Genomic DNA, 72,089 nt, shown 5'->3' with positions numbered 1-72,089 from the left:
ATGTGCACTTCAGTATTTATAAAGTTTCTAAGTTAATTTATGACACAGTCAAAAAATTTACACATTTAAAGGTCTTGCATGCTTAAGAGCGGTTTTAATAAGTTTTTGGTCGTTGCATGAAAAGATAATAGTACTAACAGTAAAACTTATTGTAAGGCGACCCCAAAACCAACTAGATAATATGCACTTCCGTATTGCGCTCATTAAGGTAAATAGCAAAAGGTATCATCACGTATTTAGGTATTGTTTAAAATAAAACTTATAAAATATAAAATTTGTAACTAATTTTCAACCTAAGTTTAATTTGATTTGAATTTTTTGACTTATGTTATTGGTGCAAAAAATTCTTCCGCATTTCCTTTAAAAATATCTACTTGTACATTTTTATTCTTATTTCCCATTATACCAATGAATCACCAATACTTTTATCAACTCCTCAAGCGAGTAATGTATTTCATTTCTTAATTTATTAGGTAGATATGTACTTAAAAGTACTTCTTGAATTGAGAGGAAATGTAATAATTTTTGTGTGAATATTTTTGTTACACTTTTTTTTTAAGTTCAAGTGTGATATGCCCCGATAGAAGAATCATGCCTTTATTTTACAACAATTGCAAAATTTGAAAAATGTTTGTACTCGTAGTTTCCCTGTAATAAAATTTTGAAAAATGGCATTTTTAGGAGTTTGAGGGGCTATAATTTTAAAGAGATAGGTTCCTAAAAGGGATCTATGTACTTGTGATATTTTTAGCTTCATATCTTCCACCGTGTAAAAGTTATGTAAACATGTCCACGGATGGACGAACGGATAGACTGAAACTAATAAACACTTTTTTTAAATTTTTTTGAAAAAATGCTAAAAAAGATGTAAAAGGGTAGCTGAAAAACAAACAAAGAATTTAAACGTCCAGAAAAAGACATAATATCTACATACCTGAACATGGTTTCGGCGTAGTATGCATACGTAGCGTTTTATACTTACGGGCATTCCTTTTTTGCAAATAACATGCTATTCTAATTTTTATAAATTTTTTTAATGAACACTTAAATATACTTTAAAACTTAATTACACAATGTTTGTTCATACATATGTATGAACATATATATACATATGTATGTTCATACATATGTATGAACATATATATACATATGTATATAATATACCGAAAGATGACAGGTAACTCTAATTAAGTTATCAAAGATTATAAACAAAAAGTTCATTTTATAACGGCAAAAAGGTTACAGTATAAGCGGAGCATGAAATAATGCCTAATGGTTTCATAATTTATGATCCCATTTCACCAAGAGTATCACCGTAGCCAGAAATGACATTTTACGATGACGGGCTATTTTTTTTTTTTTTTTTTTTTTGATTAGTTTAAACATTACCCGACTATTCCATGTCTACACATACTCGTATCTCTAAGTTTTAGTTCATAAGATGAACGGATATTGCTTGAATCCTTCTTATACATACTCGTATATGAATGGTTCATAATATACATATGTATATACTTATATTTTCATTTTATACAATACATTTACGTACATATAATATGTATAAATTACGTACATTATATATGTATGTATAAAATCTAATGTTGCACTTGTTTTGCTTTATAAATTATATTCGCACACAAAGATGTTATGATAAACAGTTAAACTTTAGGAAAAAACAATGTTTTACATTCTTAAATCAATCTAGGATATTCATACGTACAAACATTATATGTACATGAGCATCGGTTATACAAGGAAAAAAATCTGATGTGATCAGCACATAACCGACCGCAATGTGTATTGCCTAGTTATGTGAAAGTGTTAAAGAATATTATAAAAATGTCTATTAAATACTTCTTTCCAATTTTTAAGACATTAGTAAGCTTATACTTAACATACCAAGAAAAATGTAGATTTTGCTCTTAGTAGAGTTTCGCTTTGTGCCATTAGAATTCCATGAAATGCTAAAATCAGATCAGCCGAACTTGAGATACACGCGTGCACACACAGAACGACAGGCCGACACTTTGCTAAAATTAGTTTATTTACACTTCCCTGCCATGGAGAAGTGCCTCTCCACCGAAAACTCGATATGCAAAATTTGTTGCCATCACATCACCTACCTATTATATACACAATACGGTCGTAAAAAGGGGTAGTAAAAGATGTAACAGAAACTTTCAGCGGTTATCAAATCTTCAAGTTGTTTCAATTTCTTTTGTTGTGTTACGCTTTTTTTTCTGCAGATTGTTTAACATTTTTTTTTAGATTTATTTATGGTTTTTTTACACTCATCCTATCCTGAATTTTCTTATTGCCGGTGTGTTAATAATTTGTATCGGAAAGCAATCGGAAAGATGTATACATTAAACAGCGAAAAAAATAACGAAATTCAACCGGTAGAATAAAGACAGACGGATAGGATCAGTAAAAGAGGAAAATAAATGGAAAAACATTAAGAAGACGAAAGGAGTTTTAGGTGAAGAACAAGAAAATTATTATTTTCGATTATTTTTGGTTTATTGTAATAAAAAACTGTATTTTATTCCCTGCGGCTTCGTAAAGGATATATTCACTTTGGTATTGAGTTTGTAACCACTTGAAGGAGTAGTCTCCGGTGTGAAAGACAACTCAAAAACGAATAACGACAATTCGGACAACGGGCTCGAGTAGCTGCCATACAATTCAGAGAAGATTTTTTAAATATTTCGAAAACTAATAGATATATTAATATCAAATTTTGTAAAGGTGTTCAAAATTATATTTTATACATGTATATTCTCAAAATTTTAATGGAATGACTGCACTGGTTCGGGTAGCTGCCATACAAGTCCAAAAGAAAATATTAAATATTAGGAAAAATCTCAGTGAGGTGTTTATAGAGTGGTTTGACAGGTTCGACTAATTGCCATTTAATTCTAGATATTTCAAAAACAAATTTTTAAACTAAGATTGTCAAAGCGCAGGGTATAATTCAGTCGGTTTATACCGACTGAAACGTTGACTTGTTTTGTGTAATGTTCATCACATTATACAAATGTCCTTGATAATCCAAGGTATTTCAAAATAAATTCGTGCTAAAACAGAGATATTGAAATTATAATGTTTGTAGAATGGAGAATAACATGGAATGTTATAAGTTTTCGGTAGGAATGCACTTCTCCATAGTAAAAAAATATAATTTTGAACACCTTTACAAAATTTGATATTAATATATCTATTAGTAAGTAAACTATTTTTAGCAACCTGTCGGTCCGTCGGTCTGTCGGTCTGTCGGTCTGTCGGTCTGTCGGTCTGTTTGTGCACGCGTGTATCTCAAGTTCGGCTGAACAGATTTTGATGAAATTTTATAAGTAAGTTTATTGCGACCATTGCACGGATTGAACGATTTCATTGAAATTTAATATTTAAATTCTTTGTATTAAAACAATGAACATATAAATTTTTTGGAAAGATCAGGGCTAGAAAACTTATTTGCGGGCCGATTTTACATTTTTCACCATATCTACGGAACGAATTGATGGAATTTCTGAAAATTTGATATTTGAGTTCTGGTTGTTACCGAAACTATCTGCCGAGAGTTTCAGAGAATTCGGGTAGCACAAAACGAAACTGTACTAAGAGCCAAATTTACATTTTTCTAGGTACGTTAACTATAAGCTTACTAATGTCTTAAAAATTGGAAAGAAGTCTTTAACAGACATTTTTATAACATTCTGTAACACTTTCACTTAAATAGACAATACACATTGCGGTCGGTTATGTGCTGACCACATCAGATTTTTTTTATTGTTACACATTTTTTTTTATAAAAATATTGGGGACAGTAAAATGTTAGGTTGTTTTTTTGGTATTTGATTTGGTAATTCGTATTTACATTTAGCATCACCATTATAATATTTGTTGGTTTTTTAGTTATAATATTCTTGATTAAGTTTTGTGTTGAAAACCTGCAGAGACTCAATATAAGTATACACTTATGTAAAATAAATCATTACTTTTTGTATATTTTGTATACAGCATGCTACAAGTCAGTTTACGCCGAGATATAGAAATGTAGACTATAATGGATTTCCAGTTCTTTTTTTTTCATAATATAATTTCGTTTTCTTTGTATGCGTATTAAAATCTATTTATATCTGTGTAAACCAGTCGGAATAACATAAAAAATCGTTTTTTATATTATTAAGAATATTAGTGTAAGGTTTTTTGTTTTTGTTATTCTAATAAATGACAAGGAACTAGATGATGAATATACGTAATTACCAATGGTAAGCAAATATTATATCAAAAGTGTTAATGTGCCCGTTGTCTCAGATCATTATACCCTGCACCTTCGTGAATGGATATCCGATATGGACATATCAATACGTCCGATATAGACATATATATATATATATATATTCTTGCTCAGAGGAAAATTCTGCGTTTATTTAGCCATGTTCGTCTGTCCGTCCTTCCGATCGCACGATAACTCAAAAACGAATAACGCAATCGGCACCAAACTTTCATAATTGGACTAATTCGAACAACGGGTTCGGCTAGCTGCCATACAACTCAAAGTGGTTTTTTTCAATATTTCAAAAACTAATAAATATATTAAAATCAAATTAATGATGTGTCCAATTATACTGTACTGTATATGTTCTGGAAATTTTAATGGAATGGCTGCACTGATTCGGGTAGCTGCCATACGACTACTTATTTAGAAAAATAATTAAGTTAGATTCGTAGGTCACATATATCCCTGAAGTTTCGGTGCAATGACTTGACAGGTTCGGGTGATTTGGAATATTCGGAAAAATAATAAAGCTAAATTCAAGAAACTTTGCAGTCCAATTGTAGGCTACACATATCCCTGAAGTTTTGATGGAATGGCCTAACAGGTTTGGGTAGCTGCCGCACAAATTCAACAGTTAATTTTAAATATTTGGAAAAATAATAAAGTTATATTTTTACCACGTAGTTTCTATAGAGTCGAACACTTGGTATACATCTAATGAGAGCTTATTCTAGATATTTCTAAAACAAATTTTAATCTCAAATTGCTAAGGTGGCAGGGTATAATTCAGTTGGTTTTTACCGACTGAAACGTTTTTACTTGTTATGTTAATAAGTTTTGAAAAAAAGTGCTTATTAGTTTCACTCTATCCGTCCGTCCGTCCGTCCGTCCGTCTGTCCGTGTGTCTGTTTATAAAACTTCTACACCCTTGAAGATAGAAAGCTGAAATTTTATACGTACATAGACCTTTGCTAGAAACTTATTTTCCTAGAACAAAATTTTTACCTATCTCCCCCTCTCTAGAAGTTATACCCCCCCAAAACCCTAAAAATGGCCTTTTTTAACTATTTTTTGCAATGAAACCATAAGCATTTTTGAAATTTTGCAAACGCAAAAAGGCAGTGGCTTGCTTCCCTACCGCGGTATACTATAGTTAAACTTTAGAAAAACAAAATGGCCGTTCAAATTTACCGTTATCTACAGTCCTTTTTTTCCAAATTTTTGATGTCGTTTTTCTTCTAGACCTCAGCTTGTAGAAGCTTGAAATTTTAGGGGCTTGTAGACATTAACAAGTAGTTCATTTCTTTAGAAGAAAATTTTTTTCCATCTCCACCCCCTCTCAACTTATCGCCTCTTCAAAATTGTAAAATTTGAATTTTTGACACCTTATATTTCCGAAACCACAAGCTTTTTCAAATTTCTATAAATACAAAAAGCTAACGATAAATTCCATGACGTTAAAAAATATTATTAGTTTTCTTAACTCACACAATTAAACCTTAAAATCGAGCATTATGTTAACCCCTCTTTATATTAATTTTCGCTTTATTTCAAAGACTGCATAAATCGTTCATCCTAAATATATGCAATCCTAGAAATAGTTTTGTATATGAATGATAATAATTTTAATAGTGTGATAGGTATACATAGACTGTATTTAAAAGCAGAATTCTCATTTGTTGAATGGAAAAGTGCTACAATACAAACCATTGGTTTGACCCAACTTTATTTATTGAAATACGTACAGCTACATGTATATTATGAGAAACTAATAAAATATATGGTACAGCAAAAAGAAAAAAAAATATAAAAACAATGTAAAGATTATCTTCAAATACTTTAAGTACAAGTGTGTTTTAACCTTTGTTCATTCTCCAAAGAGATTGATTAAGCCTACGTTCTAGTTTTCTTGTTACACTTTGAATATTAAACATTTAAAGTAATTTGAAAATCACGAATTCTAATTTGAAAAAAGAACATCAACAAATTTATAGTTGGATACGCTGAGAAGAAGCTATATACAATTGCAAATAATAAGAAACTTGTAGGCATGGTGAAGTTTGTGAATAAACTTATAATATTTTATACCCGCTTATATACAAATTTTCAAGAAGCACCTAGATCAAAAACACTATTAAAGATGTATCAGTAAATAATAAATGTATTTCCTACCCGGGTATGTTAGGGGTTGACGGAACGTATATTTTTTTGGCAGAGTTAAAAAATTCCTGCTCATATTTGAAGTGTTTCTTAACGTTTCTAATGTTTCTACTAAATTGAAATAAAAACAATTCTGCCGAAATTAATTAAAAATTGGCTCGTAATCATACTTCTAAAGTTATCTGAACTGTAAATTTTGTCAAAAAATGAAATACGTGCCATAAAATTGGTATGTCTTAATATGTAAGTTCTTTTTTGATGATTATGTTAATGAATTTTTTGATTTAGATTTTGAAGCGCGATAATGTTATTAAAAAGGCTGAACTACAAGCTGACAAACTCAATTATTTATTGTAAGCTATGTACAGTTAATTTCGTTTTGTTGCAAAAAAAATATATGTACGCTAATATATTATGTTAGGTACGCTAATATATATCTTCTGAAAAAAGAAAAAATTTAATTTTGTTAGGTTTTTTGTTTTCATTTTCTTAATTATACCCTGCACTTCGTGAAGGGTATATTAACTTTGGTATGGAGTTTGTAAGTATGGTATGGAGTTTGGTATGGAGTTTGTGGAGTATGGACATATATATATATTCTTTGTCAGCGTAAAATTCTGCGTTGATTTAGACATATCCGTCCGTCCGTCCGCCCGATCGCACGATAACTCAAAAACAAATAATGAAATCGACACCAAACTTTCACAAGTTGTTTCTTTTGTGCCAAGGACGAACCCTATTGTTATTGGACCAATTCGGAGAACGGAGCTGCCATACAACTCATAGAGTTTATTTTAAATATTTCAAAAACTAATAGAGGTACAAATATAAAATTTTGTATACATGTGTCCAATTATATTCTACATACGTTAATTTTAATGAGATAGCTTCACCGGTTGGGTGGCTGCCATACAACTCCAAAAGCAAATTTTTTATATTCGGCAAAATAATAAAGTCAGATTCATGAAACTTGGCAGTCATGTGTCTAATTATAGGTTAAAGATATTTCTGAAGTTTTGGTGGAATTGCTTGACAGGTTCGAGTAGCTCCCATACAAATCCAAAAGCTTATTTTAAATATTTGTAAAAATAAAAAAGTTGGATTTATGAAACTTGTGAGTTCTGTGTCCAATTAAAGATCAGATATATTTGCGAAGTTTTAGTGGAATTGCTTGACAGGTTCGGGTAGCTGCCATACAACTCAAAGAGTTTATTTTAAATATTTCAAAAACTAATAAAGGTACAAATATAAAATTTTGTATACAAGTGTCCAATTATATTCTTCATATGCTCTAAAAATTTTAATGGGATAGCTGCACCGGTTCGAATGGCTGCCATACAACTCTAAAAGCAAATTTTTTATATTCGGCAAAATAATAAAGTCAGATTCATGAAACTTGGCAGTCATATGTCCAATTATAGGTCAGATATATTTCTGAAGTTTTAGTGTAATTGCTTGACAGGTTCGGGTACCTGCCATACAACTCCAAAAGCTAATTTAAAATATTTGGAAAAATAATAAAATCAGATTCATGAAACTTGGCAGTTGTGTGTCCAGTTATAGGTCTGACATATCCGTAAAGTTTCTATAGAATGGTTTCACAGGTTTGAGTAATTGCTATACAACAACGAAAGGTGCAGGATATAATTCAATCGGTTTATATCGACCGAAATGTTTTTACTTCTTTTAGTTTTCATTACTCTCTGCAAAACTCATCCTTAGAACTGACATCGCTTTTTGAACTATCATTACTCAAATTCATAGAATTTTCTTTATTCATTTTCTGGATAAAAAATAAATTCAAAAAAGAAAAAAAAGTACATGAAATTTCACTCCATGATTTCAAGGTAAATGCTCTGCTCAATCGTATACGCATTTAATAGGCAGCTTGTTTCAACGTGATCCGACTTGTTACTTCACACGTTCCGTATGACTGCTGCAGAAAACTACTATTGTCACTTCAGAGGTCGATAAGAGTTAAAATTCAATAAATTCTAAGTGCAGTATATTTTTTTATACGCACTTCGGTCCTGGGAGGGGCATAGGGCTGGTGCACGATGTTGTACACCGAAAAAAAAACCATGTTTGAAATCAAACACAAAACGTGTATGATTTTGCGTCAAACATGAAATGTGTTTAATATTGAAAACGAATAATAGTCAATTTTTGAGAAGAAAAAGTTACTATTTCCATTGTTACTGCAACATTATTATGTTTAAATAAGTAGTTAATGTAATATTTTTAATATTCGGCCAACAAAAAACGTTTTACACTAACTTTCCGAACTTTTCACTGTACTCTAAATAATAGTTAGCTTACAACGTTTAGTTGTGCAATAACAATGTTGTGCAGTCAAATTATCACTTAAAGTTGTTGCTCTACTACATTTCATTATAAATTTACATTTAAGATTGTAAAATTAAAATCTACATAGCACTCAAATAACGATTTTGAATTATATAATGATTTTTGCATAATATAATTACTCAAAAAATATGCAAATTATTCAAAATCATTAATTGAGTTATTAAGTATAGCTTATCATTTAATTTTTCAATTTTAAATGTAAATAAATATTAAATAATTTGTGTCTCATTTTCGAGGAATTAATTAAAAGTTTTAAATATGTTATTAATTTCTTTATTTGAATAAGATAATACAATGTTATTTAACTGTGTATTTTCAAATATTTTTAGAAACAAATACATAATTATGTAATATCAAAGTTTTTACTATCTTTTTGTTGTACATATGTACTCTAGTAACTTTAATAAGTAATAATGGTTCTCTTAAAATTTAACAAAAATATTATTTATTTTAACACATTGTTTATTATTAAAAACTTAAATTACATTTCTAGTATAAGGATCTCCAGGATACTTGGCTTTCATAGAATTTACATAGTTAGACAAATAACGCAAAAATAAAATATATTATGTAAGTGCAAACCCAAAACCACAATAATACTCCAAGAAAATTTCAATTACGAAGTTTTCATATTTAAATATTAAAGTATTCATATCTAAGTAGCCTTAATTTTTTTAATCCATTAACATAATATTCTACATATTTACGCCTACGTAGAAGACAATATTTTAAAAAACCTCCGATTAATATTAAATTAAAAAAAAAAAATTAATATATTTTTGCAAGAACGAGAAAAATGGCGTTTGAAACTTTTTAAATTGTAGGTTTGTTTACAATTAAGGCAAACATAATCATCAGTTGGAAGTAAATTGTGAAAATATTTATAGTGATAAATTAGAGTTTGCACTTCTCTAAATGAACTAGTTTTATATATGTATATAGCAAATTAATATTTTTTATTTAAGCTCGTTTATTAAAACCAAAATATCCGGAGAAACCCTTTCAGTAGAATCAATTTCAAAAAAAATTTTTGAATAAAAATCCAAACCGCTTTCGAAATTTCAGAGTACTTTAAATATAAAAGAAAAAAAACCTTAAAGCAAGTGTCAAGTGCGGGAAGTAAGAGATCAAATTTGTACCTTATGTCGTCGTAGTATACTAAATATGAGTTGTCACTTACATTAAAAATAATTACTGACTAAAGGGATTGTCCCTGTTTTCTTAATTTAGCGGAGAGCTCATCAACTGCTGAATAGATATTGTTTGGCGTGGAAACCTTAATTAAAAGCGACTGTTGCGAATCCTTTATAGTTGATTTCAAAATTTTTCGTTTTTTACAATCTAATTCCGTGGTACTGGAGCAATGTCTAATTGATGGCGGCTATAGCGCATGTAACAGGCAATTAAATGATCAATCGAACCTGAAATTGGTTGTACAAGATTTTATATTAGATACTGATTATTTTATTTTTTAACAATATGCAACAGTTGAATCTGGAATTTTTATATTGTAAAGGGAAATTTCTTGGAATTCACTTTAATATATGAATATTCCGGAATTTATACCATTTTACTATTTTAAATATTAATTATAATTATTACAAACTTACTGTCCGATATATGTATCTGTCGAGTTCAATTTATTTAAAATAAATTGCAGAGACTCCCTGTCTTTTATTTTGTTTTTAAAAATTTCTTTTATTTTGACTTTGAAAGTGTCCCATTATTTATCAACATAATTTTACTTGTGCAACTAGATTTCACATCTTAACTGCCTAGTGCCTATCAACATTTTCTTCTTGACTTATATACACATATACATACATACATATGTACCTTGTTATCTTCAAATTTAAAGAAATTTATTTTCCACAAAAATTTTTGTTATTTTTCAATAAAATTTTTTCAACTTTTTTATTTATTTTAATTTTTTTTATAATTAAAAAGGAATTATAGCAAAACACTTTTTTCTTTCACTTTTAGCTTTTAAACTTTAAACAAACTTACGAGGTAGACAGTAAAATTGAAATGAGGAATTTTTTTTGTGATTTATTATCCGTATTTTAACTGTAAAATGGTATCAACAACGTTTAGTTTTGAAAACAAAAACGAACATAGTAAATGTATAATGATTTCGTTTTTCTTAAACTATTTCAGTATTTGGTCAAAATCACGAAGTGTTTGAATTCAAAATCGAATGTAGTATATATTTTAAGAAATAAGATTTACAGTTACCATAATCGCATTCATTATTGTTAGCTTACACTTTTCGTGTGAAAGTAACAACTAAAATGTATGCTAAATTATTTTTTTGCTTATGACGTATTATGACATGTTTAAAATCAAAACTGAAATGAAGCATATTTTTTAAAAAAAAAATTTACAGTTACCATAATAACAATTATTGTTTTTAAATGACCATTTTCGTTTATAGGTAATAACGAAAATGTTTGAATTTGCAATTAAAATGTGTACGTATAACGTGTCGTTTACATAAACATTTTTGGTATTGAATGTACTATGTTTTTAACAACGAAATTTTAGTTTAACAATTGTTTTGTATTTAATTTATACACTACAAGTGTTTAATATCAAACATTTTAATATGTGTATCCACTTTTATTTAAACTACAATTTTAAGTGTTTAAAATCAAAGATGCAATCGCTTTTAATATCAAACATTTCCTTATTTAATTTTACCACTTTACGGGTTACAACGGAACGTTTTTGATTTCAACAAGCTTTATTTTTTCAGTGTAGATAACTATTTACCATTTTCTTGCGTCATTGACTTTACTCGGGTAGTGACAACCCTATCGTAGTTTCTTCTTTATATAAATTATTAAGGGTAACAGATATTTATTGTTTTTTTTTCTTTGTGAATATTGGTTTTTATTGAAACATGGCAATTAGTTAATATTAATTTTTTTTTATGCGTAATATGTATAAATCTATATAATATTGAATATAATTTTTAAAGTGACTTGACAGAGCCTTGAACCCGAGACCCTTCAGTTAAAGTGCAATAACCACTGCACCGTTGGTCAGGTTCTGACTGCAGTATTACCCTTTCAAGATTTGAAAGGGTAATGCCTTTTTTTTTCTTGAACAAAAGACATGTGTATTTTACCACAAAGTTAAATCAAATTCAACTAATTGCGGTAAAGAAATAATTTTGCACATTTAGCTGAATCTTTTTCGTTTAATCAAAATTAAAATTTTATATTCCTTGAGCTAAATATGAAATTTAACACTTTCATTTTTTTACTTCTTGATATACCACATAATATATGTATTATATAAACATATTTATTATCGACCGCATAGTGTATACAATAAGGTAGGTTATGTGATGGCAACAAATTTTGCATATCGAGTTTTCGGTAGGAACGCACTTCTCCATGGTAGGGAAGTGTAAACAAACTATTTTTAGCATGCTGTCGGTCTGTAGACCTTCTAACTTTTGAAATAAATCTGGTCTCTAATTAACTACGGCCAAAATAAACATTTTTGCGTATATAACGAAAAATAATCAACCGATTTCATTGAAATTTAATATTTAAATTCAAGGTGTTCTATAAATCTATAAATTTTTGGCAAGACCAGGACCCGGAAACTGATCTGGGGGCCGATTTTACATTTTTCGCCATATCTGCGGAACGAATTGATGGAATTTTTTTAATTTCAATATGTGAGCTCTGGTTGCTACCAAAAGTTACTGACGAATTTTTCCTATAATTTGAACAGCATAAAATGAACTCTACTAAGAGTCAAATTCAGATTTTTCTAGGTATATGTTAACTAAATATCTTATTAGTGTCCTTAAAATTGTAAATAAGTGTTTGAAACGCATTTTCATAATCTTCTGGAATACTTTTTCTACTCTAGACAACATTCATTGCGATCGGTTATGTGTTGACCACATCAGTTTTTTTTTTATATATTTTAATACCTTTTCCCAACATGTATGTACATTTATATATGTATGTATTATAATATAAATCCATGGTATACTAAATTAAAATCAATAAAATGTTTATGTAAAATTTTTAATTTTTATATTTAAATATCTTTATTTTTTAATCAATATTTGCCCTCAAAAGTTTATCAAGACATCAAAGATTACCCCCTGGAATTAGGTTATTACCTGAGGATTATTGATAATATTAAAAAGGATTTTTATTATCCCAATAAAAAACCCAAATATGATAAAAATAAAAAAAATCTCTTTATAAAAACAAAATTTTATGGCGTTTAAAACAAAAATATATATTTTTCTTAAATCATTAATAAAAAAATTTACTATTCAATATTTGAAAGGAAAATAAAAAATATACAAAATTTACGTACATATACATATAACAAATATTGTATAAGAGTTATAATTTTGTAGATCGTAAACTTTTGATAAGAATTGTAATAACAATATCCTTCAGAGATGGATCAAGGAATTGTTTTTTCCTTTTCACACTCGCTGTTTGCATATTATACATATTTTGTATTCTTTGTTTTGTTCTTTTGTTTTTTGTATGACATTTTTAAGAAAAACATGGTGGTGTATAAAAATTATTTAAAAATTGTGAAGAAAAATATATTTAAAAAAGAGAAGAAAAATAATATATAGTTTTTTTGTCTCACTTATTTTATTTCTGATTTTTTTTTACTTTTTATAAATTTCAAATTCAATAAATTGATCGTTGTCAACTGATAGTATCTATGTTACAAAAGAAATCCTATGTTTTTTAAATCTGTATTATGGTATTATGTATGAATGTATTTGCTAAGGCATCATGCCTTCGTATGTTTGAGAAGGTGCTACGATTCTTTATTTTATTTTATTATTTTCATCTTAATATTTATTTCTATGTATGTATTTTCCTTTGCATGGAACTAGAGAAGAAAAATTCGGTATGTGTTATTATTATATTTATATAACTTAATTTTTTTTTATTTAAATCTTATGAATTTCCAGGATTTTCATTTTGATATGATACTTTTTGATACGATAATTTAGTCCCCAAAATGCAAAATTTATTTTTTAATATATTTCCAAGTTACTAAGTACATATAATTAAACAAAAATCAAGTATAGAATTTTAAAAAAATCAGTACTTCAGTTCTAAAAACAATAAAAAACTTTTGGTGGATTGACATGGGAATGTCTTAATCACTAATATATTAAGAGTAATATAAACTTCAGTGCAAAAAGTTTTATCTAGCAATTGCCAGAGAGAAAGTGTTACTAATATGAATGCAAAATTATGTAAGAATCTGATTTATAAACTATTAAACAATAGGTACCAAAAATAAACCAAATTTTCCAGATAAATTTGGTTAGATCTAAAATCTGTTCTAAGAAGCTCAATTGCATAGTCTATTTGCTGTAATGTACTTATGCGTATTTAATATAAAGATTAAATCTAATTTGCGAAATTAGTGATGAAACATTAAGCGCAGGATTTGATTAAAATTATGCTATACTATATTATATACTTAATGCTAAATAGCTACACAGAAAAAAAGAGTGGTAAATTCAAATAAACATTAATAGAAAGCAACTAAATTTCTAAATTAAGTTGTAATTTTTTTTTCAGCCATTCACCCCAATTAGTTAATATAACTAATTCAATTCATTGTTCATTAAAGATACCATGTTACTTATTTCATTCAAAGATTTAAATAAATTAACAAATTGTTTCTTAGAATTATATTTGAAATACTTTAATTGATTAGATCATTATTTTTGAAAAAAAAAAGAATTTTAATATTTTTTCTAATTTATTATTTTATTCAAACAATACTTTATATGAATCAATAACAGGAAGTTGATGATTCAAAAATTATTTATTTAGTTAAATTATATTTAACTAAATTAAATTTTAGTTAATAATTAATTAACTAAAAGATTAGTAAATTCAACTAAATAGTTTGGTTGAAAACAAATTAATTCATTGATTTTACTAAAGATTTTTTTGAAATGGTTCACTGGTACAGGTTGCTCGCTTTGAGCATATTGCTTTATCTATGCGACATTCAAAAAACTCTGATGCGGTCAGCACATAACCGACCGCAATGTGTATGCTAGTTCAATGAGAGTGTTCCAGAATATTATAAAAATGCCTGTTAAATACTTCTTTCCAACTTTTAGGGCATAAGTAAGCTTATAGTTAAACATACCTAGAAAAATGTAAATTTGGCTCTTAGTAGAGTTAGTCGCTTGTGCTACTTGAATTGCCTGAAATGCTCGCCAGTTATTGTTATCGCCAGTTATCGACAAAAATTGCAGTTCCCGAGGCCTGATATATACCAATAGCTGATCAATCCATGCCATAGTCGAAATAAACTTATATATAAAATTTCATCAAATCGGTTCAGCCGAACTTGAGATGTACGCGCCCAAACACATACCGACAGGCTGCTAAAAATAGTTTATTTACACTTCCCTACCATGAGAAAGTGCGTTCCCTCCGAAAATTCGATATGCAAAATTTGTTGCCATCACATGACCTACCTATTGTATACACAATGCGGTCGGTAAAGAGAGATTCAATGTTAATTAATTTATGATTGATTATTACTAAGATCATTTACTAAACTAATTGAAGCATTGATTTTTTCCAGAAACGGGGAAGTTGAATATATATTCTGCAAGGAAATGCCAAACCTGAAAACAGTTTTTTGACGTTTTAGATATTTAAAATTGGATGCATTTGAAAACAGCTGAAATGCTTCCAAAATGTTTGCTAATTTTTTATACCAACTACAACAGCAACAATTAGTGGTTGAATAGCCCATCCTGTTTTGATGTAGATTTCTTTAGGATTTTTTTTTTCGTACCGGAACGTCCTACATAATTCTACATAAAGGAAAATTATTTTTTGTATATAAAGCAAAAGATTTTATTAAAAACTTACATCAGCGAACAAAGCAAAACTATCTTGAGTGTCAATTATGGTTGGTTTCCATACACCCTTTCTATTTTTTGATTATATCTGGTAGTAGCACTAAATTTAATGAATTGAATGTGAAGTGATCAGCACATAACCGACCGCAATGTGTATTGCCTAGTTAAAGGAAAGTGTTACAGAATTTTATAAAAATGTCTGTTAAATACTACTTTCCAATTTTTAGGACATTAGTAAGCTTATAGTTAACATACCTAGAAAAATGTAAATTTGGCTCTTAGTAAAGTTTCGCTTTGTGCTACCCGAATTCCCTGAAATGCTACCCAGTTAGTTCCGGTAACAACCAGAACTCAAATATCAAATTTCAAGAAATTCCATCAATTTGTTCCATAGATATGGTGAAAAATGTAAAATCGGCCCGCATACCAGTTTTCGAGCCCTGATCTTTCCAAAAAATTTATATGTTCATTGTTTTAATACGAGGAATTCATATATTAAATTTCAATGAAATCGGTTGATTGTTTCTCTTTATATACCTCTTCTCTACTATGGAGAAGTGCATTCCCACCGAAAACTCGATTTGCAAAATTTGTTGCCATCACATAACCTACCTATTGTATACACAATAGACGATATATCGTATAAACGATAGTTTCAACATGATGAATAATGACCAATAAATGTGGAGAATGAAGGTGATTACAGATTGCTAAGGGAAGCTAGACTGGAGTGCCACGCGTATGAGAATAAACTGACAAGGCCAGTTAAAGTTATGGCTAGAAATTTCCATCCATCGTGTGAGTCCGAGAATATTAAAAATGAGTTCATTAGCAAAGGCTAGATTTCTAGATGTTGTAAATAAAATCAAGGAAAGTGAAAATATATTTTAGTAAAACTTCCGCCCTTTATGTTATCTTTCAACCATTCTTATAGAGAAAAACTTAAATGAACAAGACCTTTAGATTTAACACAAAATACCAAATAGTCTTTAGTTAAATTTAAATATCTTCTATAAATTTCATTATAGAAGGTATTTAATTCCTGTACGGCAAAATCAAGTTAGCGAAGAGGTAATAATTGGTCTGTAGGACCAGTTTTATCCTCTCTGAGTTTAGGTGGTTTCCGCGGGTAGCGCGGTCCTGCTTCATCTTTCGTGATTTTTTCATCTAGTAGAAAAAAAATTTATAATAAATTTTTAAGTCATTTCATAATTAAAATGAAATTAAATGCAATTAAAACACTGTTCTGTGACATGTAAGTTAATCATCAATCCACTGAAATGTTGATAATTATTTTTATTGCAATTTCACTTAGTTTACTTAAATCATTTTAGTTTTGTTTTCAACTCAAAATTTTTTATATTTATGCATGTACATTTGAAGACTATTACAGACCAAAATAAACTGACGCAATGACGATTGTATACTTAAAAAGTATAAGAAACAACTAACGGGACTAATAACCGTCAACTAATTATATTTTGTTAAATCAAGTAATATTTAGTGAAAATTTATCATTATTTAGTGAAAATTTTCGTTAAAAACAGAAACAAACATAAAAAAACAATTGATTCAAACAATTGATTCAAATTGAACAATTTGATTCAACTAATTTTGTTAGTAAAATTGAAGAATGTATAGGAAAATCTAATTGTACAATGTATTAAAATCAAAAAATGTATTTGTATATTTTAATTAAAGTCTTCAATAATTCTAACAATTAATTAGTTGAAACATTTAATTTGTTTTTATAAATAAACAAATTTAAATCAATGAATTAGTTTAGTTAAATTCAATCAAATCAAATTTTTATCAAAAGAATAGTTAATTATACAAATGTATTTCATTAAATCATATAATTTAGAGTTAAATAATTTTAATAAATTTTACTAATGTTGTTTTTTCTGTGGAATATAAATGAAGAAAAGTTAAGGTATAATTTTTTACATTAAAAAAAAATAATTTGAGCACTGTTTCTATTTTTTGACATATGGTTTCCATATACATAGGTGCATACTTTATACATACAATATGCATGTAAATGGACGTCTCCGATGACTTCAGGTGGTGTTGGAGATAAAACATTACATTCTTCTTTGACATTCACCAGCTACTTATTTTTTTATAACTTTTTTCTTTTAAATATTCTTCTTTTTTCCACTTTGATCTTATTACTTGTAAAACCCCAAATTTAACATCATATACATATCTTTGTACAGAAACTCAGTATAATACGTATATGCTTGGATATGCCAAATGTTTACAAACTATACGTTATGTACTCGTCTACACTTTTCCTATATAACGCCAATATTTGTGCATGTTTCTATAAATTTTATTGTTATAATACAATATATCTTATTTTCTTTAATTTCTATGCAATATCTTCCCATGTACAAACATTTATGTAAGTATAAAATTCTTATGATGCCTTACGGCAGGCACAACCAACTCTCATAATTTAAAAATTTAAAATTAAAAAACATTCTGAAGAAAAAGTATATACTTATAATATTTGATATACACTTAAAGATGTTCCTTTTTAAAGAAAAAGAGAATAAAGTTGGGTCAAACCAATGGTTTGTATTGTAGCACTTTTCCCTTCAACAAGTGAAAATTCTGCTTTTAAATACAATCTATGTATACCTATCACACTATTAAAATTATTTTCATTTAGGATTGCATATATTTAGGATGATGCATACAAGCAGTCTTTGAAATAAAGCAAAAATTAATATAAAGTGGGGTTAACATAATGCTCGATTTTAAGGGTTAATTGTATGAGTTAAGAAAAATAATTATATTTTTTAATGTCATGGAATTTACCGTTAGGTTTTTGTGTTTATAGAAATTTGAAAAAGCTTGCGGTTTCCGAAATATAAGGTGTCGAAAATTCAAATTTTACAAATTTCAAGAGGCGATAACTTGAGGAAGGGTTGAGATGGAAAACAATTTTCTTCTAACGAAATGGACTATTTGTTAATGTCTAAAAGCCCCTAAAATTTCAAGCTTCTACAAGCTGAGGTCTAGAAGAAAAACGACATCAAAAATTTGGAAAAAAAAGACTTTAGATAACGGTAAACATAGACGGCCATTTTGTTTTTCTAAAGTTTGACTATAGTATACTGCGCTGGAGGAAGCAAGCCGTTGCCTTTATGCGTTTGCAAAATTTCAAAAATGCTTATGGTCTCATTGCAACAAATAGTTAAAAAAGGCCATTTTTAGGGTTTTGGGGGGGTATAACTTCTAGACGGGGGGAGATAGGTAAAAATTTTGTTCTATGGAAATAAGTTTCTAGTAAAGATCTATGAACGTACAAAATTTCAGCTTTCTATCTTCAAGGGTGTAGAAGTTTTGTAAACAGACACACGGACAGACGGACGGACGGACGTACGGACGGACAGAGTGAAACTAATAAGCATTTTTTTTTTTTTAAATTTTTTGGAAAAGTGCTAAAAATGATAAGAAGTTAAGAATATACAGGAAGGAAAAAGAAGGAGAAAACACTTATATAAGGTGCGCAAATTTGTACAAAAAAATAAAAAAGGAATACCAACTTTTCTTCAGTCAGCCGCAGAATATGAAAAAAAAACCCTTAAAATGATACCTTTTTACAATCATTCGGATTATAATTCAGATATATGCATGCATATATATATCTATAAATAATATTTTTATTTAATATTGAATTTAAATTATTAAAGGTGTAGAATTTTTTCATATTTTTTTTCAATGATAATAAACGAGTGGTGTTCAAATAAAGAAAGATTTCTTTAAGTAAATACGAGTACAAAGAAAAATAAAAAAAAATCAAAATGGAAAAAAATAGAAAACGAACTACAATAGATATTGTTCAAATACAATTCAACCATTTCGATTTTATTACCATTATTCTATATGTTCACTGTAGGCACAGCTGCATACAAACTTGACTATATTCAGATATATGTGGAATCCAACAAAGTATCCTTTGATGTTGAATTTTGAACTTTAATTGAAAAAATTTTTACTCTTAGATAAACGAGTAAATCACTTCACAGTGTTGCCAATTTTCATAGTTTCAAAATATTTTAATGTCAACTTCGATTCTTTAATCGCCACAGTTCCTTATTTTGAATTTTTTTTCCTTCTTCACTCCTAAAAGAAACATAGGGCTAGTGCGTGATATCATCGACAGTCATGCCCTAGTTTCATTGAAAAATTATAGAGTTTTATCCGCTAGTAATTGACTAGTTTCCCGCAGTTTTTTTCTTTTTATATTAATTAATTAAGGTAATTAATATTTTTTTTTTCATCGAAGGACGGAGGAAAGCGTGAAAGCTATTAACGTGCCATTACCTGGCAACCAATAGTTAGTTATGTGTTTTACCACCAAAATCTCTTCCTTATATACTGATACTAGCGCATTTAGACTAGCCATCAAATTTTCTTTGATATAGATTGAAAGAGATTTAACGCTCTCCGATTTGGTGAATCGCTAAATCAGAAGCCAAGTCCTCTTTAGCCTTCTAGGAGAGTCCCGAATAACAAGGAGCCGAGTGGCCTCCATATTGACATGCTAGTACACACGAGCTCTATCTCTGACCGCCCTTTCGTTAATTTTGTCAACTGCATATAAAATTTTTAGATCTTTGTGCAAATCCCTATTTCTCACATACCAAGGGGCATCCACCATATCCCGTAAAACCCTACTCTGGAACGTTTGTATTCGTTGGATATGTATCCGTTTGGCAAATCCCCACAGCTGGATACCATAAAACCAAACTGGTTTAATAATTAGGTTACAGAGAAGGATCTTATTCTGTATCGGCAACCTTGACTCCCGACTTAGGAGCAAACACATTTCTTTATATTTTAATTATAATTCTGCCTTTCTTTTCCTAACACGTTTCTTCTATTTTAGTTTGACATCCAGTGTCATTCCTAAATATTTTGTCGCACTTCCCTGCACAACATTTACCTCAATTAAATTAAGACGTGGGGGATTTATAAGAACTTTATTTATAAAATTTACTTTTGTAGACTTAGTTTCATTTAGTTTTATTACTTTTTACTTTTACTTTTTTTACAACTTCTTGCGGCGTCGTTAATATTTGATGCTACTGCCATAATTGCAGTATCATCAGCATATGTAGTCACAATTGGGTTTTCTACTTGAGGTACATTTCTTGTATAGAGTAGATATGGTATTGGGACTAAAATATTGCCCTGAGGCACACCTGTTCTTATATCTCTAAGTATGGAATAGTCCCCCTCCTGTTTGACTCTAAATTATCTGTCTGTTAAATAAGAAAAGAGAATATCTGCATATTGTTTCGATAATATTTTTTCTAACTTGTATATTAATCCTTCGTGTCAAACCTTGTCAAAAGCCTGTGCCACGTCTACAAAAATTGTTGCACAAATTTGCTTTTCCTCTAGGGTTTGATCAATTATATTTGTAATTCTATGAATTTGATCAGTAGTAGAATTACGATCTAAACCCAAATTGGTGGTTAGGAATTAATGACCTCTTCTCAATTATAGAACCCATTCTTTTTAGCAATAACTTTTCAAAAAGTTTCGACAAAATTGGTACCAGAGAAAGTGGTCTATAAGATTTGATCTCATTTAAAGATTTACCAGGTTTTGGTATCATTATAACTTCTGCCAGCTTCCAAGCATTAGGCACATATTTTAACCTTAATGCGGAATTCAATAAAAAGGTCAATATTGTTATACCCTTTTTTGGTAATTGCTTCAGTATCTCAGAGGTAATTAAATCATAACCCGGTGCTTTCCTTGATTTTAAATTTTTATTTCTTCCACTATTTCTCTTTGTGCAAACGAAGCGATAACGTATTCTGCTCTCATATTTCCCACTGCAATATTTATGTTTGAGTGTATGTCATTTGGCCTTAAAATTTGTTCAAGATAATCTACTAATATTGAGCCTTATCTTTATTTTCTATTACCCATTTGCCATCTGTTCCCCTAACAGGGGGGACTTGTAAAATTGGCTTTTTAATATTTTTTGCAACCCTCAATAAGGAATAATTACTTTTTTGTTTGGCTCAAAAATTTTTAATGTAATTATCAAATGAGTCTTCTTTGATTTTTCTTATTTTTATTTTAAGATTCTGAGTGAGTCGATTGAGTGCAGTTTTCTCTGCCGGATCTCGTGAGTTTTGCCATCTGCGTCTAGGTCTTCTTTTTCGCTTATCATATTCAGTATTTCTCTTAAGTAAATCATACCCACGGATTTATACTCATACTGCTTTGTTTTATTTCAAGCAGCGCTTTTATAACTTCATAAAAATTCTCTACCTCACAATCCAAATCATCTTGGGTTCGTACTTTAATTCTTAAGTTTATTTTATTCTCTATCTCTTCTTTAAAACTAGTCCAGTTACTGGATTTATTAATCAACATGGGCTTATTTTGTTTTTTGATCTGAGTTGAATTTAATATAACTGCAGAATGATCCGAATCCAAATCATAGTTATCTTCTAAACTAATGAAATTTGGCCAGATTTTCTTGACAATAAAGGAGTCTAGCAGATCTAGTATTTTATTTCTATTACTTGCTCAATATGTTGGTCTACCAATGGATTGGTAGTGACAACCAATCCTTCTAATAGTGTTTCTTAGCTCCCTTCGTCTTGTTAAGGTCTTTAACCTTTTAACCTTTCTTTAAGGAGATTCAGGAAATATTTGAATGAACCACTCTATAACACGTCCCGGAGGACAGTAAAGTACACCAACATCGAAATTTTATCTATTCGTATTACAGGTTAGCAGGTTTTTAAGGTCGTAAATCTCTTCGTTTTTTGGTATGGTTGTTTATATGTCTCATCCTTCGCCCTGTATTCCCTGCACTCTTTTACTCAATGTAGATATTTTGGGGTCTTTGGAGCTTTGGGAGTATTTGTTGGTATTATTTTTACTTTTTTATTTTTTGTGGTGTTTTTTTTTCTTTTTTGTAATTCGTTTGCGACTATACAACCCCTGTAATTCGCAGGATGTGCCTCAGAGCATTTTGCACACTTTGAAGCTTCGATTTTTGCTTACTACAATTTGTCGTTAAATGAGGACTAGCACACTTGACACATTGAGCTAGATATTGGCAAAACTTCTGTGTATGGTCACGTCTTTGACACCTTCTGCACTGAGGAACTAAATTATTCCTCCTTAGTGACTCAATTTTAATCTTCATGTGCTAAAGTACATGTATTTTGTAAATTTTACTTATGTCCTCCGAATTTTCAAAGATTAGCATGAAGAGGGGAAATCGGATCATAGTGATCTTTTTTTCTATATTCTACTTTCTAATTTTATTAACGATTTCAAGAACTTTAAAGTCCCTCACTTTTAGCTCAATTTTAATATCTTCAGGTTGACACGAAGGATGCAAGCCTCTAACCTTCACCTTTAAATGAAGTTTTTTTGTGCAGGATATGCATAATATTAATGAAAAATTCATTGTATATATAAGTTATAACTTCTATATAAAACCGAAGAGAATTGAAGTATTTTCAATTTAAAAAAAACAGTAGCCAAACCTTTTAACGTAGTATACACCTATTTATATGTATGTAGGTACAAATATACAAAGATAAAAAAGACATATCAAGTACATGTATAAATACAATAAAATATAAATTAAAGTTTCTTAAAGTAAAAAATTTTACTAAAGATTTTTATAACGCAATTAAAAAAGATAGATCAAGATCAACTAATATGGCATTAAAGGGAATACAAAATGAAATGACCGAAACTTTTTTAAGATTACCTGTTACAATCGAAATTTAATATTAACTGCTTTAATATGATTTATATTTATGAATTCAAAACCGAAATGATTTTTTAAATTGAAGAAAATTATTCATATTATTTTTAATTTAATTATAAAACTAAGGAATCTGCAGATCGTAAGAGAGAACGATTGAAAATTCATTGAATTGTAAATAAACTGACTATGTACATAATTTACACTCAGATGTAACAGAATATTTACATACATACGTAAATATTTAAAATTATTAGAATAGAAAATTACTGCCGATAAGAAGAACCCTATTATGTCTTAGTTATTTCACAAAAGCTTGCTCTTTTTCAGCTTTCTATTAGCAATTAAATAATTAATAAGTAATGCAATACACATAAATATATACAGGGGGTTCCGCATGGCAACAATTTTAAGGATGATTCCTTGATCAATTTGCAACAAAAAATTGTATGTATGGAGGGGTCCATAAAACTTTTTGCTGGAAATTGATCAAAGAATCATCCCTGAAATTATTTGCCTACATATACATATAAACATTCGTTTTTTACCTAATGTTCGACACATTTCCTTTCACTTGTATTGTTCGCTAAATATTTTGAAAAGAGTTTAAAAAATTTTCGTTAAAATTCTGAAAAAACTGGCAATTTAGAATCAAGTTAGGATTTCACTTTCAAAAACATACATAGTACATATAGAATAAGAAAACGAAAATAAATATATCATATTTATTTTCGTTTATAATATAACATCAAAAAAATATTTAAAAAATAAATTAATGAAAAATAACAAAATCTAGTGTAAGTCATATAAGCAATTTTATAGTTTCCCACCTCAATCATTAATGTAAATAATATATTTCTAATTTTCTGGCCCTCATATATTATTTAAATACCAAACACCAGTTTAAAGCCGGACTGAGTTCATGCAAAGGTTTCTTATTACTTTTATAAATGTTTATTAATAAATATTTTAATATATTTATAGGAATTTACTAATAATATATTTATAAAAAAATCACTTTCTTTTAGTTTCAGATATTCTTTATGCATTAACCCGATTAATCTTGAAATCTCTTAACAAAATTAAGGTAAATTTTTGAACTAAATATTAAATTTAAGCTACTCATCTAAGCAACCTCTTTTTCCTAAAATTCATGTATTTACTGTAAAAAAATATAAAAAAAATAGCAAACTGAAAAATTTTATCAAAAAAAAACATGTAATATGGTGGCAAACCAAAAAATTTCTAAAGGTGAATGATACTAATGATATATCATTCCTGTTAACTTGTTCACTTCCTCTTACGTGTCAAATTTTTAAAATGCTTAATAGTTCCACTTTTCCCGTCCACCCGTCCGCGGACATAAGTATTTACAAAAGTAGTGACTGGTTTCTTACACCACGGCGTACCATATTAGAATTTTAGAAACAGTAAAAATTTACCGTTATCTGAGATCTGTTTCTAAATTTCTGATATAATTTTTTTTTCAGACCTCAAGTTGTCCCCCTCAAATTATCGCCTCTCGAAATTTATAAAATTTAAATTTTTGGCACAACATATTACCGAACCTGCCAAAGTTTCCACATTTCTATAAATGCAAAAAGCTAACGATAAACGCCATGCCATTAACATTTATAATAATTTTTCTTAACTCACGTCTTAAACCTGTCAGTGTTGGTCTCTCGGTCTGTGTGTACGCGTGTATCTCACGTTCGGCTAAACCGACTTTGATGAAATTTTACATGTAAGTGTATTTCGACTATGGCACGAATTGGTCAACTTTTGAAATATATCAGGCCTCGGGTACTGCTCTTTTTAGCGGGCGTGTTTTAAATTTTTGATCAGTAAGAAGAAGATATTCAACACATTTACTTGAAATTTCATATATAAGTTTCATTCGACCGTACGCGGAACCTCCTCTCTTTTGGAAGAAATCAGACGTCAGCAACTGAATGTTTACTACAGGCCAAAAATACATTTTTGCGTATATAAAGAGAAATAATAAACCGATTTCATTGGAATTTAATAATTAAATTCCTCGTATTAAAACAACGAATATATCAATTTTTGGAAAGATCGCGGCTCGGAAACTGATGTGGGGGCCGATTTTACATTTTTTACCATATCTACAGAACGAATTAATGGAACCTCTTGAAATTTGATATTTTGGTTCTGATTGTTACCGAAACTACCTGGTGAGCATTTCAGGAAATTCGAGTGGCACAAAGCGAAATTCTACTAAGAGCCAAATTTACATTTTTTTGGTATGTTAACTATAAGCTTACTAATGTCCTAAAAATTGAAAAGAAGTATTTAACAGGCATTTTTATAATATTCTGTAACACCTTCACTTAACTAGACAATAAACATTGCGGTTATGTGCTGACCACATCTGATTTTTTTTCTTATTGTTGAATATAACTTATTTTTGTTTAATAAATTATTACCAGCTCTAATAAATTATTGGCGATTCTTAAAAACGAAAAATACGAAAATTTATTAGAAAAGAAAACTGTTCAAAAAATTTTTTTATTAACTTACTTATTTGGTTTTCATCCACATTTCTTCCACTATTTATTTCTTCCTAAAACAAAATGGACAGAAAGATTGTTACAGTCATATAGATAATTAAAATGAAATATTAAAAAAAATGCAAAATTATAGAAAATTATAGAAAAAAAAATTCAAAAAGTCTAAAATTATAGAAAAAAAATAGCAGAAAAGTTGGAAAACAAAAGTTCACAAAAATCCCTGTTAATTTCCCTCGAGTACAATTCAAAACATTTATGTTAAACAACATAAAATACATAACTCATTCCACAACTTTTAAGAAAAACGACACAAGAAAAAGACTATAGATAAATGTTAAAAAAAAATAAAATGAAATATTTTAGTCCAATAACCCACCAATAAGAAAATATTTTAACCACAAATATTCACAACACTGGAATACAAGAAGCCTAAACAAAAATTTTATATAGCAAATCTATATTTCGGAGTCTATATGTTCCAAAAATAATCTACAATACAAAATCTTCCAACGTGCGGAATTTTTCCCCCATTTTATTTATCTTTCGTCTTTTCTTTTTTTTTTTGTAAAATTACTTTATACAGCAAAAAAAGCACTTTACTCGTTATAACTTGTAAAAATTATTATTTCTATTTTATTAACTTGTAAAAATTATTATTACATTGAAAAGTTTTGTAAAACGACTCCGAACATCACATATGTATGTGTATCTATTTCTCCAATACCCATGAGGTCCTCCAATATTCTTCTTTAATACAAAATAAAATAATGAGTTTGGAAGGTAAAGAATATGAAGAAACAGGTAACAATGAACTGTAAGATAAATAGAGAAAAAATATGTTATTGACTTAGTATGCTATTGTCTAACTTAAATTTCGAAATAGCTGGTAATCTTTAAGTTTTCAGTTCATGTTCAAGTTAGTCTCATTGTTATATTTTTGTGTTTCTTTTATAATGGAACTATACAAAAAGCATATTTTTACAATGTTATCTTTTTAGAAATTATGTACATATATCCCAGTTCATTCCATTTTGACTACTCTCACAAACATCTTTAGATGTACATTGTAGCAGTTTATGATATTCCAAAAATCGAAAAAGAAAACCTACATAACATACATGTATGTTATGTAGGGTTAAATATGTATATATTCGAAAAGGCGAAAAAAAAAGAGAAAGAGAACACACTACAAAGAAATCTTTTTATATTTGCTTTATTACAATGTCGCCGCGTCAAGTCCTTAGCAAGTAAATTGCACTATGTATTATAACATCTTTTTTTAAATAATTTTCATCAAAAATAGAAAATTTTCTAAAACGAAAGAACGATTCATGGAGTAAATATTGAAAAGTTTATTTTTTTTTTAATTATGTACGTAATACACACATACTTGCATACGCATGTAATATTATTATGTACTTACATTACATATTATTATGTACTTTAACATTACATAGCATTAATTTTTGAAACCAAATTACATATTTATTAACAAAGCTCACTAAACAACGACAAAAGTACTCCTCCTCACCCAGTCCACTCTGACCAAATAAAAGAGCAAAATAATTATTTGAAAATTATATTAAACTTTTTTTAAAAAGTATATTTCTAGTATTGTCATATTAATAATCGAGTGCTAGTATAACTTAGAGTGAAAAGTATGCATTTATTACAAGAAGCAATAATATATTATAATCATATTCAGGGTTGTATGTGCCTTTAAGAAATTTCAAATGACTTTATTTCTTCTAAATAAAATTAAGCACAAAATTTAATTTTTTAAAATATAAGTAGACCTCATCATTCATAATCATATTGAATTCTTGATATCATAACAATAGTGTATGTATTTAAAATCCAAATTATGTAATATAATCTAAACAATTCGATTCTTGAATCTTATAACTTTCTGATAAGTGAATGATATGATACAATGTAATGAAACTTCGATCAACTTAAAACTTTAAATATTTTTTCACTAGTAGACTTAGTGGAAGCGATTTAAGAGGAAAAGTATATATTTCATTAGTGGAAGCGATTTAAGAGGAAAAGTATATATTTCATTTCATAACTTACAGAATACTTTTTATTGCCTCAAACAGATCAGCAATTTCTCACCCTGCATTCCCGACCAGTTTTTAGATGAAACCGCAATGGAAACAAAAAACTTTTCAAGATCAAGATTGAAGTAGTTCTCACAAATGTAACTTTTTATAATAAATTTTTAGAATTTCACATACTCTACCGTACTAAGTTATAGTTTTCGACTGTAGAATTTTATTTTATAATAAATGTAATCTTATTCGAACTGTGTTAACTATATTTAGAAACATATTTATACTAAAATAGTACATCGATTAATTTCTTAAGAAAGATCCTCTGACACAAAAATTTTGTTTCTAACAAAAATGATGTTAAAATTACATCATTTTTATTTGTAATCTAATTTACAGGAAGCATTCTTAGGTCACAATAAGTATATGGGTACCACTATATTTCATAACCTTCTATAAAAGTCTGTCAATTTCACATATTCTATAATAGTCCTTATATTGTGTTGGCAAACTACTCGACTTCATATACATTAAATAGAAAATAGAACTTCAACTGTGTAAAATAAAAAAAAAGTTTTTGCTTTTTTATTGCCAAAAAGTTAACAAGGACCAAACATTTGAAATGAAACATATAAAAATGTATTGGTATAGTTTATGTGAGTTTAGGTATTTCGAATTAAAAAAAAATTTACAAATTAAGGAAATATTTATTTCTTCTGTTAGCTACAATTTTTTGATCTCCCGATTTTCACTTAATATTTTTAATTTTTTATTGTATTTTTTTTTATTGTTATTACAATGATCCTTTAATACATGGCAGCATGAAGGAAAATGTTGATGCAAAGAAAAAAGTACTTTGACAATGGAAAGTATTTTTTTGTTCATTTCTGTTTCTTCTAAAGTTTCAATTTAAGGATATGAAATACAAGCAAAAAATTTGCAAATTTTAAATATATATTTTTAATCTAAATACTGTATATCCACTTAAGTGTAATATAGTCATAATATATATCTGTATTATTATATATTATAACAGCTTTACCAAAAAACCAAAAAACAAAATTTTACAATACAGCAATTTTAAGTTTTACATAATTATGCCAAAAAAGTGTACTTATTTATAAGAAAAATGTAGGATATTTTAAAAGTACTATATTCAACCTAAAATATATTAAATTTCCGTTTAATATATAAAAATATAACAAAAATAAATTTTGTAAGTGAAACATTCAATGTTCTCATATTTAATTATTTTGAATTTAAATACAAATTATTAACAAAGCATTATGTATAAAACTATAACAGTGTTTACTAACTACATTTTCATCAAAATGTGTTGTAATATAATGCATCGTAATTATAATGATACATATATACTTTATTTTTACTACGGTAATAACATATTATAATATAATGTTATCAGTAAAAATATTGCATACATCTACAATACGTAAGCATATTGATTCATTTTACTACTCAGGAAAATTAACATCATCATATTCTGTTAAATCTGGGTTTATATCCGGTAATATCTCTGTGGAAAGGCTTTTTTTAAAAGTTGGGAAAGGTTGAATCAATATATAGTAGAAGATCTAATAAATTTTTTTTCTTCTGATGACTGATTCGTGGTATTTGTTTTATTATTTCAATTTCTTTTAATGCACCAGTTTTTTAATGCCTCTTTTTAATCAAGTTAAGAGCTTCAAAAGTATCATCCTCATTCAAATTTGTTTTGTACTGCATTTTCCCAAAGCGACTCTTATTGTTCCTTACCCAGCGCAATTCTTTCCATGAAAATTAAGTAGAACTTTCACTGCGCTTCTTCTAAACAAAGTTCGATTTTGCAAATGAAGAAATATTTTAAAGTCGTTTTTATTTATTGTGGTTACAATTACATTGTGGTTTTTTTACTCCAGCTGTACTCATAAAGTTTGCCCTATATCTTAGGTGGTGTATTTTTGAACTGGTTTCGTTTCATTTTTCGTTCGGAAATGGCATGATCACTGTCAGATTCCATGACAAAATTTATGGTCAATGACTGTTATATCGGCACTACCGTGCAAAAATGTCGTAAACATAGAACTCAGAAACGAATTTTTATTTTGACCCACGCAAGAAGCACTATAAAAAATTACATGCTTTGTTTGTTTGACATTTTAATTTTTGTTTTTATATACTACTATGAAAAATTTTATAACGGTTTTGATAATACTCGTACTAATAAGTTTAAATTGTAATTTTTTTCTGCAGCGTATTTTGCTTAAAAACCTTAAATTTTTCAACTGATTTTATATAAAACATTAATTAACTGAATAAAACAAATAAAACTGAATGATGAATTCAATATAAACGCTTAACAATACTTACGATTCAGTTAAAAAACCCTTAGAATTTTTTATTAAAATTTAAAACGATTTTTAATAAAATGTTATACATATGTATTTTCGTTTTCTTAAGTGGATTTAAGTCATTATATTTTGTGCAGATATTCACTTAACAGAGTTAACAAAATATATCACTGGCAATATTTCAGAACTGGAAAATGCTACGTTTACCAAAATTTGACACAATATAAATTTTTGGACGCTGAATTCAATGGCGCTTATATCTCAATTTTGTTTTATCTCGACTTAAGGGGTTTTAAAATATTGCCATAGATATATATAAATACCAATAAATGTAGAAATTGTAATGGAATACGTTTTACTTATACCTGCTGTTTATATTAACGTATACAAGAATTATTTTAATTTTTGATTTTATAGAGGACAACCAGTCCAAGTCTGATAGGATACTTTTAAAATAAGGGATAATGAAGCAACTGCCAACAGAGTCAATTTTGCATTAAAAAATACATTTTTATACACATGCACGCATATATATAGCAACATATACATACGTATTAATTTATATATTATATTTGTGTATGAAAGAGAATACAAAGAAAGCTAAAAAATCATTAAGAGAAGCAGACAAGAGATAAAAAAGTGAGGAAAAGGAACGTTAAAATAAGTTGTTAGATTGAAGTAGAACTTGTATGCTCCTCTTGAAATCGCGAGAGAGCCATAAATTTTTTAAAAAAAGTTTTAATTTTCCCTTTTTTTTTGGTATTTTCTTTGATAAGTGTACGTTTTTACCGCTCGTATTGTGTATACAATAGGTAGGTTATGTGATGGCAACAAATTTTGCATGTCGAGTTTTCGGTGGGAACGCACTTCTCCATGGTAGGGAAGTGTAAATAAACTATTCTTTGCCACCTGTTGGTCCGCCGGTTTGTCAGTCTGTGTGTACGCTTGTATCTCAAGTTCGGCTAAACCGATTTTGAAATTTTATATGTAAGTTTAATCAATCTTTGGAATACATCAGGCCTCGGGAACTGCACTTTTTAACAGGCCCGTTTTACATTTTGACCATTTTAAAGAAAATATTCAACACATTTACTTGAAATTTCATATATAAGCTCCGCTCGACTGTCCGCGAAACCTCTTTACTTTTGGAAAAAATCAGGTATTAGCAACTGGACGTTTCATTATAATCAACCGATTTCATTGAAATTTAATATTTAAATTCTTCGTACTAAAACAATGAACATATAAATTTTTGAAAGATTAGGGCTCGAAAACTGATCTGCGGGCCGATTTTACAGTTTTTACCATATCTACGGTACGAATTGATGGAGTTTCATGAAATCTGATACTTGAGTTATGGCTGTTACCCAAATTAACTGATGAGCATTTCAGGGAATTCGGGTAGCACAAAGAGAAACTCTACTAAGAGCAAAATTTACATTTTTCTAGGTATGTTAACTATAAGTTTACTAATGTCCTAAAAATTGGAAAGAAGTATTTAACTGACATTTTTATAATATTCTATAACACTTTCACTTAACTGGACAATACACATTGCTGTCGGTTATGTGCTGACCACATCAGATTTTTTCTTTATTTAAAAATGTCATAGTTGTATGTAGACATTGCATGTATGTAATATAAATTATGCAATTACATACATATGTATATATACAGGGTGATTCAGTAAAGATAAATCTCAAACGGTTTCCGAAATATAGGGAAATTAACGCATTTTCACATAATTTTTTCCTGCCCAAGCTTTTTTGCTTACAACTTGCATTTCGAAAAAGATAAAAGGTTAAAGATAAAAGATACAAACAGTTCTTGTAAAAACTAAAAAAGAACCACTAGAGATTTGATAATTTGTTCCAAACAAAAGTTTTATTAATTTTTGGTGCCCTTAACTATAATATATAATATTGTACTCTTTAGTGAAACACCCTATGTACGTACGGTCATAAACGATATAATATAAAACTGATATTATTTATTTTTCCAATCAAAAATATATAAATTATTTAAAAGAAATATTTTCTTCTCTGTTTGAAGGTAAAACATTAAAATTTTTTTTAAAAAAAATTGAATATCAAAAGTTTTGATTTCCGAGACAAATTCAAAAAGCAAATATTTAAAAGGTGAAATTTTAATTTTATACAAAAAATGAAAAGTTTGCAATTTGGTTTTGATAAAATTGAATTTAAGTGGATTTTGCTTTTGAAAATAGTAAGTTAGAATTTATATACAAATAACAGTTGAAACTGTATGCGTTTCAAAATATAATTCATAAGTATAAACATATTATAGCTAGTTACATATCGTATTCAACTTAATTGAGTTTAAGTTTTATAGAAGTAAAAGTAAAAAGTATGAAAGCTTGTATACTTTGTTTTAGGTATGTTCTCATTTTCAGAAATTTTTTTTGTTTATATTGTTGTTGTTTCGTTCCGACTTAAAATTTTTTTTAATTTTTGTCAATTGAATAGTAAAAAAGAATCCTAAAAATTTTTTTTAATTATGCTTTGCTTCATTGTGGAAAAGAAGAGTTTTAATTAATTACAAAGTTCAAAATATTAAAATATCGAATAATGTTTTCGTATAATTGTAAAGGAAATCAGTATTGATTCATTTCTTTCAAGTTTTGTAGCTTTAAAGGTATTTAAGATTCTCACAGGGAAGGAAAAATATAATGGATGTTTGCACATCTAAGTACTTTTAGTTCGTTTTAAGCATGGTTCTTTCTTAAGAAATTCAATTGAAACTGTTGTTATCACAAACAGTCCATGAGTCCGTCCATGGTTCCATTTTGTTAGATACAATAGCAGTGAATATTGTATTAACACAGAATCATTATCATAATGAATATTAAACTTTTTTTTTAATTTTCATTTTAATAAAATATGTACATTTCTTATTAGTAATTTTTTTTTTTTTTTTACCGAGAGGAAGGGTGAAAAATCTCGAAAGATACTTCCAGACGAAAAGCAGTAGTATGGAACTTTGTGAAAAAACAACCTAATCAAAATAAATTATAAAACTAGTCGCAAACGACTAACCATTAATTTTGTTCTAACTTTTTGATTATTTACAAGCTTTTGATCTGGCACAATAGCGTACTAAGTACTCATTGTTCCAAATAAAAAAATTTAAACTAACTCGAGAGGTCTCGTACGTTTAAATCTAATAACAAAGTTTTGATTGTCATGTCAAAGTTTTGATTTGATGATTGGATAAACGACATTTACATTGGATAATTGACATTTTATGATTGGCTGCTTGCTTTTTAATTGCGCCTGCGACACTTAGTATCGTGAGATCCCTGTGTATATCTGCATTACGGACATACCAAGGGGCGTTTACAATGTCCCGTAATACTCTATTTTGAAATCTTTGAATAGAGTGGATATGAGTCTGCGCTGCGCAGCCCTATAACTGAATACCGTAAGCCCAGACAGGCTTAAATTTTTGATTATAAATCAAAACTTTGTTGTATATTGTCAACTAAGAACGCCTTCCCAAAAGCCATTCAAACTTTCTGTATTCCTCCTCGAGTTGAGATCTCTTTCGAAAATGAATTGTCAATTTTCCTATTAGTGAAACTTACGTGTACTGATTTCACCTCGTTAAGTTTTATATTCTACTTTCTAGTCCATTTTGAGATCTCGTCACTGGCCCTTTGTAATTTTTGTGTAACTGCTGTATTATTAGCAAATGTAGCTGCTGTCACTCCTTCCGATTCAGGAATATAATACGTGTATAGCAAGTATAATATCGGGTGCAATATACTCCCCTGTGGTACCCCCGACCTGATACCCCAAAGCGAAGAGTACTCCTCTTCCTGTTTAACTCGAAATACCCTATTAGTAAGGTAAGATTCAAGCAGGTCAACATACTGCCTTGGTTGTAATCGTCTAAGTTTTTTTATTAATTCACAATGCCAAACTTTATCAAAGGCCTGGGCTACGAGAACATATTGTTTTTTCTTCCAGTGAATTTTTTATTAGGTCAGTTATTCTATGAATCTGATCTATGATTGAGTGGTTCCGGCGAAAACCAAATCGATGATTCGGGATTAACCTTTTACTTTCAATTATAGGCTGAAGTCTTCTCAATAAAAGTTTCTGTAGCAGTTTGCGATTGGTCTATAAGAAGTCGCCTGTCTATAGGTTTGCCAGGTTTGTGCAGCATGATTATCTCTGCAACTTTCCAAATTTAAGGCACGTAATTAAACCTTATACACGCATTTATTAGGCGTGTAAGCATCGTTATACCCCTTTTGGGTAATTTTTATTTATGTCATATCCTGGGGCCTTTTTAGGTTTAAAAGTCCTGATTTCTTCTATAACATCTCTTTCCTTGACAATTGGAATAGTCATGTTATCCTCAATAAAAGCAGATTCCTAATTTTCATACACGCCGTGACTGTCATGCGGACAGAATATATCGGCCAAATGATCCGCAAACGCATTGGCCTTTTCCTTGTCAGTTTTTGCCTACGTTCCATCTTTGTTTTTAATAGCAGCGAGATGTTTGATAGGTTGCTTCATTTTGTTTGTTGCCCACCACAGTGAGTAATTGGTTTTCTCACACGCCGTCAAATGTTGAACATAATTGGCAACTAAAACAGCGTATTAGTTGCTGCGATCCACGATTATATCTGGTTTTATCAGTAGCATCACTTTTTTGCTGCCACCTCTTTCTCGCCCCCGTCTGTCTTACTTTTGCTATTATATGTGGGGGATAGTTAATGCCTCCCCTTCTAGTACCATTAATTATCGAACTACTCCAAGCCGCATTTTGAATAATTTTATTAAAGTTTCGGCCTCCTCATCTATGTGCTGCATCGTTCTTATTCTTTTCCTTAGATCTATTTGTCGTTCAATTTCTAAGAAAAATGTTGACCAATCTGTAGTTTCATTTGTCAGCGCAGGTTTCGCTCTTTTGATTACAATATTTTCCTTAAGTTCAAGAATAACCACCGAATGATCGGAGTAATTAAATCTATTAAATCTGGACACTTATTAACATCGGTTGGACAATACGTTTGCTTCGCAGTAAAGTGAAAAAGGCGTCCCGCGCCGCAAATTGCTGTCCCAAGGTGGACCCTTCAAAAGAAAAACAAACTCCAAGCATGTCCTTTTTAGTTGCAATACCATTGCAATTCCAAGTTGCTATTTTAAAATTACCTCGCGCCATCATTTACCCTTCGCTCTCTAAAATACTCAATCTCTGAGAGATTTTGTCCATCATATCTAGCATGTTCTGCATCATATTTTGTATTTTATACAAAACATTCACGTCACTGGCCCTTGTTTTATTGCTCGTGCCACCGTCATCAGTTTTCGTTTGGAGAACGTCCCTGTATGTTACATCTTTTGAGACTATTCTCGAGGTGAATTTCCTCGGTGGCCGTTCAGAATTCTTCAGGTTGTTGTTGCTGTTCAATTTTCTACGTTTTTGCAGTTCCCTAGCTACAAGGCATCCCCTATTGTTTACTGGGTGGGCCTCCAAGCAATTGTAACATTTTGCTGCAGTACTCTTTGGCTTACTACAATCTGATGTTAAGTGTCTGCGTGCACATTTAACACAATTCGGTTCTCTCTGGAAAAATTTTTGTATACCAATACCTTTGACACCTTTTACACTGCGGAATGGTCCTATCCTTTCGAAGTGCCTCTATTCTAAATTTCATCCTGTTTATGTGATCGATTTCATAAATTTTTTTCATCTCCTAGTCATTTGAGAATGTTAACATAAACAGCGGTAGAGGCACCATAATGTTTTTCCCATTTTCTTTTATTTTTTTAATTTTATTACATCTAAGATCTTGTAACCCCTAGAGCTTACGTTTTCTTTTATATCTTCCGATTTACAACTGGGGTGAAGATTACTTACCATGACTTTTATTGGTCTGGCCTGCTTGTTTTTATAGGTATGCAATTCTAGTCCAGATCCATTCATGGCCCTGGTAAGATTCCTGTAGACCATTTCGGAATTTACAATAAGCTTAAATTGATCGTTATTTATCACTTTAACCTTATAATTGATGTCCTTATTTTTTAATGTTGACTCTATTTGATTATAGTCAATCACATTACTTATGACTACAGGAGGCGGCCGAGAATTTTTCGTAACATCGGCTCGACTTTTAGAATCAGGAACATCCGCTTTCTCAGCGTTGATCGTCACCTGAACCACTTCCGGAGATGATTCGGCTTTTCTTTTTTACTAGACCTCTTTTGCTTTAGGATTCAATCTGTTTCTCTGGCGAGTTCTTCCTCATCTATTGAGTAGAAGGTCCAAGATTGATCTCGTGTGCTTTGCTTGTGGTTCAGCGTCTTTTTCTTTATGACTACTATTATTAGACTTATTGTTTGTAATTTGCACATGTTTCTCTTTCGTTTTTCAAAGCCACACAGAGTTGTTCTAGTTGGCTAATCATTTTATGTATGTCAGCACCCTGATCATCACTTTTTTTGGCTTGAGCTTCACTCGCGTTTATATCCTTATTGGGCTGTGGAGCTTGATTGTTCTGTAGTCCACTTCTATATTTTTATTCTTTTCGCACATCAATGCAAGTGGTGAAACGGATCAATCAAATACAATAAATGGCTCTCCCCAGAATCCGCAGAGCCGACCTCCGAGGAGGGTGGATTCTCCAATGTAGTTGAATTAACACCTGGGGTAGTAAATCCTTTGTTTTTTGTCCATTGCACAAATGATTAAATTTTGCATTTTATACCAACAGCCGGAACTAAAAAACGGCCGTCCCTCAGGGATCAGACGCAGATCAGGGAGCCGCATATTCTAAGTCAGACGCTTCTGGATTTGCCACCCGCGCGCTTCCTAACCAACGGAACCCGGCCCAGGAGACACCCGGCAGATAGTTATGTTACCTACCTTCTGGGAGGTGAGAGTCGGATTTGTTGGCAGAGTTGATGTTTTCAGAGGGCATTTCCTGGAATTTTCAGCTTCACATGTTAGAAGAATGTTAAACTGACTAGGACCCATACCAACCTTTGTTCCCCCAAATTAGTAAATGAAAAAAGTTTTTCGCTTTTGCATTTTAAAAATGGGTATTGAATTTAAAGGTATTTTATAAAAAATAACGGAAAATGTTTGCCTTAAAATTCATCAATATTCTCTACAAATAATTTCGTGTTTTCGGATTTTTGATTTCTGAATATCACAAATATAAAGTAGTCAGAAGTAAATATCTTACCTTTAAAATAAACTCTCTGTAGTTATCAAAAGTTTTTAACAATTTTTACTCTGTCCGTCCGTGTGTCTGTTCACAAAACTTCTACACCCTTAAAGAGAGAAAGCCGAAATTCTACAAAAACAGATCTTTACTAGAAAGTCATTTCTCTAATGATATTTTTATTTAAAGGCAAGCCATTATTTTTTTTTTTGGAAATACCGGGGATCGAAAATAGAGATTTGTCCAGGCGTCAACTCTACATTATTTACCACATCGGAAGACAAATTGGCTCCAATTTCTTGATATTAAGTTTTCTATAGTCATTAAAATTTCCACGTCTAATAATTAACTTAACATTCTACATAAAACATACAATTTTACGGATTCCCTAATATCTAGTAAAAAACTCTGATAAGGTCAGCACATAAACGACCGCAGTGTATATTGCTTAGTTTAATGAAAGCGTTACAGAAAATTATGAAAATGTATTTTCAACATTTGTTAGTAGAACTTCGTTTTGTGCCATCCGTATTTCCTGAAAATTCACCAGCTGGTTTCGATAACAACCAAAACTCAAATATCAAATTTTAAGAAATCAGATCCATTAGTTCCGTAGGTAGATATGGTAAAAATGTAAAATCGGCCCTCAGTTCGGGCCGGAAAAAGGTTCAGTTCCCGAGGTCTGATATATCGCAATAGTTGACCAATCCGTTCAGCCGAACTTGAGATACACGGTTGCACAGCACAGACTGGCAGACGAAAATTCGACATCCAACCGAAAATTCGACATCCAAAATTTCGTGCCATCATATGACTAACCTACCTTATTTTATACTCGTACAATGCGGTCGGTAAAAAAAGTGTCATATAGTCAGCACATAATAATCAAGGCATTGTCAAGTTTTCCAACTAGCGAAAGTGTGCAAGATTATGAAAATAACTGTTAAACATTCTTTCGAATTTTAGCATTGCTTATAAACTTCTAGTAAACATACACAAAAAACGTAAATTTGGCTTTTGTAGGCTCCCAGTTTAATACCGTCCGAGAAAATAGAACTGAAATATTAAATTTCATAAAATTCTCCTAATTAGTTCCTTCTTGGAATTGGCAAAATATACAAAGTAGGCTCCTAGTGGAAGGTCAGTTTCCTAGCACCGATAAGTTCATTGTCAGGCAAAGTTTATACGAGTATGTATATTAAATTTTAAGTTAATCTGTTGAATATTGTCGCTAAAATGATGAAAAATGTAAAACCCGTGGGACAGTAGGAAAGTTTCACCTATAAAAGTTGATCAAATCGGTACTTGCATAGACAAACTGATAGACAGATACATAACTCTTGAAAAAAACTTTAATTACACATTTACTCTCTCTATCATTGAGAAGTGCGGTTTCACCGAAAACTCGACATGTGAAATTGGATACCATCACGTGATCTCCTTTATTATATGCAATGCGGTAATAAAAAACTAATACTGGAAATCTTCAATTCTAGAACCTGCGGTAAATAAATTTCTGTACATTTTTTTTATCGTCTTACTTTTAAGCAAATATACAAAATGTTTTAGGAGAAATATTTCAACATTTGGTGTGCTTTCAAATAGATATAGTTATATGTGTATATTATAACGTGTCTACATTCATTGATATTAAATTAAATTGACAGAAGTAAAACGCAAACTAAGTCGGATTCCTGGGTCTAAGCAATCAATCCATTGTTCGCTTATCATATATTATATAATCAATAAATCATTAACATATCATTGGATTTTTATACACCCTATTCCAATTTACGGGGAAGCAGGTTTTTCAATGTAAACAGAAAAAAAATTGTTTAAATTTTTATATTTGTGTATATTTTACACATATACATATATATATGTAAATATGTATGTAAATTGATAACCAGACTTCAAGAAGAAACCATTGACTTTAAAAAAAGGCAAAGTTAAATAAAATTTATGACATCTATAGAATTTTGTATACCTTTAATTCATAATACATTTACAATCATCTCCGCATATTTAATGTATTTTAATAGACTCTATGGTATTTATGAACTTTTCATCGAATAATAGTATTCAAAGACATAACTACATAAAGGAACACAATTTTATGATGAGAGTGAAAGCAGTCCACCCACCTTCGAATAAACTTCGTAATTGGTAGGAAATAAAATCATGTAAGTTTTAGCTGTATGTATAAATAAATATGTAGAAACATTATACAAATATGTGCCTATAATATCACATATTAAACAATATTTTGTGACTTCTTGATGTGTATATAGTAGCTTCACTTTTATAAGTATAGAAATAAACTCTCAAAAAATTTTTATTAAAGGTGAATAACAGTAAGGAGGAATTATTATCTCCTTATACTTCTTTGTAGGTAGAATTATGTGTATTAATCAATATCAACCGAAATATTTACCAACCGGATTGTATATATTAAAGGAGATTATGAGATGGAACCAAATTTTGCTTGTGGAGTTACCAGGCGACACACACATTCAATTTTTCAGAAGAGTAATTAAACCACTTTTAGCAAGATGTAGGTATGTTGATCTGTCTACATTCATATTTGAATTCTGTATATTACCGATGCTAACTGAGGAACTTTCCGGAGGATTCGGGTAGCCTAAAGTCTTCTAAAGATTTCTTTCTAAGAACTAAATTTTCATTTTTTTAAGGTTTTTTAATTGAAACTTAGTCAACTTCTTGAAAAAATACTCAGAAATTGAACTTTTCAATATCTTCTGCAACACTTTCGCCAAACCAGAAAATACACTTTGCGGTGCGTTATGTGCTGACCACATCAAATTTGTGTATTATGTAGTTTAAATAACGGTATAGTATAAGAACCTAAAAGCACTTGAAAATTTAATAATGCTATTATTGTAATAATATACTGAATTTTACAGAGAAGTAAATAGTAATAATATATTCGAAATTAAAAAAAAAAAAAAAAAGGAAGAAAGTATATATTGATAAGAACTTGTAACCTTTATTGATAAGAACCTGTAAAATTTTGCGTTGATTCTTGATAACTCAAGATGAATAACGCAATCGACGCCAAACTTTCACAAGTTGCTTCTTTTCTACCAAGGACGGCTGCTATTGTAATTGGGCCAATTCGGACAAAGGGTTCGAGTAGCTGGCATACAACTCAAAGAGGTTTTTTAAATATTTCAAAAGCTAACCAAGATATTAATATCAAAATTTCCAAAGATGTGTTTAATTACACTTTAGATATATTATAAACATTTTAATCTCGAAATTTACAGGAATGAGAATGGTTAAATATTCATTGATAATGCGTAATAGCTCATCCAGATTGTACATTAGAAAGAAGAGAATATCCCTTTCAATTGACACCTCCTCAGCCAATGTGAATTTGACTATTCTACCTTTTAGCATATTTCTGATCCATGTAGATATGTTTAGGACCGCTCCTCGTCTGTCAAAACATTTGTAGATCACTGGACTGCAGTGATGTTGAACGTACCCTCTATATCAAAAAGCAGCGAAAAGTTCAGTTAATTCTGATAATTTTCAGTTAATTCTGATAGCAAAGGAAACTCAAATTTGAATTAAATTTCAGGAAATTCCGCCAATTAGTTCCTTAGATATGGTAGAAAATGTAAAACCGCCCCTTTTTCGGAAGGAAATTAAATATTGACATCAAGGTTGGTTATTTGTATTTATAAAAATGTAAAATTTACGCCGACAATTACACAAAAACGTAAATTAAGGCCGTATTTAAAGTTCAGTTGCGCAAACCTGATTTCTTTTAAAAGGTTCATGGTACTGTCAGACAAAACTTAATTATAGGATTTTAAGCTAACTCGTTTAACATTTTTTTGAAAATGATCAACAAAATAAACGTAAAATCGGTAATTCTGACAATCTGACATATTCTAAAAGTTAGTCAATCTATGACATAGCCAAGATAGATTCAAATATAAGGTTTAACCAAAATCGCTTCAGCGGAAGTTAATATACACCACGATTCTCTATCGTAATTAAACTCTTTTCGGTAAAATGCACTCCCTGATTACGTTAAGGAGAGCATTTTATCGAAAACTCGACATATGAAGTATGGTACTATCCCTTAAATGCGCAATGCGTTCTGTTAAAAGAAAATCGTATAATTATAATCAAATTTAAAATAAGATTTATACACGGTAAGTCCACATGTCGAAACATAACATTTATTTTGTTTTGTAAATTTAAGGTTGCTTTTGATAACTATAAAATAGTGTAAAAAAGCCATGAAACGATGTATGTTCATACCTGCATGTGAATTTTTGGAAATTGTTTCTGTTCACAACAAGTATAGGGTACCTATAGCATTTTTGCACATTATAGTTTAAATTACCTGATATTTTTTTTCAACTTCAATATCCAAAACACTTAAAACATTTTACATCGCTTCAAGATCGTTGATTTTAAACTGTGTTAAGGAAATAACTGATTTTATTGAAATGAGATTATGATCCATGACATTCAAAAGAAAGCGCCGTTAATTCTGAATAATGTATTTAATTCTTTTAAACAATTTTTATACCCGTACGAATGCATGTTCGAAGGGTATACTAAATTTGCCTTATCGTTTGTAACGCTAAGAAATAATGGCCTCAAAGATATAGACTCAAATGTATGTTTTTGATCAGCGTCGAATTCTGAATCGATTTAGCTTTATCTCTCCGTTCGTCCGCCCGTCCGACCGCCCGCCCGCCCTTGCGGCCGTCCTCCTGCCCCAACAAGAACTCAAAAACTAATTGAGCTCACCAAATTTTCATAAATGATTTATTGTACCAAATGTCAGAATCCTATTTAAATAGGATATAATCGAGATACTAGATCGGGTAGCTGTCATACGACTTCAAAATTTATATGTCTTTATCTCAGAAACTACAAAAGCTATGGTATTGAAATTTCACACAAGCGAATAAATTAGCAAGGTTGATCTGCCATATAACTTCAAAACTTATTTGGCTATATCTCAGAAACTACAAAAGTTGCGATATTGAAATTGCACACAAGCGAATATATTAGTAAGGCCAATGTGTTTGAAAAAGTCGTTGAAATTGCTAGACTCCTTCTGGTAGCTGCCATACAACTTCAATAGTAGTTTGCCCATATAGAAAACATTGAAAACACTTTACTGAAATTTTTTATAAATTGATATAGTAATACGACAACTTACAGTCATAGTCTGTCTTATAGTCAGCTTAATAGTGGCATATTTATTCGCACATCATAGTGTTGACACGGTCAACTCTATTTTGTCTCGTTATTTTTAAATTTGCATCAAACAATATTCAAACGAAAGAAATGAAAACATTTGCTAGCAGCAATATAATATTTATGTAAATTTATTTATATAAAAAAAATACAAATACATACGTTTATGATTATTTTGTTATTTTGATATTATTCAACTATTCAGAAATTTGCAGTTGAGAGAACAAATTGTACTACAATCCAAATTGGAGTTTTTTTGTGTATAGCGTCTCCTACTTTGTAATAAAATGCATACTTTTGTATGACGTCCTATACATTCCACGTACATGTACAATTCATTCACTCTTTAAAAGTTGAGCCTATAAGTTGTTTGTATATTGAGCTAATTTCTAATTACTTTTTATTTTTCCTTGAAAGTATTTTCATAATAGAAATTCGTTTCGAGAATATCTTAAATTTTTTAAAATCTGTATGTATCACACTTCGCGCCATAACTTTACATTTTCAAATGATTCTAACTCCCTTATAGGTACGAATGTTTTATTTGCTTATAAATTTGAAGATTTTGATTTCTATTTTCTTTTTGTTTTATGATTATTCTATGCTGCCGCAGGTGATAAGAGTTATATTTTCCTTAAGAGTGCGTACAATATTACCTCGCGGATAATTTTACTTTGTTTTGTTGTGTTTTTCTTTTTGAATTTGTCTTTAAAGCTACCAATCAGTAATGAAAGTAAGTCTATCCTCATTTTTATAAAAAGATTAAATGCAAACATGTATATACGATATAATTTTGCAGACACCACGGTTCGTACAGAAAACAAACAAGTAAAAAGGTTTTAGTCGGTATAAATCGACCGAATTATGCACTGCACATTGGCAATTTGAGTTTAAAAATTGTTTTTGAAATTACTAGTTTTAATTGTTGTATACCAAGTACTCAAACGTGTCAATCCACTCTATAAAAATTGCAGCTATATGTCCGATCTATGATTCGACACAGAACTACCAACTTTCATGAACTTAACTTTATTATTTTTTCGTATATTTTAAATCAGCTTTTGGAGTTCCATAGCAGCTACTCAAACCTGTCAAGCCATTCCATCAAAACTTCAAGGAAATCCGTGACCTATAATTGGAACTAGGCGAACCTGTCAAGTCATTCCATTAAAATTTTTAGAACATATGTAAAAGTGTTTGGACACGCCTTTGCAAAATTTAATATTAATATCTTTATTAGTTTTTGAAATATTTCAAGAAACCTCTTTAAGTTGTATGCCTGCTACCCGAACGCATTTTTCAAATAGGGCCAATTACAATAGCAGTCGTCCTTACAGAAAAGAAACATCTTGTGAAAGCTTAATGTCGATTGCACTATTCGTTTAGGAGTTTAGGACCGACGAACATAGCTAAATCAACGCAAAATTTGACGCTGAGCAAGAATATATAATAAACATGTCCATACCGGATACAACTAATGCAAGTGGTTACTCCATACCGAAGCGAATACTCCCTTGACGTAGGTGCAGGGTATAAGAAGGAAACATCAAACAAACATAAAACAAGTAATATATAAAAATTCATATTCAAGCCACCCAAACCTAAATGTTTTTTATTGTTATTCAAAACATCGGTAAACATCGCGTACAAAATAGCCTATTCTTGATTTTTATATCTCCGTATAAAAAGGGTGTATGTTTTTAACATTATGTATATACATATGTATTTACACATATTTGTGCATATTAATAATATACTTGAAATGTATGTTATTATGAATATTTACCTTAAAGTAAAATAATATGTGTTATAAGGAAAAGATACATCTATGGTAACATAATATACGTATTGTCTATCGAATAAATATTTCAAAGTGATTGAAAGAACTTTATAAAATGCAAATTGAAGGTATAAAGTGTAAGTATATGACTATAATGCTCCATTTATAACTTAAGTTATTCAGAACAATATTTATATCAGAAAAAAATGAAAAAAAAAACTGAATATGTACCTACTGCAAGAGCGTCAGAGCCTTTAAACTTGAATGTGAAACGGTTATCAGCTCTAAAAAAATATATGGACATTTTTATTTTCAAAAAATTTTTATAGATACGAGTATTCTTTAACCCTATAATATCTTATTTCTTTTTTACACCCGTACGAACGTATGTTCGAAGGATATACTTTAATTTGCCTTACTATTTGTTACGCTAAGAAATAACGGTCTTAGATATAGACTCAAGTGTATGTTTTTGATCAGCATCAAATTCTGAATTCATTTAGCTTTGTCTGTCCGTCCGTCCGTGCCAACGATAACTCAAAAACTAATTGAGCTGGGTAGCTGCCATACAACTTCAAAATTTATTTGGCTATGTCTCAGAAACTATAAAAGCTGTGGTATGGAAATTTCACACAAACGAATATTTTGATAGGGCCAATTTGTCTCATAAAAATCGTTAAATTATTTGGCTCCTTCTGGCACCTGCCATACGACTTCAATAGTTATTTGACTATATTTCAGAAACTATTAAAGCTGTGGTATTGAAATTTCACACAAACGAATATATTAGTAGGGCCAATGTGTTTGATAAAAGTCGTTGAAATTGCTTGGCTCCTTCTGGTTGCTGTCGTACAGCTTCAAAAGTTATTTGGCTATATCTCAGAAACTATAAATACATTTAATGCATTTAAAAGTTTCCTAAAGTTTGGTATAAATTTTAAGTTTCTGCTCAAAATATTTACAAGTACAAAACAAGAAACGCAATTTTAATTGCTTGCCACTATATTGAATAGCAGTCATAGGATTGCTCTCTTCTGAGCACTTGTCTTTTTTATTGGTTAACTTAATCAAACAAAGATAAGTATGTATAAATTTCAAGTGGAAATCACTCAGCTTTTCATCATTTCTGTGCATAAATGCAATATACATATATTGTTCACCATGCTGCCATTATGCACGTGCGAATGTAAGATTTTTTTTCCTTTTTTATTTGTAGATTTTTTATTAAAAGTGACGCATATAGTAAAAAGGAATCCATACTAAAATATTATAAAAACAAGTAAAAACGTTTCACTCGGTATAAACCGATTGAATTATACCCTGCACCTTCCGTTATTGTATAGCAATTACTCGAACCTGTGAAATCATTCTATAGAAACTTCACGGACATGTCTGACCTATAATTGGACATCCGACTGCCAAGTTTCATGAATCTGACTATAATTTTTCCAAATATTTAAAATTAGCTTTTGAAGTTGTATGGCACGTACCTGAACCTGTCAAGCAATTCCATCAAAACTTCACAAATATATCTGATCTATAATCGGACACACAACTGCCAAGTTTCATGAATCTGACTTTATTATTTTTCCGAATATAAAAAAGTTGGAGTTGTATGGCAGCCACCCGAACCGGTGCAGCTATCCCATTATAATTTTTAGAGCATGTGTAGAATATAATTAGACACATGTATAGAAAATTTTAAATTTATAGCTTTATTAGTTTTTGAAATATTTAAAATAAACTCTTTGAGTTGTATGGCAGCTACCCGAACCCGTTGTCCGAATTAGTCCAATAACAATAGGGCTCGTCCTTGGCACAAAAGAAAAAACTTGTGAAAGTTTTTTCGTTTTTGAGTTATCGTGCGATCAGACGGACGGACGGACAGATGGACATGTCTAAATCGACGCAAAATTTTACGCTGAGCAAGAATATATATATATGTCCATACCGCAGATGACTCCTTCAAGTAGTTACAAACTCCATACCAAAGTTAATATACCCTTCACGAAGTGCAGGGTATAAAAAATTGAAAAAAAAAATTATTGAAGTTCTACTTAAGACTTAAAAAGAATAACAATACCAACAATTCTTATATATTTTACAATATATTGAAATTCAACCCGTCACATAAGTATATTTATATATATGAGTCAATACTCATATGCATAATTTAACTCATAATTTTATTATGAGTCAATACTCATATGCATTTTGCCAGTATCAAAAAATGCAAATAATCCGACTTACTTTAAATATAAAAGTGAGCTAACCTTCAAAAAAATATTTATTCAAAAATTATTGAATTCATAAAAATTTGTTTGGTGTGCATAAAATTATCACTATATTCAAATGTATTTCGAAATGTCACATACTATATGTATATATTATGATATACTCAATAGTACATGTTTACATGTATATGTGTATTTTACATAATAATATACTGAATATTTATATGTGTATTATAATTAAGTTACATGAAAAATTTCCACGTATTAATGAAAAAAACCACATCATCCGTACATCATCCGTCTTTTCTGCAGTTGTATGAAGAAATTTCTATTAAGTTAAGATTATTAGTGTAATAAGCACATTAATTATTAATTTCACAATTGTATTAGTTAAATTCATAATATAATTAGTGTAATAGGCACAATACCTATTTATATATATGTTCTTGTTTTGAGTGTTTGAAATAGTAGGTTGCATGTAGCAACTCAATGTAAACAAATACTTAGTAATCATGTGAATTACAATATAAAGCAATATCAAGAACATTTCGTCGGCAATTTCTTCATACCTCTGTAGCTTAGTTGGTAGAGCGTCCGACTAGAAAGATGTAGCTCACTGGTTCGAGTCCAGTTCGAGGAAAAAAATTTTTTAATTTTTCTGCTTTTAACTCGTTCCTTTGATTACGTCATCCATCTGTTCTGCAGTTGTATGAAGAAATTTCCATTAAGTTAAGACACGTTATACGGTTCAACAACAACTTACTTCAAACAAAATAATGGAAAAGTTAATTTTTTTCTACTTTTAAATTATCCATTAAATAAAGGCAGTCATTTGAATATTTTAAATATGGTATCGTATTTTGTGAAACAAACATAAAAAGTCGAAAAATTTACCTTCCTTGAAGAGTTCTTAAGTAGGTACATGATCAATATATTTTAGCAAGCATCTATGGTAACAGCATTGCACTAAAACTATACTTATTTACTTATTGTCAATTTTGTTTGTGTATCTTTTTACCAAAATTCAATTTTTATAATTTTTTTTTATCTTTTTCAATATATAGAGTATTGAAAGCGATAATAAATAAATAAACGATTGAATCTTATCAATATTCAATTCAAAACCAAAAAAATTGTTCATTGCTATTGAAAAGTTCACAAAAAAGAAAACGAAACAAGAAAAACCTGCACCTTTCATTGTTGTATAGCAATTACTTGAACCTGTGAAATCATTCTATGGACATTTCACGGATATGTCTGACCTATAAATTGGACACACGATTTCCAAGTTTAATGAATCTGACTTTATTGTTTTTCCAAAAATTTTAAATTAGCTTTCGTACTTTTATGGGAGCTATCCGCACCTGTCCAGCAATTCCACCAAAACTTTAGAAATATATCTGACCTATAACTCGACACACAACTGCCAAGTTTCATGAATCTTTGTTATTTTTCCGAATATAGTTGTTTTTCAGTTCTATTTCAGCTACCGGAACCGGTGCAGCGTTCCCATTAAAATTTTTAGTGCATATGTAAGAGGTAATTGGACACATGTATACAAAATTGCATATTTATACCTTTACTAGTTTCAAATATTCAAAATAAACTATTTGAGTTGTATTGCAGCTGCCTGAACTTGATGTCCGACTTAGTCTATTTACAATAGGGTTTGTGATTGACACAAAAGAAGCAACATGTCTAAATCAACGCAGAATTTTACGCTGAGCAAGAATATATATACATGTCTATACCGCAGATGACTTCTTCAAGTGGTTACAAACTCATTACCTCTTAACTTTCATTGTACTGTCTATACTCCTTACATTATTTTGTCAATTTTATTAGACTAAAACAATACACAAAGACAGTTTGACAGAAAAAATATACTTGCTTCACATAGAACCGGGAAATCGGTAAAATTAGTGAAAAGATTCTCTTTTAATGGCATTCAAATGTCAGTGGCCTGCGGAGTTCAAATTAGCTATGTCGAGGGTATATAAATAATACAAAAAATTTTTAAATTATTTGATAATTTGTTTAAGAATAATAAAAAAGCAAATTTTAAAAGATTTTTGTTAAAATTTAATAATCGCTTATTTAAAAGTTAACTTCATCAAATTTTAAAACTTTTGCACTCGGTCAAAAGATAGCAGAATATTAAAGTTGTATTGATTTATTTGCTTTCTTGGTAGCCTTAAAAAAATACTTGCTTGTAAAACATAGTTATATAGCTATAACATATAGAATTTATCACGTATGACTTATGTAGACAGACTTCATCTTGCATATTTCTAATTTCAACTCGTATAGCATTTTGAAAATATAAAAAAAAAAATAAGTTAATTTCAAATTTAGTTTCATATCTTAAAGATTTAAAAGAATTTTTAGAATTTTTTCGGGACGAACAGTATTTGATGCATTTTTTTCAAAGCTTTCGCGGGAGGCTTCTATGATAAATACCACCTTCAATATTAAAATTGAGGCAATATTTCAAACTATTAGTATCAACCTAGCTGAACCGATTTTGATTAAATTTTACATGTAAGTTTATTTCGACCATGGCACGGATTGATCAACATTTGGAATGTATCAGGCCTCGGGAACTCCATTTTTTAGCGGGCCTGTTTTGCATTTTTGTTCAGATTGAAAAAAATGTTCAACCGATTTACTTGAAATTTCATATACAAGCTTCGCGCGACCGTCCGCGAAACCGCCTAACTTTTGGAAAAAATCAGGCATCAGCAACTGGGCGTTTACTACGGGCCAAATATACATTTTTACGTACATAAAGAGAAATAATCAACTGATTTCATTGAAATTTAATATTTAAATTCTTCGTATTAAAACATTGAACATATAAGTTTTTTGGAAAGATCAGGGCATGAAAACTGATCTACGGGCCGATTTCACATTTTTCACCGTATCTATGGAACGAATTGATGGAATTTTTGAAATTTAATATTTGTTTCTAAGTGTGTTAACTATAAACTTACTAATGTCCTAAAAATTTGAAAGAAGTATTTAACAGACATTTTTAGAATATTCTGTAAAACTTTCACTTAACTAGACAATACATATTGCGGTCGGTTAGAGCTGACCACATCAGATTTTTTTATAATGAAGTTGCTTCTAAATTATTTTGTTCATTTAAAAAAATCAATTTGGAAAAACATAACTAAATCAAAAAAACCACGCTTAAGGTTAAGTAATTTGTGTCAAAATCCGTTATTTGCAATACATTTTTTTTGCGACAAAAGCTCCTTTTTAGGCGTATGCGGCATTCAACGATTAACCTTTAGCGAACTTTGTACAGGAGGTGTGCATCTGTGCCAAATTTCAAGTCGGTAACAGTTTGCGTTCTCAAATGAGTGCATCAACAAACGTACAAAGTAACAACGGGCGGAGGTAAATCGCTTTGAATTTTATTCTGAACAAAAATATATATATAACTTATGGGGCTGCAAATGTGTCCTTTTTGGTTGTAAATACTTCGTTACAAATCTGGTATATATGCATAGTCTTCATTATAATAAGTATTAAGGCGGGTATGAAAAGGAAAAGCATATACGCATGTGAACGGACGCACAGAGTGAAATTAACAAGCTCTTTTTTTCAAAAATTTTTTGGAAAAGTGCTAAAAAACTATATTATCAATTAAATTTTTGACGCTGCTAAACGATAAATGGATAAGATAGAATTCAAATAATTATCATTGTAATAAAAATTAAAAATTTCTCATTACTATCACTCATATTTTTTCATAAATATTGTTGAATACTTCATATTTGTACACACTTAGATACAGATTTGCATATATGGCTTCCAAAATTGAAAATGGTTTTAAAAAGAGTGAAAAAATCTAAAGAATAAAATAAGCTATTTAAATAATTTTGAAATAATTCACTCAGAATATAAAAATAAATATAATTATACAAATACAGGCACATAATATACACTTGAATATAAATAAATACTGAATTTTCAGAAACTTTACAAAAATTCCCCAAAAAATTGAAATAATGTTTTTAACTTGCAACTTATTTTATCCCTTGATAAGCATTTAAATTTTTTTAATACGATTCCTTTTTGTATTTTTAGTAGCCTATTAACCTCATTTTAATAAAACACGGCAAGAAAAACGTACATACGAATGCAGAATACAATCAAAATAAAATAAATTTCATTTGGTAATAAAAAAACGCATCAGTATGCAAAAAAGGACATGATGACCTTTGACCCAATATCATGAAATGCCAAATAGAAAATATGTGATACTAAGAAAGTAAAAATCACCTACCAAGAATTGGTACACACAACAAATCTATGTTATTGCCACCACAGCAAGGGGAAGAAAATATTTTATTTTCATATTTTTCTTTTTATTATTATTTTGCTTTATTTTTACTAAAAATTTTCGTAACGAAGAGAAAAATAAAAAATTTTAATCGTAATACTCAATTGGCTCTTGCAAAATGTACTTTTTACATTGACCATAAGATTATATAATTTACTGTAAATCTAGGTTTACAGTAACAAACGCAGACCACATATGCAAATATGGTTACAAAAGCATACAAAAGTGAATATACTCCTCACTTCGTGAAGGTATATTAGGTTTGGTATGGAGTTTTTAATTATTTGAAGTCGTCGTCTGCAGCATGAACCTGTACACATATATTCTTGCTCAGCCTAAAGTTCTGCATTGATTTAAACATGCACTATCGTCCGTCCAATCATACGATAACTCAAAAACGAATAAAGCAAGACATCATCCAACTTTCACAAGCAATTTTTTTTGTCAAGAACGAGCTCTAATTAATGTTTAGTAAACACTGAAAAAAGCAAGGAGAAACCAAACCGTGCATCTTAAAATTTTTTGCGGTCGGTTATGTGCTAACTGCATCAGATTTTTTTTTTATAAATTAGTGATCCGAAACATAAAAATAAACTTTTTATTTGATTAGCAATGTGTTGTTTAGGTAATATAAATTTGTATTAGTGCTGTATATAAACTGTAATGAAACTTTGTTTTGAGACTATGTGTATATCACGCTTTGTAAACATGTATACAATTACATTTTACATATATTTTAAAAGTCTTAATACATTTCACATAATTTCTGAGAGCTGCCTGAAAAATTTGACGTATGGTCAAACATTATGTTATTACATCTTATTATATTTAGTTTCCATCATGCTCAGACAAGCATAATCAAGTCACGGAAATTGATGAAGTACTTAATTTTAAGTACTATTTATGTTTTAAGACTTATAGTTAGACAAAACAAAGTGATCTATTAAGCTACTTACTATTCATACATGCTAGTTAAGATTAAGACTTACAGATTTTAGTTAGAAATACTTCTTATATCACAGAAATTAGAACTTCAAATAACAATAAGTATTTGCAAAGTATTTTTACGAAGGCCAAAACTAAAATTGATTCAGAAATGGTCACCGCACTTCAAACGTATGCTACAGAAAGTTTTTATACGAATTGTATTTATGTATGTATTTACTAAAACAAACATTTGTGCATGAAAGTTTTGAGTTTTTACTCCAAAGTAGTTGAACCTGTACACTGTTAACGTACAAGGTAGTTTTAATATTACATAATAAAGTAAAGGTAAACTGATAATAAAAAAATTTTGTAGACGACGACATTTTCACCACGTAGCAAAGCTTAGATACTCATGTATTATGTATAAAAGTTTTATAAGCGTTTGTTCCATGATTTTCATATATGTATTTTCAAAGTAAAAATCGTACTGCAGGAAAAATATTTGCTCTAGTAAAAAATTTCAAAAATTGCTTTTCTATATAGAATACATAATAAGCACATAAATTGTGTGCGGTTACACAATCTATTTATGTGCACAACTTCATGCATACATGTATGTGCATTTCTGTAGTCATATACTTCACACATGTATGCATTTGTACTATGAACATAGAAATCAGAATTGAAAGGATTGAGAATATTTTAAATGTATACTTTCATTTTGTGAAAATAGAAATATTTTAGATTTTTGTGTTATTTCTATTGAATACAGTGTGACACAAATCAATTTTATTGTGGTCTAGTAAAATTAATGTAATACACGTAGTTTACATATTAAAACGAAAAATTCGATTTCCAAATATTTCATTTTAATATTTTATTGATTAAATTTAAGTTGATTTCAATTTTCAAGGATAAAATGAAAAGTTGAAAATCCTTATTAAAATATTTGATTTACATTTTGTATGCTTTAGTTTTTGAAATTATTTCCTAATTTAGAAACATATTTTCGTTAAAAATTTTGTGAATAATTGAAAATAATTGAAAATAATCTAGTTCACGCTTAAACAAATTTACTGAATAACTTAAGACCAACAAATTCTTTCAATGTTAATTTTCCGTCAGAATAGGTAAATAATTTAAATAAAGTATTCGATATTTCGATTACTAGAAATTTCCATAATATCCATTTCGATGAGATGACAAAAAATCTAATGTGGTCAACACATGACTGAACGCAATTTGTAAAACCTAGTTTAGTGCAAGTGTTACAGAAGATTATGGCAATGCATTTTAGTTTAGAATTCTAAGGACACTAGTAAGATTTTAGTTAACGCACCGAGAAAAGTGTAAATTCGCTTTTAGTAGAATTTCGCTTCCGCTCGGATTCGCTGAAAAGTTCACCAGTTAGTTTCAGTAAAAACCAGAACTCAAATATTAAATTTCAAGAAATTTCGTTCATAGTCTCCGTAGATATGTTAAAAAATGTAAAATCGGCCACAATTTGGTTTCCCTGCCCTGATCTACTCAAAAAATTTATAGATTCATTGTTTTAACACTCCGAATTTAAATATTAAATTTCACATAAATTGGTAGATTATTTCTCTTTACATACGCAATAATGTCCAGTTCCCGAGGTCTGATATATCCCAAAAGTTGATCAATCCGTGCCATAACTAATATAAACTCACATATAAAATTTCATCAAAATTGGTTCAGCTGAACTTGGTATGCATGATTGTACACACAAACCGACAGACCAACAGACTGACAGACCGACAGACCGACAGACTGACAGACCGACAGACTGACAGACGGATATCTCTCTAAAAGTAATTTATTTACGCTTTCCTACCATAGAGAAGTGCGTTCACGCTAAAAAATCGACGTCCAAGATCTGGTGCTATTGCATAACCCACTCATTGTACACTCGATCAGTAAAAATTGCTTATTTTATTTCGTTTAATATAATTTTTTTTATTATGCAATTTCTTACATTCGTTTAATATTTAACTTTTTTATCATACAAAAAGTGAACATTTTATCATGTAGAAGTGAATGTTTTTCCTAAGTTTCAAGTTACCTAAGATTCATATTAGACTTTGGAAATGTTTCAATTAATTTTTAAGTGTTTGTAAAGTTAATGTTTTAATGCCCAATTATTTAATAAGAACATTTATGCAAGAATAAAACTAACGAAAAAAATAGAGTTGACCGTGTCAAATCTGTGATACTCATTCAGGTAACATTTTTCTGAATGGCTCTATTACTAAACTTGGTTGCGATTGATTTGCGTATATATTATAATTTGTATGGGTTACGTAAATAAATTTTTAATTTGTATGGGGGCAAAATGTATATAATAACTCCATTTATGGGAAATTTTAAGTTCCCGAAATATGATCAAATTATTTCTAGGTTCGCTAATAATAGCTGCCATATTGAACCACTGAATCGAAAACCTGAACACAAAACTTTATTCACATAAAAATAGGTTTTGGGCAAAACGCAAAAAACAGAATTTACTTTTGATGTTAGAAATTCATTATAATTATGGATATAAAAATAAAAGAAAACAAGGTCTCTTGAATCGCACTTTATTGAAGTTCTGTATTAAAATAGGCAGTAATACGCAGCTGAATATGTTCATTTGCTATGTACTTAAGTACTAAATTATAAATGAATATTTTGCTATACACAAATAAGTACTAAATTATATATGAATATTATGCTATACACAAATAAGAGCAGCGTTTCTAAATTATGCACTGGAACGCGCATATAATATTCAGAATATTTATTCTAATTAACGTATCATGTAAATTAAATTCTGTTCTGTTTAATAAGATTTTAATTTTATATGTACATACATAATATTTTTTGCACACTCAACACAAATTGCAGTGCTTTTTTGAAATATTCGTATTAAATCTTAAAGAAAAAAAATCTGATGTGGTCAGCACATAAGTGACCGCAATGTATATTGTCCAGAGTAATAAAATTATTCTATAAGATTATGATAATGCGTTTTAAACACATTTTTACAATTTTAGAGGCACAAAGCAGCTTTTACTTGACATACCTAGAAAAATGTGAATTTGGTTCTTAGTAGCGTTTCATTTTGTGCCGTCCGAATTATACGAAAATTTCAGAAGTAACTCCTGGTGACAATCAGAACTCGAATATCAAATATGTTCTGTATATATGGTACGAAATGTAAAATGGGCTCCCAAATTAGTTTCCGAGCCCTGATCTTTCCAGAAAATCTATAGATTCATAGTTTTAACATCTCGAATTTAAATATTAAATTTTAATGAAACAGCTTGATTTTTTCTCTTTACATACAAAAAAAGGTATATTTGACCGGAGTAAACGTCCAGTTGCTGACACCTGATTTCCTCCAAAAGTTAGGAAGTTTCGCGGTTGGTCAAATGAAGCTTACGTATAAAATTTAAAATAAATCTGTTGAATATTTTCTTCAAAATGATCAAAAATATAAAATAGGCCCGCTAAAGGATCCAATTCTCAAGGCCTGATATATACCAAAAGTTGATCAATCCGTGCCATAGTCGAAGTAAAGTTACATATAAAATTTCATCAAAATCGGTTCAGCCGAACTTGAGATACATTCGTCACAGCCAATCAAACCGACAGGTCGCTAAAAATAGTTTATTTTTTTACCGACCGTATTGTGTAGTAAACGTCCAGTTGCTGTAATCCCGTAGTAAACGTCCAGTTGCTGACACCTGATTTTTTCCAAAATCGGTTCAGCCGAACTTGAGATACACGCGTGTACACACAGACCGACAGACCGACAGATCGACAGACCGACAGACCGACGGACCGACAGGTTGCTAAAAATAGTTTACTTACACTTCCCTACTATGGAGAAGCATTCCCACCGAAACTCGATATGCAAAATTTGTTGCCATCACATAACCTACCTATTGTGTACATAATACGGTCGGTAAAAATTAAATTAGAAATAGTATAGAAATTAACTTAAACTCTATGTAAATTAAAAGCTAAATTTTAATGTGAAAAATAATATCACATTTACATCTTAAAAGCTAATAAAATTATAAATTTTACGATTTGATAAAATTTTAATGCACTGATTTGAAAATATTTAAAACCCGAATGAAAAAAATTAAAAAAGCAAACAAAAAAGAAAAAAACTAAATACCTTCTATTTAAATACTATCTATTTTTGCGCAATATAAAATTTGTTATTTCCTTTTTAAACTTTGCTATACTATCAATATTTTTCATATCTGACATTAAGTCGTTAGACATAACTTCACGTGTATAACTTCAAACAGTTGTAAAGGCAATTATTTTTTTGATTGCTTGTCCTGAAGAGACTCAAATAAAAATTGGACTTATTCATCGTATTATAATTGTGAATGTTAAACATTCTTTTTACAATAAAATTATGTTTGATGAGATTATTAACAATCTTAAATGTAATCATATACAATTCCTTCTTGTAAATACTTTCAAAACTCATATATTGTTCATTATATAATTGCTCCGTAGGATATCTTATGTGTAGACCTCTTATTACTTAAATAGATTTTTTATGAATAATATTTAGCCTGCCTAGAATCGATTGGGGAGCTCTATTCCAAGGTGCGTTAAGGAATATTATATTTGACAAGATGTAAAAGCAAAAAATTGAATGTAGCATTTTAATAGTAAGATAATTACGAAGCCTCTTCATAAATGTGTAAGGAGCAATTTTCCTAATAACAGATTCTACATGCTTAGTCCACTTTTGTCTAGCGTCAAGTACTAGACCAAGGTAATTGAAAGTTCTAACCACCTCCACAGGAATACTATTAAGAAAAAATACATTGTCATTGATGCTCCTATTTTCGAAGATCATAATCTTAGTTTTTTTCATATTAATTGATAGATGATGTTTTTTAATCTATTCGTTTATTAATTTTAAGTCTTCCTCAATTTAAAATTTTAATCGTTGCTCATCATTTTCTGCATATTTTAAAACGGCATCATCTGTGTAGAGTTGCATTAACCCCCTGATATCTAGTTTTGCAATATCATTAATATAAAGTTTAAATAAATCAGGACCCAGTGCAGAACCCTGTGGAACCCCCTTTTTATGGTTTTGAAAGTACCACATATATTACCTACACGAACCGCTTGTTGACGACTGGATAAATATGATTTGAAATACTGCACCTGATTGGTTGTGAAATTTAGCAATTGAAGCTTTCTTAATAGTATTTCATGTTCCACACAGTCGAACGCCTTCTGTAGGTCAATAAAAATACATGCAACGTTTTTACCGTCATCTGAATTTTTTGAAATACAATAGTTCAAGCTCAAGCATGCAGCAGTCGTATTAGAATTAGTTTCAAAACCATACTGCTCTTCATGGAGTATGTTGTTATTTTTTAGGAAATTGACAAGCCTATTTCCTATTATTGTTTCAAAGATTTTTGAAAATGCAGGTAACACAGAAATCGGCCGATAGTTGGAGCACACAGTTTTATTTCCACCTTTAAAAATTGGTGTCACTAACGCCTTTTTTAATGATTAAGGAAAAACTAATGTTTCGAAAGATATATTGATAAATTTAACTAAAATAGTACTAAGTGGATCAGAAAATCTTTTGATAAATTTTGTAGAAATTTTATCGTACCCAGTAGCTGCAGCTGAGTTCAAAGATTCTATAACTTTTTTTTACCTCATCATTATTAGTAGGACTTAAATGAAAATGAGAAAAAATATTTGAAGTAAAATTGTTCATGTAGTTCTCGTCAATTGGATCATTAGATATATTAATTTTTTCTGTAACATTTATAAAGAAATCGTTTATGCCTTCAACTATAACAGTGCTTTCGAAAATGTAATGATTATTAATCTCCAGAGTTTTTATATCATTGGAAGAATTACAATTTGCATTTTTATTGAACATTATTGTTTTATAAATATTCCAAAGCGCTTTATTATTATTTAAATTATTAGCAAGTTTGGTAGAGTAAAACTCTTTCTTTGATTTGATGATCAATTCCTTAACTTCTTTTTTGGATTGTCTGTATAGGTTTTCCACATGCGGATCATTTATATACTTCCTTTTATGTTTAAAATATGAGTCGCGTATCTTTATTTTTTCTAAAATTTCCTCTGTCATCCAATCACGCTTTTTACCATTTCCTTTTATTTTTATAGTTTTTGTGTTAATTTCAATTAACTGCATCACCCTTTCTACAAAATTGTCGAAATTGCCTTCCAAATTAAGAGCATACCAAATATCTTGGTCTTCGAAGTTATCATACATTAAAACGGTCTTATACAATTCCACTCCCTCAAAAGTAGGTTTAATACTTACACTTACAAAAAATAATTGATGATCTGAAAGAGGCGTACCCAAAATATGAAAATTGTACATGGGTTGGACAATATCAGATATAAGGTGGTCAATAATTGTATTCGAACCCATCCTCGTAACGTATTTCGGAGTCAATTTGTTATAAATTGCATATCCATTACTAAGCAATACTAGTATTGGTATAATGCTCACCCTCTCGACAATCACTTTTTAGCAAGTTTATATAAAATCACCTAAGATAAAAGAGCGTCGCGTCTTCTCAGTGATTTCATCAAACTTAGTGATGAAATTCGATACCCTAGTTCTATGATGTCGGTATACACACATAGCGTTAATTCCTAAACCCTTAATTAACTGTAAGAAAAGTTGAGGAGTTGAACTCTATATTTTCAACGAGAGAACTATTAATTTTTTGGTTAACATAAATCGCACTACCCCCGTAGGGAACTGCCAAATTCGAGAAATATTTCTTAAATCCAGGCATATTATAGAATCGATTCTCATTTTGTGTCAACCAAATTTTCGTAAGAGAAACAACATGGATTTCGAAACCGTATGAGTTTACCAAAACTTCTAAATTGTTTAATTTATTGGAAAAAACTTTTTATCAGTTAAATATGTTTGATCTTTTAGTCTTTTATTCTTCTCTTTAAGAATTTTAACATATGATGAAATATAATTTTGGGATTCATGTGTCTCAAGCACAATAGAACCCAAAGTTTTGATATATCAAATCTTTATCATCGACAATAGTAATATTGGCCTGCAAGGGATATTTTTCCATGTCTAGCTTACTTTTTTGGCTATTACATTCTTGTAAGTATTTTAACTAATTCCAGCACACTTCAAATTATGAGGCGCCTTACATTGACCATTGCATATCATGTTACATTGATGTTTATCACAATTTTTTGTCAAATAACTATTATAAGATATGTTAATTAACACAAATTAAAACGGGAGGGGAGAGATTCATTTAATGTAAATAGGCATATTTTATTATCTATACAGTAAATAATAAAGGCTTTACTTTCATTACAAAATTTATAATCAATTTTAAATTCAACTAAAAATTGGAAAGCAAAATTTTATTTCTTTAATGAAAGACGGGAATATTTCTCAATCGAAATAATGCTAACAATCAATATAAATTTAACCTAATATGATCGAAATGTACTGATAATTTTCTACTTCAAATTTCATCTATGTGTGTAATTGGTATTTTAATCATCTTTGAACAGAATATAGAAATTTAGAAGAAAAATCTTCAGTTCTGGAATTATCGTATAATTAAAAATATCGATTAATTGCATCCCAAAATAATCTTGTCCTCATACATTTCTTTCATTTTCATATATTAGTGATTTATCAGTATCCAGAAAAATATAAAATAAGTAGCATTAGTTCCGTAGATATGGTGAAAAATGTAAAATCGGCCCGCAAATCAGTTTTCGAGCCCTGCTCTTTCAAAAAAATTTATATGTTCATTGTTTTAATACGAGGAATTCATAAATTAAATTTCAATGAAATCGGTTGATTATTTCTCTTTATATACACAAAAATGTATATTTGGCCCGTAGTAAACGTCTAGTTGCTGATAACTGATTTCTTCCAAAAGTTAGGAATTTTCGCGGACGGTGGAGCAAAGCTCATATATGAAATTTCAAGTAAATCGGTTGAATATTTTTTTCAAAATGCTCAAAAATGTAAAACATTTCCGCTAAAAAGTGTAGTTCCGAGGTCTGATATATACCAAAAGTTGATCAATCCATGCCATAGTCGAAATAAACTTACATATAAAATTTCGTTAAAATCGGTTTAGCCGAACTCGAGATACACGCGTGCACACAGACTGACAGGTTGCTAAAAATAGTTTATTTATACTGCCCTACCATGGAGAACTGTGTTCCCACCGAAAGCTCGATATTCAAAATTTGTTGCCATCATATAACCTACCTATTGCATAATACTGTGGGTAAAAAAATATACATACATATATATATATGTATTTGAAAGATAGTTATTAATTCAATTTTCAGGTCTAAAAGAAATTTATCATGAAAGAAAATCGTTTTTAAAAAATTTTAGAATTTTAAATTTAAAAATGTGGTCAATCAAATACAAAGTTTGTAAAATACTTTATGTGTGTTTAATAATTTAAGTTTAAAGCTAGTATTTTTACAGCTTAAGGTTTAAGTATAGAAAATGATCTGATAAAATATAACTGCTATCATATATTTTTGCCTTAGCAGTCTAAGAGAAGAAATTTTCAAAACTTTATACCAATATAATACTTTTTTATTAATGTATATAGATATAATGGTACGTTTTTAAGTGTAAATGGTTACTGTTACATTTTTGCTTATATAGAAGTTCGGTAAAACTAAAAAAATTGCAAAATTTAGAGAGAAAATAGTCAAATACAGAATTCTTGTCTCTGTACTTTTTCTTTGTTAAAAATTAATGGTTGCTGTGTGTCAAATATTTGGCCTGATATAAAGAACATTGGATATCGCCAAAGTCAAATTTCTCATTAAGAATAAGCTTATATTAAACTAGTCGTGTGTGCTTGCATTGCAAGCCTTGCAAGTATTATGCCTGTAGTTTTGAAATTGTGTTCCATTCTGTGGCTGAGATATTTTAAGTTTACTTTATTTCTTCAGAAACACACCCGTAATATAGATACATATAGTTATGCTTTTTTCTAATAAATAATAAGATAAAACCTAAAATAAGAAAAGTTCTGAAAAATAATTACCAAAAAATACATAATTAAGCAAGTAATTAGTTCCTTTGAGATCTAATACCTTTGAGTAATTTATTTTAGGACCTCGATTTGAGTTATATCGCATAAAATCTTAAAATACTTTTTACAATAAGCACTTTAAGAGATAAATTACTATATACACATAAAATAATTCGCTATTAAAATGCATGCATGTGTGTATTTGCAGTTTTAATACATGCGAATAAAACGCGTGTTTTGAGATGAGTTACCACCAATACTAACGTATATAGGGTAATGCGTATAGCATACGATTTCTATGCAAAAAGTCCCAGGTTATTGGATCAATGCTTGCCTGGATGTTGTATTTTTCTTTTTTTGGATTATTTTAAAATTTTTTTTTTTTTATTTTGTTTAAATTTTGTATTTTATTTTTTTTTAATATATAACAGATAAATGTTATATAAAAGTTTAAAGAAAATTTCCAAAAAAATATTCTTATAATAGTTTGGAAAAATTCGCAAAAATTTTAAGTACATAAATATGTATGTATGTATATTTTTTTTAAAGCTTCCTGAGTAATTTTTTTTAAGCTTTCTATATGAATTTAATAATATTCAAAACTGTAGAATATATAGAAATAAATTTTAAACGCATAATTATTAAATCATGGGAGTAAACATACAAAAATTAATTTTTCAAATAAAGAAAAGGTTTAGTCAAAAACAAAATAATAATTTTATTCATATATATGTATGTATGTATGTATGTATGAATATATGTGTGTATGTATATATGAATGGATTAGAATTGAAGATTTTGAAATTTTTCGTTCCAACATATGAACGTATGTACATATGAATGTATTAGAATCGAAAATTAAAAAAGAAACAAAAACAAAATAATAATTTATGTATGTAAAAATATATGTATGTATGTATATATGAATACATGTGTGTATGTATGTATATATGAATGGATTAGAATTGAAGATTTTAAAATTTTTCGTTCCAACATAAGTATGAACGTATGTACATATGAATGTATTAGAATCGAAAATTTTGAAATTTTGCTGTTGGAAAAATTAGAAATAAAATTATTAACACAAACACACGTTATTATGAATGTATACCTAGTTTTTTTAAAACTGCGGGTGAACATATAGAAATAAATTTCTCAAATAAAGAAAAGGTTTAGGTTAAAATAAAATAATAATTGTATTCAAATATATATATGTACATATGAATGTAATTTTTTTAAATAAAGAAAAGGTTTAGGCAAAAACAAAATAATAATTTTATTCAAATATATGTATGTATATATAAATGTATTAAAATTTAGCATTTTACAGTTTTCCATTTGGAACAATAAAAATATAATTCTAACTACATACGTACATACATATATTCTGTATGTACATATATTTTTTTAAAGCTTGCTGACGAAACGTAATGTTCAAAACAATAACAAATGAAATATTAATATTCAGATGTCACAAAACATCTGATGTCTGATAAAAGCTGACATTTATTTACGTTAATTCTTGCTTTTCTGGGACCCTGGAGGCAAAACTCTATCTAATGCCTTTTGTCCCATGTCTCTAGCCCTTCTAGAAGTACCCGTACTTTTTACCACCTGAGAAGTAGCTATATATATATAATGTAAAATAGGATGGTTTTTGAAGAGTTATACGAAATATGAATAAAATATAGAATTATTAAGGCAAATTAAAGGTACTGCGTAGCCTAGTGGTTAGCGTGGTAGTCTCATAGCCAGAAGGTTATTGGATCAATGCTTGCCTGGATGTCGTCGTATTTTTATTTTTTTGCATTATTTTAAAATTTTTTTTTTATTTTATTTAAATTTTGTGTTTTATTTTTTTTTAATATATAACAGATAAATGTTATATAAAAGTTTAAAGAAAATTTCCAAAAAAATATTCTTATAATAGTTTGGAAAAATTCGCAAAAATTTTAAGTACATAAATATGTATGTATGTATATTTTTTTTAAAGCTTCCTGAGTAATTTTTTTAAGCTTTCCATATGAATTTAATATTATTCAAAACTGTAGAATATATAGAAATAAATTTTAAACGCATAATTATTATATCATGGGAGTAAACTTACAAAAATTAATTTTTCAAATAAAGAAAAGGTTTAGTCAAAAACAAAATAATAATTTATGCATGTAAAAATATATGTATGTATGTATATATGAATACATGTGTGTATGTATGTATATATGAATGGATTAGAATTGAAGATTTTAAAATTTTTCGTTCCAACATATGAACGTATGTACATATGAATGTATTAGAATCGAAAATTTTGAAATTTTGCTGTTGGAAAAATTAGAAATAAAATTATTAACACAAACACACGTTATTATGAATGTATACCTAGTTTTTTTAAAACTGCGGGTGAACATATAGAAATAAATTTCTCAAATAAAGAAAAGGTTTAGGTTAAAATAAAATAATAATTGTATTCAAATATATATATGTACATATGAATGTAATTTTTTTAAATAAAGAAAAGGTTTAGGCAAAAACAAAATAATAATTTTATTCAAATATATGTATGTATATATAAATGTATTGAAATTTAGCATTTTACAGTTTTCCGTTTGGAACAATAAAAATAAAATTCTAACTACATACGTACATACATATATTCTGTATGTACATATATTTTTTTAAAGCTTGCTGACGAAACGTAATGTTCAAAACAATAACAAATGAAATATTAATATTCAGATGTCACAAAACATCTGATGTCTGATAAAAGCTGACATTTATTTACGTTAAGATTAATTCGTTTATCCGCAACAAAAATATGTGAGATCATTATATTTTCAAATATTATTTATTTCTCGGTTTGTGTTTCTAATAATAAAAATAACGTAAAACGTATCATTTATTTCTTGGTTTGTGTTTCTAATTATAAAAAGTATAAAAGAAAAACGTGCTTTTGTTATACAAAAATTTTTTCAGAAAATCTTAAAATAGTGCTATTTCGGGGCTAAAAAGTTCCAATGTCAGATTTTTCTGGTACCCTAGAGGCAAAACTGTACCTAATGCCTTTTGTCCCATGTCTCTAGCATTTCTAGAAGTACCCGTACTTTTTACCACCTGAGAAGTAGCTATATATATATAATGTAAAATAGGATGGTTTTTGAAGAGTTATACGAAATATGAATAAAATATAGAATTATTAAGAGAAATTCAAGGTACTGCGTAGCCTAGTGGTTAGCGTGGTAGTCTCATAGCCAGAAGGTAATTGGATCAATGCTTGCCTGGATGTTGTATTTTTCTTTTTTTGGATTATTTTAAAAATTTTTTTTTTTATTTTGTTTAAATTTTGTATTTTATTTTTTTTTAATATATAACAGAAAAATGTTATATAAAAGTTTAAAGAAAATTTCCAAAAAAATATTCTTATAATAGTTTGGAAAAATTCGCAAAAATTTTAAGTACATAAATATGTATGTATGTATATTTTTTTTAAAGTTTCCTGAGTAATTTTTTTTAAGCTTTCTATATGAATTTAATAATATTCAAAACTGTAGAATATATAGAAATAAATTTTAAACGCATAATTATTAAATCATGGGAGTAAACATACAAAAATTAATTTTTCAAATAAAGAAAAGGTTTAGTCAAAAACAAAATAATAATTTTATTCATATATATGTATGTATGTATGTATGTATGAATATATGTGTGTATGTATATATGAATGGATTAGAATTGAAGATTTTGAAATTTTTCGTTCCAACATATGAACGTATGTACATATGAATGTATTAGAATCGAAAATTAAAAAAGAAACAAAAACAAAATAATAATTTATGTATGTAAAAATATATGTATGTATGTATATATGAATACATGTGTGTATGTATGTATATATGAATAGATTAGAATTGAAGATTTTAAAATTTTTCGTTCCAACATATGAACGTATGTACATATGAATGTATTAGAATCGAAAATTTTGAAATTTTGCTGTTGGAAAAATTAGAAATAAAATTATTAACACAAACACACGTTATTATGAATGTATACCTAGTTTTTTTAAAACTGCGGGTGAACATATAGAAATAAATTTCTCAAATAAAGAAAAGGTTTAGGTTAAAATAAAATAATAATTGTATTCAAATATATACATATATGTACATATGAATGTAATTTTTTTAAATAAAGAAAAGGTTTAGGCAAAAACAAAATAATAATTTTATTCAAATATATGTATGTATATATAAATGTTTTAAAATTTAGCATTTTACAGTTTTCCGTTTGGAACAATAAAAATAAAATTCTAACTACATACGTACATACATATATTCTGTATGTACATATATTTTTTTAAAGCTTGCTGACGAAACGTAATGTTCAAAACAATAACAAATGAAATATTAATATTCAGATGTCACAAAACATCTGATGTCTGATAAAAGCTGACATTTATTTACGTTAAGATTAATTCGTTTATCCGCAACAAAAATATGTGAGATCATTATATTTTCAAATATTATTTATTTCTCGGTTTGTGTTTCTAATAATAAAAATAACGTAAAACGTATCATTTATTTCTTGGTTTGTGTTTCTAATTATAAAAAGTATAAAAGAAAAACGTGCTTTTGTTATACAAAAATTTTTTCAGAAAATCTTAAAATAGAGCTATTTCGGGGCTAAAAAGTTCCAATGTCAGATTTTTCTGGTACCCTAGAGGCAAAACTGTACCTAATGCCTTTTGTCCCATGTCTCTAGCGCTTCTAGAAGTACCCGTACTTTTTACCACCTGAGAAGTAGCTATATATATATAATAATAAATATGTGCATATAATAAATTAAATAATAAATTAAAGCATATAATTGAAAAGGAAACAAATCATTTAATATAATAATCTTGGTTAAGTTTTTTGATAGTAGTTGTATATATGTAACTAAAACATGAATTGGTAAATGTTTTGGTTACGTTATGCACCAAAACTGTTCCATTGCAGTTATATAAATGTTAACACTAATACTTTTATAGTATATCAGCGGAGATACAAGGTAACAAAATGTTGGGTTCATTAATGATTTCAAAATGATTTAGTAAGGAAATATTTTGCATTCATTTCATAATATACCAACTAAAACTGACTTGAAACAATTATTATTATCTTTTCTAACATGCTTTGTATTTATGCACAAACTGTAGACACTAAAACTTCGAATACTCGTAGGCAGTGTAATTATTTAAAAATAATTTGTTCCTTCTAATAAGAACAAATTTCGATAAAGAGAAAAATTGCGCATTTTTACCGACCGTATTGTGTAAACAATAGGTAGGTTATGTGATGGCAACAAATTTTGCATATCGAGTTTTCGGTGGGAACGTACTTCTCCATAGTAGGGAAGTGTAAATAAACTATTTTTAGCAACCTGTCGGTCTGTCCGTCTGTCGGTCTGTCGGTCTGTGTGTGCACGCGTGTATCTCAAGTTCGGCTGAACCGATTTTGATGAAATTTTATATGTAAGTTTGTTTCCACCATGGAACGGATCGATCAACTTTTGGTATATATCAGGCCTCGCACTTTTTAGCGGGCCTGTTTTACATTTTTGAACATTTGGAAGAAAATATTCAACCGATTTACTTGAAATTTTATATATAAGCTTAGCTCGACCGTCCGCAAAAATTCGTATGTTTTGGAAGAAATCAGGCATCGGCAACTAGGCGTTTACTACGGGCCAAATATACATTTTTGTGTATATAAAGAGAAATAATCAACCGATTTCATTGAAATTTAATATATGAATTCCCCGTATTAAAACAATGAACATGTAAATTTTTTGGAAAGATCAGGCATCGGTAACTACACGTTTACTACGGGCCAAACATACACTTTTGTGTATATAAAGAGAAATAATCAACCGATTTCATTGAAATTTAATATATGAATTCCTCATATTAATGTCCTAAAAATTGGAAAGAAGTATTTAACAGACATTTTTATAATATTCTGTAACACTTTCATTTAACTAGACAATACACAATGCGGTCGGCTATGTGCTGACCACATCAGATTTTTTTTATAATAAAAAGATATATAGACAATAAATCTTTATCCCGAATTTTCTCATAAGATTTCTCATAGAGATAATCAAATTTAATTTTAATCAGGATAATAAAAAATTGAAAATTGAAAGACTATATACATTAATAAAAAATCAAGATATATAAAACGTCGTCTTTTCTGTTTACCCTTAACGTACCTTTACCTATGCAAATACATAAACATAAAAACATACACGCTTATTTGTGCGAATATATATGATCTTTATTTAACCTCAAACTACACTTTCATATGTACTATAAGAAATATATTACATTAAATACATATACACATATTTATTTATGTCACATAGTATTTCAATAAACATCATTTAAAGTTATGTTATTGTATTACTCGTATATATGTACATATATTTTAGAATAAATACATATATAGTGCAGAATGAGGTTGAAAATGTAACATCAATGTCAGGAAATGCATTATATCTGAGTTGAATTTTCCGATTGCGAATAGGAACTTTTTAAAGTTCCAAAATAATTTTTGAATTTGAAAGTTAGCAGTCATTTTCAACCCAGTTAAAAACCAGTCATATTAATACTTTTAATATTTATTTATTAAAATTAATCAGATTTTCACAAAATTGTATTTAATACTCTGTATATGTGCAGGTATGAATACTGAGAATTAAAAAATTATAATTTTCCGATCTTGTACAGGGAGATTGTGGCAATTTTATATGGCCACATATATGTACTATTGACATTTCACGGGACAAGATTTCGGTATAGCTATAAAACGTAAGAAAATAGGCATCAAGATCAGATCATTACTTTTCCAATACTCCAAAAATGAATTACTCTTAAAGCCATTTCATTTATTATTTTGATTAATTATTTTATTAAAATTTAGTTTCCCATGATAAAATTTATTTAAAATCATATAATCTTGTTCGTATGAACCAAAACAGTTTTGAAATGAATTGGTAGAACTGCAATCTTTTATTTAGATTGTGTATGGAAACACGATTATATTATAATATGAATGTATAACAAGTAAAAACGTTTCAGTCGGTATAAACCGATTGAATTATACCCTGCACCTTTCGTTATTTTGTAGCAATTACTTGAACCTCTAAAATCATTCTATAGAAACTTCACGGACATGTCTGACCTATAATTGGACATCCGACTGCCAAGTTTCATGAATCTGACCTTATAATTTTTCCAAATATTTAAAATTAGCTTTTGGAGTTGTATGGTAAGTACCTGAACCTGCCAAGCAATTCCACCAAAACTTTACAAATATATCTGATCTATAATCGGACACACAACTGCCAAGTTTCATGAATCTGACTTTATTATTTTTCCAAATATTAAGAATAAGCTTTTAGACTTGTATGGGATCTACTCGAACCTGTTCAGCAATTCCACCAAAACTTCAGAAATATATGTGACCTATTACTCAACATACAACTGCCAAGTTTCATGAATCTGACTTTATTATTTTTCCAAATATTTAAAATTAGCTTCTGGAGTTGTATGGCAGGTACCCGAACCTGTCAAGCGATTCCTCTAAAACTTCGGAAATATATTTGACCTATAATTGGACACATGACTCTCAAGTTTCATGAATCTGACTTTATTATTTTGCCGAATATAAAAAATTTGCTGTTGGAGTTGTATGGCAGCCACCCGAACCGGTGCAGCTATCCCATTAAAATTTTTAGAGCATGTGTAGAATATAATTGGACACATGTATACAAAATTTTATATTTATACCTTTATTAGTTTTTGAAATATTTAAAATAAACTCTTTGAGTTGTATGGCAGCTACCCGAACCCGTTGTCCGAATTAGTCCAATAACAATAGGGCTCGTCCTTGGCACAAAAGAAAAAACTTGTGAAAGTTTGGTGTCGATTGCATTATTCGTTTTTGAGTTATCGTGCGATCGGACGGACGGACGGACGGACGGACGGACGGACGGACAGACGGACATGTCTAAATCGACTCAGAATTTTACGCTGAGCAAGAATATATATATATGTCCATACCGCAGATGACTCCTTCAAGTAGTTACAAACTCCATACCAAAGTTAATATACCCTTCACGAAGTGCAGGGTATAAAAACACAACATAGTGATATGTGCATTCATATGCCAGAATACATATAAATATAATAGTAAAAATGCTTAATATAATTTTGAGTGGGTTTAACTGCTGTTAAGTAAAGCTATGCAGTTAAGTTATTGATTTTAACTCTTCATTATTTTCTGATTCTCTTTTTTAGGTTTATATCATACCGTCATCATTTGAAAGTATGGTATAAAGCTTCAATTTGCATATGATATTAATTTTTTTGCTAATTTTTTTTTTTTTATTTAAAACACATCAGAGGGAAAAAAGAAAACATATTCCTTTTAAGCATAAGATTCCAAGCTTCTACTTTTCTTGAAGCATAAGATTTTTCTTGAAGCATGGAAATTTTTTTCCAGACGCATGAAAAAAAATATTTTTGGAATAAAATATACGTACATGTAGTGTACGTGACCAAGTTAAGAAAGGATTTTTTTTCTTTTCTGAGAAAAAAAAGTTGAATAGAATATTTAACTGTTACGGATGTATTATACGAAAATAAGAAAAAAAATCTGATGAGGTCAGCACATAACCGATCGCATTGTGTCTTGCCTAGTTAAGTGAAAGTGTTGCAGAATATTATAAAAATGTTGGTTAAATACTTCTTTCCAATTTTTAGAACATTAGTAAGCTTATAGTTAATATACCTAGAAAAATGTAAATTTGGCTCTTAGTAGAGTTTCGCTTTGTGTTACCGGAATTCCCTGAAATGCTCGCCAGTTAGTTTTGGTAACAACCAGAACTCAAATATCAAATTTCAAGAAATTCCATCAATTCGTTCCATAGATATGGTGAAAAATGTAAAATCGGCCCACAGATCAGTTTTCGAGCCCTGATCTTTCCAAAAAATTTATATGTTCATTGTTTCAATACAAGGAATTTAAATATTAAATTTCAATAAAATCGCTTGATTATTTCTCTTTATATACATAAAAATGTATATTGGCCCGTAGTAAACGTCCAGTTGTAGATGCCTGATTTCTTCCAAAAGTTAGGAAGTTTAGTTTCCAGCTGAGCTTATATATAAAATTTGAACTAAATCGGTTGAATATTTTCTTCAAAATGTTCAAAAATGTAAAAAAGGCCCGCTAAAAAGAGCAGTTCCCGAGGCCTGATTTATACCAAAAGTTGATCAATCCGTGCCATGGTAGAAATAAACTTACATATAAAATTTCATTAAAATCAGTTCGGCCGAACTTGGGATACACGCGTGCACACAAAGACCGACAGACCGACCGGTTGCTAAAAATAGTTTATTTACACTTCCCTACTATGGAGAAGAGCATTCCCACCGAAAACTCGATATGCAAATTTGTTGCCATCACATAACCTACCTATTGTTTACACAATACGGTCTGTAAATATAGTACAAAATTAGGGGAATATTTGAAGTATCGTCAGAATTTTACAGGATATTTGCCTTTGGGTAATATATATTTGTACATGTACACATCTAGCTAATATCAAATATACGTCTGTGAATTATATTTTTGCATATAGTATCTACATACACGTCACACTAAATAAATTTAGATTCAAATATAATTTTATTGAGTAAAATAGATTAAAGGGTTGAAGAGGAATTTCTTTAATTTTATTTTACTTTTTTTTATTTTCTTGTGTATTAAATATAATAAAACTTCAGAGTATTATACTTTGAATATATTATACATAACTTAGTTAAATTGAGCTAAAAATAAGAAAATCTTCAACAAAAGAATCAAATCAGGAAATTATGTCCGACATAGAGCAGGAAAATGAATTTTAGAGTGGAATTCTCAACTCTCAAATTAAAGGTAAAATAAAAATTGAAAATTTTCAAAATGATTATTTTGAAATTTATCTATACTCGTATCTAGAGAATAATTTAAAACTTAAATATCAGCATTTCATTAGTGTCAAATTGGCTGCTGAAAATATAAAAATTTTCCAATTCATGTTGTGAGACTGTTAGAGAAAAAAAGTCAAATTTAAAATAAAATTAAATTTTTGAAAATAAAATTGTTTTTTAGTAAAATTATTTTTGTTTTAGTATAAAACTAATATAAAACAAAAATAATTTTCTATGAAATTGTTTATAATAAAACCATTTTTGTTTTTTTTATATTTCCTCTTTTAAAACATCTACATATAAATTTTCTAAAAATTTTTCTTTCAACAACTTATGTAATAAAACAGTAACTGAAATTTGACTAGAGGTAAAACTATTTCTTGCAGTTACATCAAAAATACTCCATTATGTTATACAATTTTATTTTACGATACAAAGACTTAATGCTTTTTCAAGCAAAAAATGTTAAGCAAGGAAAACTTTAAATAGAAATGCTTTACAAAACTTTTAATTTTTACATAATTTTTTTTATAACTGAGTTTAAAAGCGTGCGATCTAAGTAACAACTCAATATAAAAGTTTTAAAAGAAAATTTATAATAAAAAAAATTCAGTTAATTTTTTAGCCATTTATAGGTTATCATATATTTCTAAATGAATTTCAGCCTAGTTATGTTTATGAAATGCTATATTAAATATTAATTTTATAACTGTAAACAAATTTGACACTAAAATTTTATAAACGCAATAAACAGTCAAAATTAACTTTTAACTTTTTAATGTTATACTTAAAACATTTTTTCATTTATTCCTATTC

The sequence above is a fragment of the Condylostylus longicornis genome, unplaced genomic scaffold (genome assembly GCF_029603195.1).
Source record: "Condylostylus longicornis isolate FDR11 unplaced genomic scaffold, ASM2960319v2 ptg000016l, whole genome shotgun sequence".
NCBI lineage: Eukaryota > Metazoa > Arthropoda > Insecta > Diptera > Dolichopodidae > Condylostylus > Condylostylus longicornis.
The sequence above is the reverse complement of the archived record's forward strand: the minus strand, read 5'-3'. Positions refer to the sequence as shown.